The 57,857-nt window shown below is 43.7% G+C and overlaps 5 protein-coding genes and 1 long non-coding RNA gene across 10 annotated transcripts; 3 read left to right on the top strand and 3 right to left on the bottom strand.

The window, feature by feature from the left end:
- Positions 1-758: 758 nt before the first annotated feature.
- nmu (neuromedin U) lies at positions 759-3,063 on the top strand. The gene is made up of 5 exons (XM_052074368.1): positions 759-1,305; positions 2,066-2,121; positions 2,562-2,615; positions 2,715-2,744; positions 2,959-3,063. Exons 1-5 carry the CDS (start codon positions 1,149-1,151, stop codon positions 3,061-3,063), a joined length of 402 nt encoding a protein of 133 aa, XP_051930328.1. The 5' UTR covers positions 759-1,148.
- A 1,771-nt stretch (positions 3,064-4,834) lies between these two features.
- On the bottom strand, positions 4,835-22,484 carry clocka (clock circadian regulator a). 4 transcript variants are annotated; one of them, XM_052074364.1, is made up of 22 exons: positions 22,332-22,484; positions 19,885-19,947; positions 14,713-14,844; positions 14,549-14,634; positions 13,691-13,747; positions 13,460-13,608; positions 12,940-13,031; positions 12,418-12,507; positions 12,222-12,342; positions 11,994-12,107; positions 11,042-11,163; positions 10,830-10,912; positions 10,628-10,734; positions 10,394-10,541; positions 10,060-10,135; positions 9,819-9,960; positions 9,636-9,736; positions 8,996-9,103; positions 8,302-8,619; positions 7,036-7,187; positions 6,694-6,877; positions 4,835-5,921 (listed from the first exon to the last, which is right to left on the bottom strand). In XM_052074364.1, the coding sequence occupies exons 4-22, from the start codon at positions 14,590-14,592 to the stop codon at positions 5,796-5,798; spliced, it is 2,334 nt and encodes a 777-aa protein (XP_051930324.1). In that variant the 5' UTR covers positions 14,593-14,634; positions 14,713-14,844; positions 19,885-19,947; positions 22,332-22,484; the 3' UTR covers positions 4,835-5,795. The 4 variants fall into 4 exon arrangements, with proteins under 4 accessions (XP_051930324.1, XP_051930325.1, XP_051930322.1 ...); XM_052074365.1 differs by lacking the exon at positions 22,332-22,484 and adding an exon at positions 22,022-22,191 and having other exon boundaries at positions 8,996-9,100; XM_052074362.1 differs by lacking the exon at positions 22,332-22,484 and adding an exon at positions 22,022-22,191.
- LOC127606257 (uncharacterized) lies at positions 22,379-25,807 on the top strand. The gene is made up of 2 exons (XR_007963759.1): positions 22,379-22,524; positions 25,591-25,807. It is a non-coding gene; the product is annotated as an uncharacterized LOC127606257 (long non-coding RNA).
- On the bottom strand, positions 23,414-28,471 carry tmem165 (transmembrane protein 165). Its single transcript, XM_052074367.1, has 6 exons — positions 28,141-28,471; positions 27,233-27,458; positions 26,731-26,906; positions 25,580-25,768; positions 24,202-24,307; positions 23,414-24,064 (listed from the first exon to the last, which is right to left on the bottom strand). Exons 1-6 carry the CDS (start codon positions 28,285-28,287, stop codon positions 23,988-23,990), a joined length of 921 nt encoding a protein of 306 aa, XP_051930327.1. The 5' UTR covers positions 28,288-28,471; the 3' UTR covers positions 23,414-23,987.
- A 199-nt stretch (positions 28,472-28,670) lies between these two features.
- On the bottom strand, positions 28,671-31,334 carry srd5a3 (steroid 5 alpha-reductase 3). Its single transcript, XM_052074366.1, has 5 exons — positions 30,762-31,334; positions 30,531-30,682; positions 30,120-30,305; positions 29,909-30,034; positions 28,671-29,167 (listed from the first exon to the last, which is right to left on the bottom strand). Exons 1-5 carry the CDS (start codon positions 31,052-31,054, stop codon positions 28,908-28,910), a joined length of 1,017 nt encoding a protein of 338 aa, XP_051930326.1. The 5' UTR covers positions 31,055-31,334; the 3' UTR covers positions 28,671-28,907.
- A 1,038-nt stretch (positions 31,335-32,372) lies between these two features.
- kdr (kinase insert domain receptor (a type III receptor tyrosine kinase)) lies at positions 32,373-50,243 on the top strand. Of its 2 annotated transcripts, none has more exons than XM_052074360.1 (30): positions 32,373-32,585; positions 33,866-33,959; positions 34,047-34,249; positions 34,323-34,444; positions 34,646-34,814; positions 34,932-35,071; positions 35,984-36,167; positions 36,233-36,353; positions 37,440-37,606; positions 37,693-37,849; positions 38,746-38,866; positions 39,384-39,495; positions 39,715-40,062; positions 40,690-40,836; positions 40,917-41,048; positions 42,975-43,081; positions 44,040-44,175; positions 45,337-45,441; positions 45,527-45,640; positions 46,414-46,502; positions 46,570-46,714; positions 46,792-46,883; positions 46,964-47,086; positions 47,977-48,088; positions 48,441-48,540; positions 48,619-48,724; positions 48,830-48,954; positions 49,045-49,105; positions 49,372-49,445; positions 49,628-50,243. In XM_052074360.1, exons 1-30 carry the CDS (start codon positions 32,531-32,533, stop codon positions 49,851-49,853), a joined length of 3,987 nt encoding a protein of 1,328 aa, XP_051930320.1. In that variant the 5' UTR covers positions 32,373-32,530; the 3' UTR covers positions 49,854-50,243. The 2 variants fall into 2 exon arrangements, with proteins under 2 accessions (XP_051930320.1, XP_051930321.1); XM_052074361.1 differs by having other exon boundaries at positions 34,649-34,814.
- The last annotated feature ends 7,614 nt before the right edge of the window (positions 50,244-57,857 follow it).

Genomic DNA, 57,857 nt, shown 5'->3' on the forward strand with positions numbered 1-57,857 from the left:
GGTTAGCGTGTCGACCTCACAGAGCAGAGGTTGTGGGTTCAATCCCCGGTCTGGGCCTCCTTGTGCCGAGTTTGTTGCATGTTCTCTTCGTGGGTTTCCTCCGGGTACTCCGGCTTCCTCCCACATTCCAAAAACATGCACGGCAGGCTGATTGAACACTCTGAATTGTGAGCCTTGTGATTGGCTGGCAACCAGTTCAGGGTGTCCCCCCACCTGCTGCCCGAAGACAGCTGTGATAGGCTCCATGCACCCGGATTCATGACAACTCTGTTCTGGACGTAGCAAAGCAGCCCCAGAATATAACCGACCCTCCTTTATATAGCACAGTAGGTATACAGTGTACTTTATATTTATTGGGACCTGTTTATATTCCGCGGCCCGGTAGACCAGTGGTTAGCACGTCGGCTTCACAGTGCAGAGGTACCGGGTTCGATTCCAGCTCCGGCCTCCCTGTGTGGAGTTTGCATGTTCTCCCAGGGCCTGCATGGGTTTTCTCCGGGTGCTCCGGTTTCCTCCCACATTCCAAAAATATGCATGGCAGGCTGATTGAACACTCTAAATTGTCCCTAGGTGTGAGTGTGAGCATGGATGGTTGTTCGTCTCTGTGTGCCCTGCGATTGGCTGGCAACTGGTTCAGGGTGTCCCCCGCCTACTGCCCGGAGACAGTTGGGATAGGCTCCAGCACCCCCCGTGACCCTAGTGAGGATCAAGCGGTTAGGAAGATGAATGAATGAATGAATGTTTATATTCCGGAGGGTGTCTAGAACCTGCGCAGCAACAATAACTATCAAGCACTTCTCAGCTGCAGGTCACAGATCCTCCAACAGGACGAAAACCAAAACCACATAATTAGAAACATTCAGTCATGGCTCAGACCCAAATATCGGAGTATTCTGAAGAACTCTGATCTAAATCGTATTGAACATGTGCGGAAGGAGTTAAGTACTTAATGGTGTGTTCTGTGTTGATATGAGGGAGGGGGTGCCCAATCCCAGCCTCTTCCATGCACAGGCCTCCTCCAATGACGCAGTCCAATGGAGAGTAAGTGAGTGACAGCCGCCTTCATATACTCCCGACTCCCCGCTCCAAAGTCACTCACAAGTCACACACGTTTATCTGTGGAGTCCACGCAGCAAAAGGGGAAAAACATGTCCACCGACCAGAAGAAGCAGGCGGGCTCCAGCAGCAGAAACAGCAGCCGCGGCGGCGGCAGCAGTTTGCCGAAGCTTAGTGGAGGAAGCGCGAGTGCGGTTGGCGTCAGCCTCGCCGTCCTCCTGGTTCTCGCCACGGTTCCTCTCATTCACAGTAAGATGGACTTTGAGACTCCGGCAAACTTTTTTTTTTTCCATTTTGACGGCAAATCAAAATTTGGTGCTTTGTTTGACTTTTTTGTTTGTTTGTTTGTTTCATGTATCTTTTGTGTGCTCTATAATTCCTTTTAAAAATAATTATTTCCTCATGTTATTGTTATTATCTTATGAGCATATTGCATTTCGCATTATTAAGTCATTCAATTTTTCCAAATTTTCCCAGATCTATGTCTACGTTTATTGAATAAGAAATAAATTACAATTAGCAAATACACCCGTCCGTCCGTCCATCCATCTATTTGAAAGCACCATCCATCCATCCAATAGATAAAAGCATCAATCCAGAAAATGGATAACATCATCTATACATCCATCCATTAAATAAATAACAACATCTATCCATCCATCCATCTCAAACACAAACTTCTCTTTCTCTGTGGCTAATTGGAGAAAGACTGGTTGATTGGCCGCCACAATGTGATACTGGATTCAGCGGAATTCTGGACTATGGAATATTTCCATCCGTAGCGGGTAAACCAAAATTACGTCAGCACGATAAGTGTGTGTGATCTTAAAAAAAAGCTTTTACAGAGCTAATGGGCAACAGAGGCAATCATGTGGATAGCAATCTACAAAAACACGGGAGAAGCTTCCGGCTTCTCGCCACGTATCGTCTATATGGGAGGCTGTTTCGAGTCAAGTTGCTTTTTGTTTTTTTGCTTACTGAAACATTTGTGTTGTGCTCGCACGAAAAGGTGCTCCGGTAGAACCTTGGCAAGCCACCGTTGACCAGAGGCAGCCTCTCAGCCAGGTAACACCACTTTTTTCTTCTGTATTTATCTATTTATCCATCCATCCAGTAGGTAGCACTTTCCATCAACCCATCCAACAGATGGCACGTACAACATCTTCCCAGTCGATAGACTCATCAATGCATCCAACCACAATCCATCCAACAGGAAGCGCTCGCTCTCATCCGCCCTCCATCCTTTCAACACAAAACAGGATCCTTCCAACCAGTCAACTACCACAGATTCAGAAAGTTGTCACTGATGCCACCAATATGTCACATCTCCAGGCCATTCTTCTATGACGCGGGCCTACCTAGTTTGATCAAGACCTGTCTGATCAAGCTAGGTTCACCCGGCGAACCTTGCGATGATAAGACAATCAGGACCCACTTGCTATGAAAATAGAGCTCAATATCTTCAACGATAAATCTAAAGCCAAGAAAACTATCGTCTTTTCCAGGCATCTGACATCTTGGGGAAAATTTGCTTCTTAATGCTGGTCCAGAAGTCCAAGGTAGACAAAAAGGACACATATACATGCATTATATGTGTAGGTGTCTCTCACTCTTTCTCTCTCTCTTTCTTTATTTGGTTGTTTGTTTTTCTTCCCCAGGAGCTGAAAGGACAAGAAAATAACAGAAAGGTGAGTGCATTTTGCAACTGTGTGTACCAAATACCAGTCAAAAACACACAATGGTATTTTGCTGAAAAAAAAAACCAAGGAAGAATTAATTAATTAATTGATTGATTAAGCAATTAATTGATTAATTAATTAATCATGGTGATTCCCAGTGTTATTTACCCAAATATAGAAAATGGATGTTTCTCACACGAGTTCTTGTTTTTGTGTCAACCAGGGCCCGGCATTGCAGCCATTCCTCCATTTGGTGTCCGTTCTGCACAACCGGCCACAGAGAGGACACTCAATGCAATTAAGTACCACCGCTAAAAGAAATAAATAAATAAAAAGAGTAACCACGACATATTCTCAGGTGTCTTAATGACATGTCTGTGACATGCGTTTGTCCAAATAGCAAATAGCTCTCTCGGCGTATTCCCAACACAATATGAAACATCAGCGCTAACAAAGAGCATCCAGGTGGCAGTGTTATAACCTTTTAAGAAATGGATTGCATATGTCGAGGGACAAAAAGGTTTGATAAGGTGAAGTTGGAAATAGCGGATAAACAAAGAATGACTGTATCACAATCTATTTTGCACATGCTACCTACTGGTGCTGTTTTGGTTAGCAACAGAATGATTTGGGGCTTCGGATGCACATTACCTTATTTTTTTAATTGTGTTGTTGCCACAGGCTGAACTGGAAGGACCTGCTGGAATCCAAAGCAGAGGCCACTACTTCCTCTATCGGGTAGGATAGATAAATCTATACGATAAAGAAAAAAAAAATATCTGAAAAAGATGATGTTTTTGTTTGTTTGTTTTTATTTTTTGCAGCCTCGAAATGGAAGAAGAGCGTTAGAATACGAGTAGCCAAAAGGATTGATCACTTGTGCCCTCAGCAGCCTCCTCACAGTCGCTGCACCGGACCACCGAGTCGGCAACACACACAATTTATTGAATGTACATCAAGAAAGTGATCGTATGAAAAAAAAGATGACTACTTTGTTCAGACTTTATTTTGTGGGATATGTAAAATGTATATATATACACGTCCTTTGCATTAAAAGTGCTATCAGATTTTCTTGTTTTTATTGTTAGTTATATTAGGGGAAGACATACTGTATTAAATCTGATTTCAAAACATTTTTTTTATCAATTAATGAATGCACCAAATGCAATTTTGATTTTAAAAAACCCCAAAAATATATAGATATGACAAAAATAGAAATAGTCATTGGTGTAGTCCTTATGAATGACTAATTTCAATACATATTTAAATGTGTAAGTTATAAAATTCCTCGTCCCTCATTCAGCTCGGGTCCTCTAACAGAGTCTAGGAAGCTTGAGGGTTCTGCGCAGTATCCTTGCTGCACATTTCTGGACTGAGATGTCCGATGTTGTTCCCGGGATCTGTTGCAACCACTCATCTAGTTTGGGGGTCAATGCCCCAAGTGCTCCGACCACTACAGGCACGACTGTCACCTTTACCTTCCAGGCTCTCTCCAGCTCCTCCCTGAGCCCTTGGAGTTTCTCGTGTTCCTTCTTTCTGATGTTTCCATCACTTGGAACCGCTAAATCCACAACAACGGCTTTCCTCTGCCCTTTATCTATGATCACGATATCTGGTTGGTTCGCCATTACCATCTTGTCAGTCTGGATCTGGAAGTCCCACAGGATCTTCGCTCTGTCATTCTCCACCACCTTCGGAGGTGTTTCCCATTTTGACCTTGGAGTTTCCAGTCCATACTCCGGACAGATGTTTCGGTAGACTATGCCAGCCACCTGGTTAGGACGTTCCGTGTATGCTTTCCCTGCCAGCATCTTACACCCTGCAGTTATGTGTTGGATGAAAGTCCACTTTCAACCGCTAGATGTCGCAATTACCCAACGCACAATCACAACACCACTTCCTGTACGTACAACTACTACTCGTGAGGAAAAACTATTCGTGAGGATTTTGGTGGTATTTATGGGGTTCAGGAGCCTGTGTGTGACAAATGCTTACTAGTTGGGTCCACTCATGTTATTAGTGTGGCACAGTAGTTTACTAAGAAGGGTTAATTGTGCATGAGTGGGCCAAAAGTGACAAAACAACACCAGTTTCCTTAGTTTGAGTGACATGGTAACTTTATTTGAAGCAAACATTTTTTTCTCTTAAACGCAGGACCATGAATGTGTTGAGATAACCAGAAGTAATAAATGCTGTATGTGGTTAAAAAAACAAAAACAAAGCAGGCAATGAACGAGCTTGTAACTGGTGGGTTATAAAAAAAAACAAAACAAACAAAAATATTTTTTGCAGCACATTTGAATAATTTTTGGCAAATTTCATGAAGGATTGTCATTAGAGGAAATGTCTTTTCCTCCATAGTCAACACTACAAAAAGAGCAGATTCATCCTCCCGTGTCATATAAAATAGCACTTCTTTCCCCTGTTAAATATTTACAAGATATATTTCACGACCTTCAATGCCGTAGCTAAAACTCCAATAGAGAGCACATTCTTTTCATAAAAATAGTTCATCCGGGGGCAAAATTGCATTATTCCCCAAACTGTGGGCCGGGGGCCCGAAAAAGGGCCATAGGTCAGTTTTAATCGGGTCGTGGCGTGCTTGTTGTAAAAAGTTAAAAGTATCAACAACTGGCGAAACATTGATGATATTGGCCATTGGGTGAGATCTCAGAATTAATCTAAGCAGCCATTTTGCTGATCACCTTCTTGCTAGAGAACAGCAAATTGCTTTGAGAAGGTCACATCAAGCTCAGCTGTTGAGGTCAAAGGGCATTTCACGTACATTTTGAAATTCCCCCCGAAGACCCAATATGCCCGACTTTTTCTGAGTAGTGTATGCGGGCGCTCTAGCAATGGACTCTTGAACTGATTGAGGTGAAACAGTTTGGGGAAACCCTGGCAGTAAGTGATGCTGCGACGACACTTCCACACGTGGGCGCCGTTGCAGCCTTCAGTGCAAACTTTCAGGGGGTTCAGTCCTGTTCGCCACCCTCACCCCCTGGTAGCTTTAAGCAGCTGCTGCGGCTGCGGGACCGTGTGACTGGTCTCAGTGTCCGTTTAGTGGGCGTGCGGCTGTTGTTTCTGCTGGTTGGCGGATGCGGAGGCGGCGAACGCTCCCGCCTGCTGTAATGGGAAGGTCCCCGCCGGCAAGATCAACTGACTTCCAGGAAGCATCCGTGGAACCTTTGGCATCAAGCCACACACTCGTGTTACTTTTTATCCACATATCCACATTTAATGGCATGGATGGAAGTTTTTTGATTAAGGCCAGGGGGGAAAAGTGACCACGTAAATACTGCAACCACAAATACTCATAATATTTAAATATTTCTCAGTCACTTTTTTGGTCACATTTTGTTTTTGCCATAAAAAATAATCAATTGTGAAAATGAATGATTTTTTAAAAAGATTTTTATTAGAGTAACTTTAATGTAAATGTTCAATACAGCCATTTTCATTTATTTGAAACATTGTAAATGTTCTTTCTCTGTACTTTATGAATTTGCATTTTTAATACATGAAATGAAAAATGTTAAGGGTATTATTTTAAAGTAATAATAATTGTACTTTATTTTAAACATTGTTTAATTGATTCAAATATATTTTGGAATTATACATTTTCTTGAAAATGTAAAAAAGAAAATCCTTAAATTAAGAACTTATCCTTTTCCTTAAAACTTTTTCCAATATAAAAAAAATGTCATTATTAGATTATTCAAAAATACTTCAATATACATTTTGAACAAATTATAATAAAAAAAAAATTCTTGATGAATTAAAAAAAAATTAAGTAACCACAAAATTTTAAAAGCTGGACTTTCAACGGTAGAATTAATTGTTAACTGCAACCATAACCAAACACTAAAAATATCAGAAATTAAAAAAATATATATACTATATATATATTAATAATAATAAAATGTTAAGTGCTGGATCCCGATTACTCGCCGTGTACCTGCTGCTCATGCTGCTGTTGCTGCGTCGGCTGCTGGGCGATGCTGATGGTCTGCGTGGGGACCGGCTGTGGGGCGAACGCCGTCACCACTTGGCCCATGAACATGGTGGACGGCACCATGACCGCCCCGCACGCCATCTGGCCCGTTACCAGCTTGGTGAGTAGCTGGCGGGTGGCTGGAAACCTTCCCCGGGAAAAGAGGAACATTCCATCATGCTGCTCGGTTGTCCAAGAGTGCACACATTCACCAAAGTTGGCCTACTAGCATGCAGAAATGTCAGCGTATTCCATTGAAGATTCCCCGTACCTGAAATGCTCTTTAAAAAGGAAGAAGATGCAAACCTAATTTGGGCGTTGCGGTCTTGCGTGAAAGTGGCGACAGTGGGAGCGTTGGCGGCCGTGTTCGGAGGCAGGCTGCTGGCAATTTGGAGAACGTTGGTGGCATTTTGTTGCGGGATCATCACTGTGTTGAACAGAGACGCTGCCAGTGAAGGCTGTAGAGGAAACCAATGTTGAGATTCGGGGGAGTGGGGTGGGGGGGGGGGGGTTGTGCTCGAGTCGCCGATACTAAATGCAAAGTGGCTAATGTACGAACTTTGTCTTGCGACTGTGAATCAGAATCACTTGTATTCATCATTAGTTCGCATCAGGTAGACAGTAGGCATGAGCCAATTACCGGTTAAGGGGGTTTTTAAAATCCAGGTTTCAATAACTGCTAATGCTGTGTCACCGCTAATGAGCTGTGGGGACTAAGAAGGGCAGAATATGATTGGCAGCGAATAGAGTTGAGTAAACGAGCCGTTTCTTTGAAGTCGTTTGGGGCTAGTTGCTTTTTTTTTTCTCTCCTCGTGAGCAGAAAGGGGAGGGGCAAGCAGTTGCACATGGAGGAGGAAGAAAGGAGCAAGACAAAAGAGACACTGCAAACACGGGTGCCTAATATTTGTCCTGTTAATGAATATGAAAAATATTTTTAAAATATATAAATAAATACTAGTTAGCCCCAAGGACAACATTAGCAGCCCAATGATCTGTTTTAAAGTAGCTTACCAGTGATGGGACACTGTGAAGAATTTTATTTTATTTAGCGTTACATTTATGTACACGTTTCTTAACATAACAAAGACTTCAGGTTTTCTTGAGCCAAATATTCTAGATTTTGTTGAAAAATAAGATTGTGTTTCATGGGGAAAAATATATTTTTATTCACACAAATGTTTCCATAAAGGATATTTTAGAGCTGTAAAATTTTAATATTGTCATATTTTCGATCATTTATCACACCGTCTGAATCTATTATCGGGCGGGGCCAAGTAGACAGGCGGGAATTTGACTTGGCAAACAACTACACTATTATAGTTTAGAATTCTTCATTATAGTTAGTTTTTTATTTCATGTTGACCTTTGTTGATGTTTTTTTTGTTTTGTTTTTAATTTCGTTCGTTTTGATCATTTTTAAAAAAGTGAGCTTGTGATTTTTTTAGTCATTTAATTTTTCTCAAAAAGGCTTCATTCCAGTTGAGTTTTTATTCATTTTAGTATCGGTTCTTTTTTTTTTTTTCTTTTTCGTTATATTTTCGTTTGGCTTCATCGTATTTATTTCATTCATACCTGTGCCAGTGCTGTGTTCTGTTGTTGCTGGACGGTGGTCTGCAGCGGGCCCGCGGAGACCACTTGGCCCTGCATGCCGAGAACGGGGGGCCCCTGGGCCATCTGGGGGGCCACCTGCACGGCGGTCATATTAACGGCCCCTTTCTGCACAAGCATCTGCAGGCTCTGCTCCTGCACCCTCTGCAGCTCCTGCTGGATCCTCCACAGCTCGTCCAGCTGCCGCTGAATGTTGTTCTCGATGGCGTGGGTGCGCTGCTCCAGCTGCTTCTTCATGTGCTGCACGCTATCCAGCTGGCCGGAGAACTGCACCGATGACGCCTGCCGGGTGCAGGCACCAACACGCAGGCAAACGTCTCAATCAGAGCTCAAGTGAGTGAGCATCCCATGACACCGCTTAAAATGTCTTTTATGTTACTGTCGATACAAACCCGACTTTTCCATTGATTTTCATCACCATTTAATGTATTTTATGGACTGTAAGTCACTCTGGAGGTTTTTCTTAGTTTAAAATGAATCCGTGGTGAATTGAATTAAGAGAACTTCAAAATAATTTTCAGTTGCACCTGAGTATATGTGGCGAAACAATGACAAAAAATAAAAATAATCAATTATAGTTCGAAAAATATGGTGGACACTGGAGTTTGATTTCAATTCACATTGCCATATGTGCAGATAAGAATGGTGTTAATCTTACCGGGACAGTGGTCTGCACTTGTTGTTGTTGTTGTTGTTGTTGTTGTTGTTGTTGCTGTTGTGGAACCATCAATGTCGTCTGTACTGTGTTTTGGGAGCTCACGGACTGCTGGAGACACATAAACAACATAATAATTGTTTTTAAACGTATGACAAGTTACAGGGGATATTTTGTTGGATGATCACATTAGTGATCCCACTTCTGACACCAATTTGTTGAGCAAAATAAAAGAATCTCCGAAGGGTGAACGGGCCAAAGAGAAACATTTTCCGAATCGTACAATCAGTAGAGTAGCTCAATTCATAAACCTCAACAGAGCAAAGATTTGGGATCCCACTTCTGACGGTGAAGTGTTGCGGTAACGCTATAGATCCATCTGCGATGTGATTACAAAAATAATACAATAAAAATCCTGGTGAGAATAGCGCAAGCTGCAGCGTTGCTCAAAACATAAATCTAAAAAGGAGGAAGTTCACGAGAGATCCCGCTTCTGACACCATGGAAAATCAAATAAATCTCTTATTACTAATTTTAACGAGCTAAATCACTCTGCCCAAGTAGTACCCTCAGAACCTCCCGAGGATAATCCAACGAGGGAGCACACTTCTGACACCAAATTCTTTCGCATTCAGGATCCAACCTGGCTGGTGATTGACGGTCTTCTTTGCGAAGCCTCGCCCGCGTTGGATGTGGCCTGGTGACCCGGCGTGCTCCGGCCTCCTTGGAGCTTCACTTGGGACGCTAAGGACACAATAAAACAGTTGAACCCGCTTGGATCCAACAGGGCTACTCACCGTGGTGTCAGAAGTGGGATCCTACTTACAGGAGGCCTCTGACAGCGGCGCGCGTGAGGATTTTAGGGAGCTGCGCGACGATGCCGAGGGCGTCCTTCTGTCTCCAAAGCGCTCTAGCACCTCCTTCATATTGGAGGCGTTGGGCTGCGACTCTAAGCCGGAGTCGCGCGACTGCGAAAAGTGCGAGGGAGGAAGAAAGCGGAGAACGCGGTGGTCAGCGACAGGCGACGTCGACCCATCCGGCATCACTGACATATTGCGCCCACTCACCTTGTCTGGCGTCATCTCCGGCGGCGACGCTTTCGGCCCCGCTTCTCGCAGCTGCTCCGATCTCACTTCACCGTAACTAACGGATTAAAAACATTACACAACAATTTGAAAGTTGAAATCAAATGCCCTGGTAGGTGCACCATTTCTAAATTGGACACGCCGCCTCCCTCCTCAAAAAAAACCCTTAAAATTGTTATTAGCATGGGTGATAGCACAAAAAATCCGACAAACTTCATCATTTAAGAACTTTGACACTTAAAATGTGACCACTTTGAGTTTTGGGTGATTTCCCATGTCGCGCATCAGATTTCACAAAAGCGTTTGTTTCCTTTACCTGACGACAGTGTGAGTGCAGACAATGAACTCCGGCCGAGAGTTCCACTGGTGGTACGTGATGTAATACTGAGTCTGGAGCCAAATCCACTGCTGCCCTTTGGTCAGGAATCGGTAGTAGCAGGACTTTCCTTTGCCGTATTGCATGACTGCAAAACATGCAAGGATTGCAAAAAAGGCGGAGGGTGCCGGTACATGTCATCAGAATACAGTTACTTAACGGAGGCATACTCACGGTGCTCGTGGCATTTGGCAAGCGTGTCCAGGTCGTCCACGTGGTAGTAGTCATAGCCGGATGTGCCCAAGACTTCAAACGGCAGGTAACCTATGATAGGAGGCGCTCTGGACACCCCCAAATTCAAGAGTGTCTTTATGTAGTGTTAAATTAACACCTCATAACATGATTCGATTCCGGATGAAGTGGTGAAGGTGTATACCTGTGGTCCAAGAAGAGAAATTTCCACTCTAAACTGTGTCTGGAGGTGAATTCTTCATTGGGCTCCTCGACAGTGCACATTTCCTGTGGATCAAATATTGCCACCATCAGATGTGTCATTTTTTTTCCCATTGAGACGCGAGAGATTGCCCGTCAAAGAACAGACTTCATTTTTGAGTGCCGACAGAGTGCACCGTTAGAACGAATGCGTACCTTGATGAATTTGGGTTTGGCGAGCCGCACGGTGGCTACGAGACACAGCTGCTCCTCAAAGGCCGAGTGGAGCGATCGCTGAATGACGACCCCCGTCAATCCATTGTGCGTGCAGTTTGGCACTAGGGGGTACAAATTCCAGTTAAGCCTCCAAAAACGCAAGTTAGTGGCAGCAAAAAAAACAAACAAACAAACAAAAAAAACAACAACAAAAAAAAACTTTGTTTTATTTTGCTCCGTCATTATGTGTTATTTTGATATTAAATGTGAATTTATGTTCCCAAATTACAGTTTTGTGTCTCTTTAATTCATATATAATATTACTTTACTAAATTCTGTTATATTTGTGTACCAATTGTGAAATATATTTTTGGCCTGATTGGCTCTTGAAAGTAATTGCGGAAATTGATTACATTTCTCATCGATAGTATGTATATCGTATTTTATGTTTTTCAGTTATGTAACGTGGTTGAACATCATTTTTTACATTTTTGTTCTCAACGCGCTCTCGTATTTAGGTTAGAATTAAATACGATTTTTCTTATTAAATTACAAATTACATTTGTGTATGTTGTCACTTAATCGATTAATCGGACAACACGGTCAATTCTGTAGCATCAGAAAAATGCCCAAAATGTTGAGCACAGTTTTTCAAAGTAAAAGAAGATATAGGCAAAAAAAAAAAAAGATAAAATGTCTGCTTTTTTGGAAGACTACGGAGATCAGGCTAGAATTCTGAGGATTTGGATCATTTTAAACAAAAATAAGTCTCCAACCAATAAGTAGATATCAAAATATTTTGTGATTAATTTGATAGTTGCTGATTAATCATTGCACTAGTAAATTGCATCTAAAAAGCCTTGCCACAGATTAAGAATGCTTTTATACATACATAACGAAGTGACTATTTTGAGATGTTTTTGTTTTTCAACGATGGAATTTCGTTGCTCACCGTTGTTTAGGGACTTGAAATTTCCAATGAACTTGACGTATTCGTACACAGGCGGCTCCTTGGGGTCCATTGTCCCTCGGAGCATGTGGCAGCAGAACTCCAGCTGGTTCTTGGCTGTAAATTGGGGACAATCAGGACGTGACTAAACGCTGGCACAGCACACAGTCACGATTGAGCTATAATCCCAGCCAAAAAAATCATAATAATAAACGAATAAAATCCAATTACTCTTCAGATATTCGGGCGTCAGCATCTCCCCTTCGGCAACGTGCGAGGACAGCAGCTTGTAGACGTCGGAGTGTTCCCCGCTGGGCAGGAAGTTCAACAGGTTCTGATCCACAAGATCGCACTGGAAAACACATTGCGTGGCTTTTAACGGTTCCGCTGTTCCATGGCGATGCGCGTTATGAACAGAGAAACTCACGGGGAGGTGCTCCAGCAGCGACGTGACGCTCTCCGAGGCGTAGATGATGTTCCCGTCGGTCGTGATGGCCAGGAAGAAGCCGTCTAATGCCTGAGAGCAAGCAGGCCATCAGATTAGGTGGTTGGCAAAAGACTTTACCGGAAGCCTTTGCCACAAATGTATGTTTTTACTCAAAAAGCTTTAAAAAATAAAATTAAAAAAAGGACACAGTCGCTTTTAATGTGTTTATTCTCTGAGTTTAACCCTTTTGTGCACTCTGTAAGCTGATAAGCTGAAAAGCTGTCCACTGTAGTAACCGCTGTCCCTGAAAGGCTTCATGTTTCAGTTTGACAGTAAACTCCAACTGGGAGTGGCAATAAACGTCTCATTTTTGAGAATTGCTATTTTTGTGGGCTACGAAGCCCACATCCACATTTCAGGCTAACGTTGTAGGATCAGCTCAAAATGAGATGAAACGATCCCGATTGCAAGCAAATCGTGGGTGGTTTACATTTCACATTTCATCATCTGGCAGCGCCTCACCTCCAACATCAGTTGCGTGAACTCCTCGTTGCTAAGAAACGGAGGCTTCCAGTCCTGCCTGATATCTGTCGACTCGGACTGCGCGGAGATTTCTGGCGGAAGGGGATGGAAAAAGATGGGGGCAGTTAGGAATGGGCGAGTAACAGGTTAGTGATTCAATCAAAGTTTCTTTCTAGGGGATCTTTTTTTTCCCCCCCAAAATATATAATAAAAAACATATATATACTGTATATATAATTTTATAATTGACAAAAGAAAAATCTGATTTTTTTGGGACTATTTCAAAAAGGTGATTAATAATTTTAATTGCAATCTTTGCTTTACTCTAGCGAGTTGGCATTGAGCTCGAAACATGTTGGAGACTTTCGCCCGTAGTTGCGTATGTACTTCCAAGCCACAAATATTTTGCCGCGATTGTCTTGCCTCACCCGTGAAACTCTATCGGGGAAAACACTCTGAGAAATCACCGTTACACTTGGACGAAAGCTGTCCAACTCAGTCGAGCCATTTCATTCTGTACCTTGTTGTTTCTGCAGGAAGTCGATGCTCTTCTGCAAAATGGTGGACTTGTCCAGCTTGCGGCTGTTGCCCGGCAACATGGTGCCCAGCTCCTTGATCAAGACGTTGAAGTGATCTCGCCGCTTCTTCTCCGACTTGTTGCGGGACACGCTGCGCATACGATTGCTGGCGTCAGTACCGACCGACTCTTACAACGACCACAAAGAGCGCCATCTTGGGTACGCCTTCTCACCGCTTTGCTTTGTCCTTGTCATCGTCGTCCACTAACCCAAAGATGCTTCGGTCATCCCTGCACGTTACGGGAAAGAAAGAATTGCAATGCTAAGCAGTTTCTCTTTCAATTCTATTGGTGGTAACAGTCGTAGGAAAGGTAAGATCTGGCACTGCATGTTAAAAAAAAAAAAACAACCCCCCCACCCCCAAAAAAAAACAACAACAGTCAAGGCCACGATTTGTGAAACTCCACAAAAGGTCAACATTTGGGTGTGAATCCTGAGGAGGCTGTCTGGCCCAGGACATTTGTTGACTCCTTATCTATTAGGAGTATTGCTCTCATGCGGGGAAAAGCGTTGAGCTGTACAATTTTTAAAAAGTAATAATATGATGCGTCACACATCATCATGATTTCATGCTTCAACTCAATTCAACGTGCGGCTCCTACTGATGTGCCCACCTTGGCATAGGAAATGCATAATCCAGTCACACAGATACATAGAGTATTTGTGTACCGTCTGTCTACATGTGCTGCTCCACCACTTGTATTCAATTCCATTGCTTATTAATTAAAGGGTTATATTCCCGTAACCGTTGATACGAATCGTGAGCTCCTCTATGGAGAATTCCATGATCTGTTAGCGTTAAACTTGCAGGGGCATTCCGAAGGCAATACGTTGCTCTGGTTGCTTTAAATACACAATATGTGCAAATGTCTTTGTTGGGACTGGGAGTGGCATTAAGCTGCCAAAATGCTGGCTATTGTGAATTAAGTTGCCGTTTTTTTTTCTCAGGAAAAGTAAATCAAATATCACACAACATCTAATGGTGCAGAAGCCACGATTTGAGGAAATGCACATTTTGAAATGTGACTCACTGATCGATGCTTGAGGTCATTTTGATCCTTTTCAGGGTTACCATGTCAGATGGGACCTTTCAGTCGTGAGGAAGACATCTGTGAATCTACCTTGACGAGAATTAGAAGAAAGTATATCATGAAACCGTACGCCATGGCAACTTGACAAAACGAACCTGTCCTACCATACGGGCAGCCGAGGAGGCGAGGTGGTGTCGTGGAGGACGCGGGCACCGGTGGCACCCGGGATCAATGCGTCGTGAGGTCTTGGCGTCGACTCGGCGTGGGAGCCTGACACATGGCAACGACATCGGAATCTATGGGATTAGAGGACATGTCGCAACTGGAAACAATGACAGCTTTCTCTCTGAGGTTCCTTTGTTGAGGACTAACTAGTCACCTAATTAGGTACAGTTGCATTATTGGAAAAAGAAAAAAAAATCCACAACAGGCACTCAGAAAAACTGCTTTAACCGTAACATGGTGGAGTTAAAGAGTTTCTTATGTGGGAGGGAGAGGGGTTGATGCACTTAAAATTTTTGTGTGAGAGATGGAAAAAGAATTGTGTTCATAAAAGTTATTCTTTGTTGCAAGGTGGTCCATATTTATTTTTATTTTTTCTTTCTGTATTTATTGTTCTTGAAAGCTAATAAGGCAGATGTGTACTTAGACCAATTTTAGAGACAAATTTGACTAGTTATAGTCCCGGCCGGGAGTTTGTGGGAACGGAATGTTTTTTTCTTCCTGGGAGGGAGGGAGGGAGGGGGCTGGGGGGGTAACAAAAAAATATAATTGAGAAGCACTGGATTAAGGTTACGGTTTGTGGATAGGGTCAGCGTGAGAAGTTGGGTTGAGGAAACGATTGAAGCGTGAAGGGGCGAGAGGAATGATTGGAGCGGGGTGACTGTATGTCAAAGTGTTTGCGTGAATGGTCATGACCTGACGTGACCGGCATGTTAGTGTCAAAGAGTTATGGCTCGAGTCAGGGCTTCGGCTGAGGGAAGAGTTGTTAAGAGTCGGCCGGAGTGACTTCAGGCTACGCGGTGCCATTGCGCCACTCCCAGCAAGAGACTCGCGTGACTTCAAGTTGAGTTCCCCTTCCCTCCCCGGAGGCTGTACTCCTTGTTGACAGTGAATGTTGTCAGCGATGGCGAATCAGCGGCGCATACGTAAAAAAAAAAAGGCACCGAGGAAGCAGAAGCTCCTGAGTGAGTGTTTTATAAGCATGAGAGCAGAGGTTGTGTAACTGCGATGTCATAGCTGCTTCACTGACCCGCCGGCCCAATGACCTACTTTTATCCTCCTCCGCCCTCCAAACTTAATCGCGGCGCCACGGGTAACACCGACCTACTCCTGCCAGCACTGGCCTGTCAAATTCATTCCACCTTCCAGAGGATGTCCCACTCAGCGCAGGCGCATCCAGACGCTCGCAGTCACGCGATGCGAAAAGGCTTTCCTAAAAGCGCAGCCAAACTCGTCGAGATGCGGGACAGTGTTTCTTGACTCGTTCCGCCAAAGCACATATTTGACAGTACACAAGAGCGTTCGTTTGTTCTGCCTGTCACTATATGTCAATGACAGACGGATGAACAACGATACATTATTTGTAGTATATACATAATTTGCGGACTGATGACAGTGAAGGCCTCGCTGGGACCGAGCCATGCCGCCAACCACAAAAATCCATAAATAACTGATTCCTACCCAAAATTGTAATTGCAAATGGATGCCACAAGATGTTTCTTTGGATCTTCTTTGGGTTTTTTGGGGCTGCTTGGTACTCGCAGACAGCACATTGGTGACCTCTGGTCTTACTGACACAGTGAAACTCCGCTACAACAAAACCTACATGGGCAAAAATACCCGGTTGTGAAAAAATGTTCATGCATGAAAGCCATTCCCACTTTTCTGCTCCCCCTACAACGAAATGTCCCCCTGTTCCGTTGTACGAAATCTTTTTCTCTGCTCTTGCCTCACGACGAGATTCACTGCAACGAAAACGCGCCTTCCGCTAAAGTCTAATCCAACCTCAGCATGCCACAGCGACCTCTACTGCATCGTTCCGAAACGGCAACAGCGACCGCCACACTGGTTTCCACATGCGGAGTAGTACAGGAAGTATTTGTTTCAGACCTTTGCATACCTTTGAGTTAAGAAAAGCTTTAAACCTTGAAGATAGGATAACGGTAATAAAAATGAAAGATGGAGGAAGCAAAATAAAAGACATTTTGCAGAAATTGATGTAAGTGAAAGTGAATGCTGATTGTAAAATTCACAGTTTTTCCCTTTTTTTCTTTCTACGCTGGCTATATGAAGTGTCAAATAAGCGCATGCTCATAGTTATGCACTATTGCAATAAAAATAAAAAGTACACATATACTTTTTTTGTGTGTTCCTGTCTACGCCTGAAATAAAATTTGCTACAGTGAAAAGTCCACTGTTGTGAATTTTTTTTTGTTTTTTGCTGCAAACATGATTTTGTTGAAGAGGAGTTTCATTCTAAGTTCAGTGTTGGAGAGTTGCGCTTCACGTGTTTATGAAACACAATCCGTAAAAAACAAGATTTGGGATATGTTGAAGTGGTAAAGCCACAGATTTGTTTACTCTGATGTCGTTGCCAACCCGCAGAGACGCAAGGGTTCACTGAGTGTTTATGTGTTGGATAACTTCCCACGCCACACCTCACGGCACGCTAGTTGGCAATCAACAATGTAGGCCACCGGAATCACGGAGCATGTGAGTCACCCGCTGGATCTCCAGTGATGCGCCTCGCCACGCTTGAAGCCGACACCGAACGGCAACGTGCCATAGCAACGGCGCGGTGTGTAAAAATAGATCCGAGTTCCTCCACAGCTAGCGCAAGTCTCCCCTGAAAGCGAAAGCCATTTGTTTCTCAGCCTGAGGCCCGTCATCGGCGGGATGGCCGTCAAGGCAGGGGCTCCTGTCTTTGAAAAAACAAAAATAAAAAATGATGCGCCCGTCTGTGGTTTTGCGCGACTTCTCGGGTGTCGTTGGCATTACCGCGATTAGGTTGGGTTAAGGTATTGTTCGAGTCAGGGTTAGGTTAAGGTTTTAAATGACGATCCAGTCTCACCCTTCAGATCCTATTTAGATACTTCAAAGGCAAAATTCAAGAGATCAACTTGAAACAATTTGCCTTTGGTGTCGTAATCGTTTGCCGACTGATTGTGTAGGTGCCTTGGCGATGGAGTGTTGTTTTCTTTTCATGCAGTGGGTTACATTACGTTTGTTTATGAGTAGACGATGCGCAACTGAGCGTTTAGATTAAAATAAGTCTACACAAGCAATCATAATATTGTACAGATAAATAAAAACAAAATCACTGATGCACTTTTACTGAAGACACGTGGTTAGGTAAACCCCCGGTGTCATAGCAACACCCGTTTCCATCATCTGCGTCATTGGCTGACACCCGAAATGGGAACATTGGTGATCACTCAAAAGGTCCCCGCTGTCAAAACGCAGGCCGCAGCTTAGTCGAGCACAAATAAATCACGAGTGCAGGCCGTCTGCTGCCAAAGGGTACGAAGGAGGTGGTCAGGTTGGGTATTCTGGGAACCTGTGCGTTATCCTGGCACATCGGAGCTATGGTATTTATTTCAAGGCTTAACTGAAGCGGGTTCACATCAAAGTTTGCAAGGCAAAATGAGCATCTCATCAAAACACATTGAATAGTAAAACTGAGAATCAACTGCCAAGACGGTCCCAAAACGCTTGGCTGACCTCGGCGCACGGGCATGGCTCACACCACCTACCGCAGCCAGTCACAAGTCAAGCTCTTTGCTACTTACGCCGCACACGTTAGCTAGCAACGAGCCTCGACTGGCTACTCAATGTGGTGCTGAGTCGCTCCTCAGTCAGTAATCACCACCTCCGTGCCATGAACAAGATATCATTCTCACATGGGTTGTTCTCGCGAAGGGATGACAAGGAAAGACGGAAAACCCATGCTAATTGCTAAGCTAACCTCAGATAAAAACTTAAGCGTGGAATTCGGTGCTTGGATGAATTTAAAATCTATAAATCAAGTATAAAATCTACTCCTTAAATCCATCCATCCATTTTCCGAACCGCTTAATCCTCACAAGGGTCGCAGGGGGTGCTGGAGCCTATCCCAGCCGTCTTCGGGCAGTAGGCGGGGGACACCCTGAATCAGTTGCCAGCCAATCGCAGGGCACACAGAGACGAACAATCATCCACGCTCACATTCACACCTAGGGACAATTTTAGAGCGTCCAATCAGCCTGCCATGCCTGTTTTTGGAATGTGGGAGTAAATCGGAGCACCCGGAGAAAACCCACGCAGGCCCGGGGAGAACATGCAAACTCCACACAGGGAGGCCGGAGCTGGAATCGAACCCGGTACCTCTGCACTGTGAAGCCAACGCGCTAACCACTGGACTACCGGGCCGCCTACTCCTTAAATCAAAATGTAAAAATGTTGGCCTTTACAAACAATGAAAAAGACCAACAGACCGCTACAATCGGAATGTTGCGACTTGCTCTTGCTAAATGAAAACGCCCCCCACAGCACCTGTCCAATCCAAAAGCCAACTCAAGTGAAGAGTGGTTTCCGGTCTTCTTAGAGTGCACCGAGCTAAAGGCCTCGCAATACAAAGGGCTTCTTTTTTCAACTTTTCTTCCAAGCAAGGAGGCAGGAATGCAGCAGTTGTAGTGGTGGTGGTGGTGAAGATGCTTGTTGGCAGGCGCCCCGAGACGCCTTGGCCTTGTGTCTTGGCTGGGTCAGGAACCCAGCCAGGGGCCTCACGCTAATGCCAAAGGGGGATGTTGGGGCTCAGAGTGACAGTACTTGTGGCGAATGTGAACCACGGGAAGACAACAATTCCATGCGGCGCTACCATTCCAAAGACGACGTCTGATCCCCCAGATGAGAGCGACATCTGGCATGCAAATGCTATGGGCGCTAAACCAGGTAAGCCAGAAACGAGTTGCCCCCAGCCTAATCAAAAATGAAATCGCAACAGACTTCACCTGGATTAGTTCAGAATCAATATTTGTCAAATAATGTGAGGAAAATAAGACCAAATATTTCATACTCACTGAAGATGATCATGATCATTCAAAGTCAGGGACGTTGTTTCATGTCTTTAAAGAAGCCAGAAATTCAAACTGAATAGTGTGTGTGTGTGTGTTACATATGTTGCCAATGTCATACATTTAGGTGACTAAATTTAGTCTCCATAGCAACAAGCAACAACACTGGGAAAAACACTGACTCAAGTGCAAACAATGGCTGTGTAACAACATTCGAAGGCGCTCACTCACGTGAAGACCAAAGTCTTTGCACTGATGTGATACTCATCAAATAAGGCTTACCTTTGACCTCCTCACGTTGCGGCACCATAGAGCGGCGGTGCGGATCTCACGTCAAGTCTTTATCTGATCAAAAGACGAGAAAGGATACTTTTAACACAGGCGACGGGCTCATGCTGGTCAATCAGAACATCTGTGTCACCGGCAGCACAGCTGCAATATGAGAACAAGCGCACACACGCACACACACAGATCCTGGCAGCTCGTTCATTAGTGGGCCTCCCTTCAACGGGCATTTCCAAGAAAGGTAAACGTGAGCATCTGTTCGTGGAAGAGGATGAATGGACCCTGGTTGTTAATTGACATGCTTCGAAGAACTGCAGCTACGCTAAAGATCATTCCGGAAATACCTGCACCAGTAAGGCAAATACTGAGTTGTGTTTCACACCTAAAAAAAAAATCTAAAGTGAAAAACTCCAGCATATACAGACCATTTAAAAATAAAAACACTTCATTGGTTAAGCCTTAAAATACCACTTCCCACATGCTGTCAACACACATTTTGGAAGGTATTTTTAATGTTTTTGAACATGGATAAATACTTTTATAAAACCTTTTTTTAATGTAAGTGGTGGCCTTTAATGGAATTTCAGCAAAATTATGAATATTTTAAGACTTAAAATACCCTGACCATGTTTCAATCATTCAACATTTTTTCACCGGCATACATTTTGTTTTGAGAATGAACCAGGTCGCAATTTAGCAGGGTGCGTGCCTACGTGCACGTAGCGTGAACTGCTGGGCGAGGGCGTCACAGTGTCCAGATGTGTCTATCCTGCCTGCGTGAGTGTTGGGAAGGAACTACTTGTGTCGAGATAGGCCGGAGCTGATACCGACTCATGTGACGCTTGTGAGCCAAGTATTGTGTCTATACTTGAAGCACTTGCGCGTCTATTATGCGACACTTGTGTCAGGAGAAAAGGTTGCAAAATTACTGGAGAGTTACATGTCCCCTCCCCGCCCCTATTTGGGACTGATCCGTCAAAAACAATAGAATTTTCTATTTATGATAATAGAAGCACCAACCCGACCGAAACAAAAAGGAGAGTCTTTCACCATGACAAAAAAAGTTTGATCTGGCCCCCAGGCCTTCATTTTGACACCTTAGTTAGGATTCCAGAGACGATCACCAATCGGTGAGTTTTAAAAATTTGACAATGGATCAGCGATCAAATCATGGACCAATCCATCCAATCTATTTTTTAAAAAATGTTTGTTTAAGCCCATATCCCACTGGGCCCGTTTGCGACCTTGAATGAACCCTGATGAAAAATCAACATCCGCCACCCTTACACTTGCAGCTTTTAGCCAAAGACGATTTGAGATAAGAGTTACGAGCACATACAACTCATATCTCAAGGCACAGCTGAATTCAATATTTGTATACGGTAGTTCACTTCCCTTGAAACGTGGATGACACTGAGAAGTGTGCATTCAAAAATGACCAACTTAGAACTCTGAAACGCTGACACGGCAAATCCAGCTAATGAAAAGGTTAATGGAATCCGAACAATTGCAATTACAAAGACATCTGGCTGATCTAGTTATGACACAATTGCTGCCAGTGATCACTGAAGTAATATGTGGCTGCGTGTGTTGATCTATTATCTGTCGACATGCATGGTTCCACCGCTTGGGTTTAAATATCGCTTGCTTCGGGAATTTGTTAGCCCGTCTATGGAGTTTTGCATTACTTGTTTGCCTTAAAATGGCATTTTACGTTCTGACAAAAACATATCAAAAGTTAGGAAAAAAAATTGTACAGCTTTCCCGCAGAATTCTGATCCATATCCAACCAAACCATATAACATTGTAAAATAAAATCAAACTTTCGCCTCAGTAATGTGGAAAATTAGTGATTCATCAAACCTTAAGTTCCACAGTTGGGTGACAAAAAAAATGTCAAACATCAATCAAATGAAGCAGCGGGTTACTTAACGGTGCGACCCTAACAGTGGAGCCCCTTGGCACGCCACCTTGACCCGCACGTAGCCGCGTCAGAGGTGGCGCCGGCCGGCAACGTTGACCAGAGAATCACCGCTAGGCTAAAGGCGCCTAGCCCGCATGCTAACCAACTAACACTGGTTATTTCGCAGCAGTTCCATGAAAAACAACACCGCTCGAGGTTGTCACCGCTTACCGTTACATTGGACGGGTACTTTTCAGAGTACCTCTCCTGCGACGTTAAAAAAAAAGTCGTAGTTTTCTCGTCCCGGTAAAACGGGGGAATTTAAAAATGAGCGACGCGTCAATTTCCAGAGAAGCGAGCGTCAACCTACTTTCAGCCGAGGCTAGCCGGCTTGCTTGTTAGCGTAGCTACCGCCGCGTTAGATAAGAATTTGGGTCAGCGGGCCTTTGGCATGAGACCAAGCCCGGCAAGGCGACGCGGTTCCGGCTTGCGGGCTGTGATGCAGACACTGAAGAAAAGCGACCAGCGTTGTTACACTTACCCCCCATGGAAAGGCAGTCTGTCAGTCCCCACCTAACCGGCTTGGTGGAGCTCCTGGCTGGCTGGCTGCCGGGTACGACGCAGCCGGCTGGATGGAATTGGACACGCGCTGCGGGGAGAAGGCGCAAACATGCCGGGAGAAACGGATCGCGTTGGCGGGCTCGTTTGTTGGACCACCTGGACCAGGTGCCATGGTGGGTCAATGGGTGTGCGACCAACTTGTCACGTAGAACACATCAAAAGGTGAAAAGTAGGGTACAAATTAGGTGATTTATATTATTAAAATATGGAATTGTTTTTACACGTCTAAAATGCTACATCGATATTAATTTCATAAATTAAAAATACAGTACAATTGCTATATATACAGTTGCGTTATTTATATTAAAAATTTACTGATAACGTGGCAATTTATTGTTCACATATTGTACCTGTAGGAAGGAAAGTAGTTATTGCTGAAATGCTTCACTGTGATGCCACCTGTTGTCCACATACAGTGGTTGAAAATGTCAGTGTTAATCATGAACAGAAAATATTTTTCCCCATTCACTTTATTACAAATTGTGACTTTCCCAATAATTCAATTTTCTATGCAAAATTTTAAAAAATTCAAATGAATGGTCGGGCATTTTTCAACCTCTGTCCAAATACATCCTATAAACATCCCCAAAAATATGTAAATGGTAAAAGCGTCACATCAATTCCATTCTAACTTCAGATTTTCAAATTAGAACTTTTTGCCACATTTTAACATCTTCACCCTTTCGCCACTAATTGAAACATTCAAACTTCCCCAAATTCACCAAGGCCGACTTTTCATCCATGAATCTAAAATTAAAAATTCTAAATTACATTTTACAAAACCAATAAAAATATAACTTAAACAACTAATATTCAACTTTTGAGAAATTGAAATTAGGAAGAAATATTACCTAATGAGATAAAAAAAAAAATCGAACAACGCACGAGTCTCACATTCCCTATTGGAAATCATTCAGTTTGCATTTTACAATATCATCACCATTCATAACATAACAATTTCTACATAATTTTGAGTTGGGATGACTTTGTCAGGGCATCTCATGCAGCACAGGAAAACATTTTTTTATTGAGCAATTAAACTTTAAAAGGCATTTGATCAAATGATTCAGTTACTGCAGCATTTTGCACATTTCACAGCTGACTCGTCATACATTTACAAAAATATTTCCTGGCCACCGCTTCATCAATGCCTCCCGAAAAGAACATGAAACTAAATAAATAGAATGTGGACGAAAAAACGTTGTGGAGTGACAGCGACCATAAAGGATTTGTGCCCCATTACAGCAGGAAAAAAAAGGCAAATCAATAAGGAAATTTATTACAAGTATTCCTGAATTAAAAGATCGCCACAGAAACAACTGACGTGCTGCATGTTGAGTAACACATTAAAAAATAATAAATCAACACCAAAAAAAGCTGCGAGGAATCAAATGTTTGTCTTCAAGTTCAGTAAAGTCCGTTTTCTTCGGACAACTCCCGGAATAACTCTGACCTAGACGGGCGCAGCAGAGGAGACTCCGGGATTTCTGACACGCAGTCAACACAGTACAATCTCTCTACAGCGACTACCAGATAAGAGTAATGTACACTCAAAAAGAGTCCTTTAGTGGCGCTCTCACAGTCCAGCGTCGGGCTTGATGAAGAGGGCGGAAAAGGCAAACGCCAGAAAGACGATCCCACCGATGATTGTGACTGAAAAATGAGACTAACAGCAGTGAGATTCGAACCCTGAACCTCACAAGCGTGAGGACAACATGCTTAACCACGGGGTCACCCTGCTGCCATTGTATTTGAATTCAATTCATTTCCCCCCCCTAACGTGGACTCACCTGTTCTGACGGAGATTTTCTGGGCAATCATCCGCCCGCCGATCACAGCCAGGCCCGTACACAAGCAGTGTCCCAGCGTGCCACCCACAGCCACGCCAAATGGATCCTGTGTTGGATTTGAAAAGGAGACAGAGACATGACGCAGTGCTTTTTTTTCCTCGTGTCAACACATCTGTGACACAATTTCATCACGATAAGAGTTCAAAGCAAACATGGTGCATCAGCATTTTGGTGTTATGCTGCAAGCAAATTTAAAACGGAACTGAAGCTACTTCCAACTTGAGGTGCTTTTAAATCCCGGTTAAAAATTATTTACCCACCATACTTATGATTTAAGAGCATTTCTTGATTTTTTTTTCCAAAATCATGTTCTTGCATTGTAGATTCTTTTAGTAACCTGAACTACTTTTTCTGTATCAGCTTTGGTTTTAAATGTCTGTCTATATATATATATATTTATTTATTATGTATGATATGTATTTACCTTTTAATGTTGTACTTTGCCTTTAAATTGTTATTGTTTTGTAGTTGTATATTTAAATGGAGAAGCGAACCAATCTCTTTTTTTTTTGTCAATACAGCTTCTTGTTTACTTTGCAATTTAGCTTCGAGCTGACGTGTGCAAATTTTGAGCACGTCTCTGATCCACTGGTGGAAGGACAATTTGATTCTATCCTCTTTCATCTCGAACTGCTTCAAACAACAAAGCGTATGAGGGGAAAGTGGTTAAGATTGCACGACTGTCTGTGTTTTTATGTTATGTGTATTATATCATATCAATGATTTTATTCGGCTAGTTTCGATTGCTGAGAGTAAGTGATCCAAACCAGGAATGAAGAAAACATTCAAAGAAGGCAGTGAGGATGAATTGGCGAACCACAAGCTTGTGCAGAACTTACGGAGGACGAAGAGACGCTGTTGGCATTTCGAGAAGATGTATTCCGTTGAAATGTGAGTTTATGGTCAATTGGGAAGCCGTGATATTTTGATGAAGACACTTTTTCAATGGTTTCATTATTAACTGTGAGTGAGGGTGTAGTGAAGTGTTAAAAGACAAAAACAGATCAAAGAGATCTGCTTAATTCTTATTCCGACAACCTAATATTCATCGGAATAAGTGAGCACGCATAGAATATATTATCGCAAGGCACATTTTAGTCTTGGCACCCCCAAAGGCCCAACTATTTTATTTTTATTTATTTATTGTTGTATTTTTTTCCTTATTTTATTTGCTGTTGTTTTTAACATTGTATTTGTGATTTTAACTGCTTGCTGTAAGGTCTCCTTGAGTTTTTAGAAAGGCGCCCGCAAATAAAATGTATTATTATTATTTGTAGAAGAGCCATGACAAAAAGTTGTGCTGCGTTACAAGCCGAACCTCGCGGGCAGCCAGGATGATGGTGGTGAGCTGGGAGCGGTCGCCCCACTCGGCGAGGAAGGTGAGGGTGAGCGCCTGGACGAAGATGGGCGAGATGATGCTGTGCCACCTGGACGATGACGGTGGCAAAGTCGAGCCGGACCCCGCCTCAACATCCGGCACGCCATTGGCCATTTTGGACCGTTGCAGCTGAGCAAGAAACAATAAAGAGAGAGTTGTTATCCCGCTGATTTGCAGAACAACTTATTTGCATTTTTGGGGCAAATCGATCCTCCATTATTTGCTGAACAACTCACAATTCTTTGTTTTTGTGATTGGGATGAAGCTCTTTGGTATCTTTGTGCCATGGAACTTTGTTGAAACAGGTTGAGGAGTGTCATTTTGGGGGGAAAATTAGCAGCAGTGTCCTGTCTTATATCTGTGTGAGTTGAGGTCGTGCATTTAGATAAAAGCTTTGCTTTTTCACCATCTTGCGGCCAAGGAACTATGTTCAAGTGAGTTGAAGAGCTTTATTTTGACAGAGGTAATGCTTTGTTGCCACTGAACTATACTAAAGAGACTTCGTTAAGATAAAATTATTTCCTTGTCGCCATCTTGATGCTGAAAAACTGTTGAGGTGAGTTGAGCACTGCTTTTGGAAAAAGGAAGTCCTTTGACAAAAGCAGTGTTTGGCCTCCGTCTAGCCGCCTCCTGGTGAACAGGACCTATGTCAAAGTTTGTTGAGGAACTTCCTGGAGAAAGCTCTGCACCCAAGTTCAATTTAAACTGTTTGTGTAGTTTTTGCCAAATCTTGCTCACTAATGACAAACACGACCATGCCAGATGATGAAATTCCAATCTAGTTCAATAGTTGGCGGTAATGTGCGCTACAAAATGAATGCCAACAGTCACAAAGATTCACTTAGTTCCAACACAGCTATATCTGCTGGACTACCTGCCCACTTGGCCAAAATCAAACACACGATAATGTGGGGAGGAAGACGGCACCACACCGAGCTCTGACATGCATCTTTTTGGGGGTCTGGATTATCACCTCAGACTGTTAAAATGTAAAAAAAAAAAAAAAAAAAAAACAAAAAAAAACTACATGACACTGAATTATAAAACGCTAAATAAATTGAAAGTAAGACCCCAGCCTTTGGTCTCCTCACCTCTTCGTCCTTCTTTTTAATCTCTGCCTGCACCTCCTCCAGCTCCTCCTGGCCCTCATCCGGACTCATTTTGAGGCCCTCGCGCAGCATGCGCACACCAAAAATAGCAAAGAGGCCGGTGGACACATAGTAGGTGTAGATTCTGGGGATGATGGTGGTGGCGTAGCCGAACAGCACTGTGGCGGGTGAAGGACAAGAGGAAGAAGTTAGTTTGCCGTATAGAGTTTACTCTGCCACAACAGCCTTCTCATCAATAAACAAAGTCACCAAAACCATTGTTTTCGATATAAGACCGTTGCACATGGAGTTGAATAATGTAACTACTCAATACGATCTTTTATGTAACATAGTTTGTGTACATGCTATAATGTCTGATGTTGATGCTCGCCGGTTATGGTTCACTGTGTATAATTATCACAACCCCCCCGAGGCAAACTACGAAGTGGCCCTCACTGAAAATGAGCGTGACACCCCCGACTAGAAGTTCTGCAACATAACTCACCAGACAAGCATGTCATAAGCCCCAGAGCCAGCATGGCGCCAGCCAGCACGGTGAGGCGGTTGTACCGCATGGCCATAATGGCGGCAATGAAGAAGGTCTTGTCACCCAGCTCGGACACGATGATGACGGAAATGGAGGCAACGAAAGCATGGATGAATCCGAGGTCCCCTTTGCTGGGCTCATCCTCTTTCACCACCGGCACCAATGGAGGGACACTGGTTTTTCTCTGTAAAGAATTATCAGTGTGAAAAATAACCTCACAAATAAATGGCTGAGTTGATTCCAAAGAAATACACTGGGGATGTGCGAGAGTTGCGGAGCATGGAATATTTTATACTTCCTTGAGGGTGTAGCAAAAATGATTGAGAAGCCCTGTCTTCAGTACAAAAACAGCAAATGGAGAAGCGTTATAGAATATAACGAACTCAAGTACTTTACAACTTTTTCAAAGGAGCATTTCCAAATACAATTGTACTCGCTAATTACTGTACCACTTAACTATTTAAAGAGGGCTTTGACTGCAACAAAGGGCGTTTCAGAAAGAGCACAAAAACTGCAAATGGTGATTCTTTTTGTCGAATTTGCGAAGGTTTACTGCAGTGAATTGCATTACTTTCGACGGGTGTAAATCATGTTTCTGTTGGAAAAAATTTGCATGGAACTCGCTCGTATGTCAACATCAAATGCAATTCGTTTTTAAACTCAAATGTGTACTCCTCCAGTGGTATATTTATATAGTGCGACTTATTGTCGAATGAAAACGACTCCACATGTTATGGCTAGCTCACCGAGCCCCCTGACACGTCTCATTTAGCATGTAGCAGCTAGGCTGGGACGCTAACGCTAGAAACGTCGCAAAAACGTGTTTCTTCAGCATAGTTGAATAATTGTTTGTGTTAATAAGTTACCTCGATGGAAACTTGGTCCTTGACGGGGTTAGCTTCCTCGGGAAGAGCTTCGACTCCGACCAACACAACGAAGAAGAGCGAGACGGCGAGCAGGAGAAAGAAGCTCCCAGCTGCCCGTCCATCCCCACCGCAGACCCCGAGAGGCATTCTTGACCGTATTTTTGGTTAATGGCTCCTTTGCCGCCCGCTCGCGTCTCTTCAACCCTGTGGGGAATAACTATAGTCCAAGGGTCGCAGCCAACTTCATCTTTAAGCCGTCATTTTAGTCGATGCCACAACCCGACGGACTCCGGAGGAAGTTGTTCTCTTCTTACTGTCGCATGGTAGACAGGCGGCCGTTGTGATTGGTCAGTCTAAATGTGACGCGTAAAGAGGCGGTTCTAACTAGGGTGACCGCTCACTGATTGGATGACACAAGCGCCAACCAAAAAACAAGGAAATGAAAAGCCTTGCACTGTCCGCTTGTTTGGAAGTTTAAAAATAAATCGGCGAGGGACACTTCATTAGGTATCCCAAAAACAAGCGCTGGATTGAAAAAAAAATCTGCAAATGCTGTATTTTCAAAATTAGCTCATGATAAGGATACCAGACCATCTGTCAACCAGCTATGAAAAGGAAAAGGTCATGATTGAATGGCATTGCACATTATGTCAAACATATATCAAAAGGACTTTTCGTGATGCAAAATATAGCACATCACGTCTTACCCAATAGATAAATAGGTAGACCAATCAAATAAAATACAGTATACACACCGGTTACCACGATCACATCACAAAAGGTATAAATGCTTTTCTACGTGCCGGGTAGTATGGGTATTTGTCGATATAGTGTTCGTGGCAGAGCAGGGCAGCCAGCGCCTGGTTGAAGAACACGTATAGGACGACCAGCCACCAGGTGAGTGAAAGACCGCCGGCCACCAAACTCAGCGAGACGTAGATGAGTAGCTCGGCTAAGTAGTGGGGGCACGACACCAGCTCAAAGCAGCCGCCCTTTGGCATCCGATGAGTCAATGTCTCGACCCTTCCTATACCAATAAGACACAAGAAACCAACGTTCACGAGGCAATTCGTTTTAGGAAAGCACACTCAAGTGATAACACACATGGAGAAACAGCACTTGCACTTCACACAAACGGTAATAAGTCATTACCTTTTGGTATTTACACACAATAATTGTTCACGAGTAAAGGCAAATTATAGTGGCAAAGTAAATTGAAACTTTGAGTTGCGACCTCTGAGAGAAGCATAAACATAATCTTCATTTTTGATCTTGCACAAGGACCGTTGAAGGACCGCCAACAAAACTGGACGCCTCCAAAGCAGACAAAAAGACAACCAATTAAATGAAACTTAACAAGGTTCCACCAGATGGCGCCAAAGTAATATTTTAATTGCTTTGGGCTGAGCACACAAACACCAAGTTGAGCAATTTGAACATTAATTTCTTGTCCCTGTGGTGTATTCAATTAAATATAGGTTGAACATAATTTTCAAATCAAAGACAAATATTATTGAAGCTTTCTGAGTTGTGACCATCTCCATGTATGATCTGTAAGTATTTTTCTGCCCCCATGTGGCCAAGGCGTGCGCACCAGAAGGGGCAAAACAATATCTACTGAAGCAAATGTGGCAAAAAGTATTTAGCGCTTTGCATACTATTTATTTATGTCATTACTGTGTGTTTTCATAAATTACAATAATATATAGGTTATTTTTTTGGGTCTGATGAAAAAAACACACTTCACAAAAACCTGAGACAAGCTCACCTGACTTTCCAATCCGGAGGCCAGCCAGAAGCACCATGGATTGATGCTGCAGCAAAGAGGACGGAATAAAAAGTGCAATTCCAGCAACATGACACCACTCCAGTTGTGACAACAGAGGTCCACTTGCTAAAAATCACCAAAGCAGAGATCACAACCGATGTGAACATCAAGCAGAACATCAATGGGTGGAATTTTAGGGGATCAATTTGACCTTTTGTTTGGCGGTCCGAGCAGAGCGCGGTGAACCCCAGCAGGAGGTAGTAGGCCAGGCCGAAGACGTACTGCAGCAGGTGGATGACACCGTCGGAAAAGACACTGACGCAGAGACACTCTGCAAGCCTCCGGAGAGAGTGTGACCACAGCAGCAGCTGCAGCAGCACCGTGCTCACATGTAGATCTATGTGAGCAAGCAACAACATACAGGATGATCCAAAGCATGCTTCACGCGCTATCTGTACATCTACAGGAACTGCTCATGATCTAAAAAGATATCAAATTATATCCTATGCATCTATAGAAAATGCTCACGGTGATCCAAAGCATACCGCATCATATCGTATCCATAAAGCTGCACACTGGAAGTTGCATGCAAAATCGGAAGGAGAGTATTTCTTGAGTCTACCTTGTAGCTCTGCATGTGATGACCCAGAGAAAACATCAATTAAGCCTGACAGCCATTTAGGATATAAATGTTGCAGTAGAGCCACGTTCAGGCTCAAAGCCAACAGAAGACCATTCCAAACGAGCGAAGTGGCGTAGAAGTGCCAAAACCACCTAAACGACCAAATAAGAATACTTAAAATGGCTTGATATGAATATCCGTAATTTTAAAATGTATGAAAAAATGGTTTACCTTTTTGGAACTTCAAATGCGCGCAGGGAGTCGTTGCGTTTGAAATTCTGTTTAGTTTTTCCGTAACGAATCAGATCCTGGAAGAGGACGTTAAGACAACACGTTTGATATTTCGAGGGCAAGCGCTTTGCTATCTTGTGTGCCCACAGCGCCGCGAAGAAAGAAAGAGACAAAACCAACCACACGAAGTCTATCAGACGCAAGCCGTAAACGTTCCAAGTCATTTTTGGAACCGCCGTGTTATTGTTTTGTGTAACACCGAAAATGGCCCGTGTAAGAACAGAGATATACATTTAATACCGGGGTAAGAATATTGTACCCGCTCAGCGTTTACGAGTGCAAATAATCGTAAATATTTCATCCAGTTAACGAGTAGTATTTATGTATTTCAAACGCTGAAATTTATATATAGACGTGATTTGTTCGTTTGTTACATTATAAAGCGCCAAACTGTACAGTTTGCCACAATTTATGGTACATAAACTGATCCAAACGCCAATTTGAAACACAAATTTCAAAAGTAAATACTGTACATTTAAATAAGCGCGCACGCACACACTCACACACACACACACGCGCGCGCGCGCGCGCGCACGCGCTCACACGCACACGCGCACACGCGCACAGGCGCACACACACTCACAGTATATTTGCTTTGATCCAAAGGCCAGCATTATTATCAACCACGCTGGCCTTCATATGTCAGTCATCGATTTCCTTTTTGCTGAGCGGTCTCTCTTTTTCTCTCTACTTTTGTGCGTCAACATGGAAGATGCGAGCCCTTTGAGATTCTAGATTCCAGGATGCCTCTTGGAGGAACGCAACATCCTGCCGGAGGAAGTGTGGACTGTTTCCTGCTTCCCCTCCCTCCCAGGCGGAGCCAGTGTCCTACACTTTTGACGATGCCAAGCTGCAACCCCACATGTGAAGCTGTGGCAATAGTTGGCAATCATGCTGGCGTATTTGTTCCTCATAAACCCCCAGGGGTGATGCACATTGTTGTGTTGTTGTATTCTCCAAATACTTATCGGTGTTTTATACCTAGTATCGCTACTCTGTGGAATCTCTGTGTGAAACACAAAAGAGGAAATATTTCATGACCTATTGTGCTGGGTTTATGGTTCAAAGGAAAAGGGTCATGTTTGTTAATAGTCCAGTTTGTCTTGTTATTCAGTTAACCTTCAGTTATCCGTAACGCATCACATGGTGAATAAAAGGTCCAGGCTAAGAAGAAGTGCAGCAATCACACACAGTCTCTCTTACTAACTTTTTAATTACAATTTTGGGATGAATGAACTGAGTTTTATTCTTAGTTGCAAATTGAAAAGAAGTGCACAGTTTGAGTTTGAAGAGGTGAATAAAACTGCTAGAGCAGAGTGGGAGGGTGGTGGTATGCATGGTGAGCGGAGAGCGAAGATCGGGGTTAGCGCTTTATAGATTGTTTTACGTTTTGTGGGATGTTTGTGAGAAATGCAACGCGGGATACCTGTTGTGGCTCAGCGACTTCCTCGGTTGGTCCAGCAAGTGGAGGTGTCCACTCAGCCTGGGATGCTCCTCCCCTGCAGGCTGGCCAGATCCAGTGTGCCTTCGTCCGTGCCCACCGTCCCCCCCTCTCTCAGTCGCACATCCACCTCCATCGGGACCTGCTGCTGAGCACTGGCCGCTGGTTCTTCAGCACACCCGGTTCGATGGATCGGAGTTGACAGGATCATTTTATTTGCCTCTCTTAACTTGTTCCCTAATTATTCCTGGAGTCCATTTGTGGAATAATGACTTGGGCACTTTTTACTGTTATATTTAGCCTGGAACTTTGCTATGTTGCTGGTAAGGCCATTTCATTATTATTAAGGCTTATTTTAACAGGATTTAGTGTCTATTCAATTTGTTTTATTTGTAAAACCCTTACAGCAAAATTTCTATTGTGTTTCCCTGTGACTTGTTTTTTTTTCCACACACAATGTCTGCTGACGTCGGGTGGGTGGGGGTGAGCACGTATCCTCCGAAACAGGAACCCCACCTAGGCCGCGCTTGGGCCCGGGCCTATTGAGCCTGACCTTTCTTGGCTTCCTGTTTTGACACAGATCCGCCATTTTGTTGCTGTGCTGTGAAGTTAGTTGCCGCAAGCGCACATAAACATGGCCTTAAAACTTTTAAAAGTTATATTAATTGATGAAACGAATGTTGTAATGTGATAATATTGAACACACTAAAAAAAAACAAATAAATAGGAGGTCAGATTAGACCCATCTGCTCAACAATGTGTTTGGTTCCAACCTGGCGGGAGCCATTTGGGGAAGGCCCTATTGTTTTACAGCATGATCTATAAAAGCATGCTTGGATGTGTTTGGTGTGGAAGAAGCCCATCAACTGCCTCAACGAAGACCCGAGTCCACCTGCTTCCAAGTGGGGCTCATTTGGGGGGGGGGGGGGGGGGGGAGGAAACGTCCTAGCATGTGTTGCCAGTGGGCAAGTGATGTCAATTCAACATTAATATGACATATAAATCCAATTTTCAACATCAAATTGATGTCACAAGACCGCTGGATGTGTCAAAATATCAGACCTTGAATGCCGGCTCCAAACCGAAATTTATTTTCAAATTTCTGGTGTGGGTGCTCGCTAGTTTTTTTTTTTGGTGCGTTCTCTGTTGACGACATAGCTACCCAATTCAATGTCAATTGGTGAAACAGGTGTCGGGGCATTAAAAAAAAATCTTCCAGGGGGCGCTACCAATCCCGAAATATCTGAGTCAAACTAAAAATGGCAGCCTGGTTGCCTGCTTGTCATGGTAGCTGCGTCCACCCAATTTTGTGTCAATTGGTGAAACTGGTGTCAGGGACGGTTTTATTTTTGAACACTTCATACATTTGCTGTGTTCTGAGGGAACAATCACTACTGTTATTTTCGTGTGTACATATGTCTGGGTGTACATATCTCATGACTCTGATGAGCTCTCTCATGACCATGTATCTTGATGCATGGGCTACTCAACGATTTGACGCCCTCACATCTTTAAAATCGTTTTCCGATGCAAGAGGTTTTTTTTTTTTGTTGTACCCCGACTATTCACTGAACTCACTATTCCTTACTTTACCCCTCGAAAGCTATCGAGCTGCGCTTCACGTCGGACCCGCCGCTGCTGAACATCCACGGCGTCCACAGGATGAACAAATCTGACAATCTGGAGCTCACATGCAGGTACGTCTGCCTTTTGATGACCCCACCACACCCTCCATTGTCACCCCATGAAAAGCCGCCCCATGAAACCATGTTGGTCTTCCACAGAGGTCGCCAGTACCTGCGTTGGACCACCCCACCCACCAGTGCTCGTTTTTCCATCAGCGACTGTAGCGGGTCGGGACTGTTTTGCACAGAGCTCCGGATCACCAACGCCACTGTCAATGAAACGGGACAGTACCGGTGCTCCTACCGCGATCTCAAAGTTGAAGGCGGCAAGACGACGGCGGCGGTTCATGTTTTTGTTCATGGTGAGGTCGTGGGTTCAAGACGGGACCCGGGTACTTGAATGCAACAATTGAGAGAACCTGTTTGTGGTTTCAGATGACAAGGTGCCGTTTGTTCCGTCCGAGAAGGAATATGAGGTGGTGTTCATCCGGGAAGGTGAGCGGGTGGTCATACCGTGTCGCGGATCTTTGGAGGACCTCAACGTGACACTTCATACTGTAAGGAGATTGTTTCTTTTGACTTGAAATCGACAGCTTTGCACTTGAATGTCCAAATAAAAGCATGCTCATCTCAGATTTGCTTTTTTTTATGAATGTACTTTTTTTTTTCACAAATACTTCCACAAAAAAAAGTCAGATGTTAATTTGAAATACATGACAATTAGGATTGTTTAACCTGGACACCTCCCTGTCTGTCAGAAGTATCCAAACAAAGAGTTCCATCCCGACGGGAAAGACTCCCTGTGGGACGCCAGGACTGGTTTCACCATCCCCAGTCATCTGATCAGCTATGCCGGCGTGGTGTCCTGCCAGACTCGCATTGGCGACGAGATCTTCAAGTCCCCCCTCTATGTGGTGGCCGTCGTGGGTGAGAAAAAAAAAAAAAACATCGGACAAATCTCGGGAGAACAATAGAAGCGTGGAGCACGCTGACTGTTCGTGTGCACCCTTCCCTCCCTGAACGCCCGCCCACCCGCTTCCGCAGGATACAAGATCTACGACCTCACCCTGACCCCCGCGCAAGTCAGGCTGTCCGTCGGGGAGCGTCTGGTGCTCAGCTGTACCGCGTACACTGAACTCAACGTGGGCATCGAGTTCAACTGGACACACGCAGGCCAGCCTTTGGTCAGGACCCGACTCACACGCTTTCTGTACCGCTCTGTAAACCATTACACGACCAATGGCCCATACTAACCTCAAAATTCATTCAGTAAAATTGGATGGTAGCAAACCTCTAGAACAAAAGTGTCTAGAAAGAGTGTCTAAATCAGGGGTGCCCAACCTTTTTTGACTGAAGATCCACTTTTCGATCAACCAACCTCCTGCGATCGATCCGTTACCGCACACGTGCGCATCTGGACTATCGTAAATTACGCGTACCGTTTTAAAATGCTTTCTCGGCCCTCCAGATTGCCCTTCTTTGCGAGTGCCATCGATGAATTGTACACAAAATTAACTATGAAGGATAATAATAATATTAATAATGAAAAGGGCTTTATCGCAACAGTTCTGATCGTAAACTACAATTCCAGACTGCTGAGCGCTAGCAATTTCCGGTGATGCAGGTGACCCGCCACCGTAGTTGAACCCTGACCTTTTTTATTTAGTAAATTTTTTTACATACTTTTTGTAAAAGTGAGACTGATGGAATAATTAGGCTGCGGTGTGCATAAAAACAAAAACAAACAAAATAAAATATATGAACAACTTGCACAGAGACACAAATGTTTTTTTGTTTTTTTTTCCTCCACACCCCTCGCGATCGACTTGGGACCAGTCCGCGATCGACCGGTCGATCGCGATCGACGTAATATAGAGTCTAAAAATCATCCACGTGAGAAGCGCCGTTTCAGAGTCAACCATAAAACCAGAAATGGATTATGTTGCGACAAAATGGTTTGCAGGTGGGAAGCTAATGCTAGCTTAGTTTGGGCTATCGTCCGAATGTCTATTGAAACACCATAACTGGATTCTCACTAGCGTAACTACGGTACCTCGTTTTTTAAAAAATTTAATCCATAACTTATCTTTCCTCAGACGGTGGGCAACGGTTCGAAGGCGGCTCACATGACGCCACACAAGAAGAAGCTGTGGGACTCTCTGGAGCTGTCCAACAAACTGGTGGTGGACAACGTGACGGTGGAGCACACAGGCGAATACACTTGCACGGCCTCCAGCGGAGCCATGGAGAAAAGGGCCTCGGCCTTTCTCAAGGTCTACGGTATGTCTGTTCAGAAGAAAATCGAATCCTAAAGATTCACGCGCTGAATTTGGGACCGTTTCCAGAGAAGCCGTTCATTGACATAAAGGAGCCGTGGACCAAAGTGTGGGAGGTGAACGTGGGAAGTTTGTCGTCCACCTCCATACCCGTCAGGTACACGGCATACCCAGAGCCAAGCTTTAAATGGTAAGTCAATTCTCTAATCAATCAAATCATATTTGACTGTTTTTGGATAAATACCCATGATGCGTTTATGAGGACAGTACATTGGAACACTCCAATCGGTGGTCTGATTTGGAGTTCAGCCTGGAAAAATAGGCCTCAAAGTCACACAAAACTGAGTGTAATCAGTACATCTGACTTGGTTTATGATGTTTGATACCCCCAAAAGTGGTACATGTTGGATTTTGTGGAACAATGTGCCTCAAAACACAAACACAACTTGGTGTTGAACCGAAAATGTCAGGACCATTATGCCTTGGAGTTCAACGAAAATGTTCTGAAACAATATGCACCAAAAGTTGAACACAAATTGGAGGTCAACCAAAATGCTTCGGCTCCGTGTGACTTCAAGTCGAACAAAACTCGGAGTTCAACCAAAATGAACTGATGCATGTAAAAATCAACCCAATGTAAAATATTCCTGAACAAAATGCCATAGAAGGAAGAACAATGTACCCTTGTCACTAAACTTATGAGTTCTTCCAAAAAACAATACATAAACAAAAATCTGCTTTTGAGTAAACAACTCTTGTGTTTCAATATGAAAAGAAGTTGATTGGTTAATTAAAAAAAATTAAATATATATATATATATATATATATATATATATATATATATATATATATATATATATATATAATTAAATTATTATTATTATTATGCTGGGCTTCACAGTGCAGAGGTTTCGGGTTCGATTCCAGCTCCGGCCTCCCTGTGTGGAGTTTGCATGTTCTCCCTGGGCCTGCGTGGGTTTTCTCCGGGTGCTCCGGTTTCCTCCCACATTCCAAAAACATGCGTGGCAGGCTGATTGAACACTCTAAATTGTCCCTAGGTATGGGTGCGAATGGTTGTTTGTTTCTGTGTGCCCTGCGATTGGCTGGCAACCGATTCAGGGTGTCCCCCGCCTACTACCCGAAGACAGCTGGGATAGGCTCCAGCACCCCCGCGACCCTAGTGAGGATCAAGCGGCTCGGAAGATGAATGAATGAATGAATATTATTATGATTATTTTTACGAGCTCTTTAAGGTTAAGGATCTTTGTCAATGCAGGTTAAAAAACGGCCTCCCACTGACAGAAGACCACCGCATCAAGCAGAGAAGTGACGCCCTCATCTTTCGCGGCGTCACCGAAACCGACGCGGGGAACTACACCATCGTCCTCAGCAACAAAATCACCAAAGACGAGCAAAGGAGATCGTTCCAGCTTCTGGTCAATGGCACGTCATCATCAGAATCGCCGCTCTGCCATTTCGACTGTTCGACCTGCGATGTATCTATAATCGTACTTTTCCTCCCTTCTCAGTTCCTCCCCATATCATTGAGAAGGAGGTGGCGGTGGACACGGACGTTTTTTTGTATGGCAGCAGACCCACGCTGCGATGCACCGCCCGGGGCTTCCCCACGCCCACACACATCCAGTGGCAGTGGATGTCCACAGACGACTGTCCGGAGGCTTTCGTGTGAGTTTGGGAAAGGAAGTTTGGAGAAAAACACGCGGAGACAATGACCAGATGCGTCGTGAAGGCCGCACGGGGTCCATTTTGAATTGGCCAAGGTATATCAGATACAAAGCGGTTTCGCAAGAGCAAGGACCTGGTTCCTTATCTGCCGTGCGCACATCCCGCTGCTTCCTCGCCTGCGTCCCGCGCGAGGTTTCCTGTTGTGTTCCCGGCTATCTTTTTCGCTCGTCCCTGAGGACCCGTTTCAGTTTCCAAATGCAATTGCGCAAATCAAGGTAATCGAGGAAATCACATGAAATCGAAGGGAAGCAGCGCGTCTGTTGTCTTATTTTTGGGGCAAGCAAACATTTTGTAAGATGTTTGAAAGATGGTTGGGCGGCCCGGTAGTCCAGTGGTTAGCACGTTGGCTTCACGGTGCAGAGGTACCGGGTTCGATTCCAGCTCCGGCCTCCCTGTGTGGAGTTTGCATGTTCTCCGCGGGCCTGCGTGGGTTTTCTCCGGGTGCTCCGGTTTCCTCCCACATTCCAAAAACATGCATGGCAGGCTGATTGGACGCTCTAAATTGTCCCTAGGTGTGAGTGTGAGTGCGAATGGTTGTTTGTCTCTGTGTGCCCTGCGATTGGCTGGCAACCGATTCAGGGTGTCCCCCGCCTACTGCCCGGAGACAGGTGGAATAGGCTCCAGCACCCCCCGCGACCCTCGTGGGGATGAAGCGGTATGGAAGATGAATGAATGAATGAAAGATGGTTGGCACGTGGGCCAAAGAAAGAAAACCATTGTCAACTTTCGAGAATTTTGCTTCACCACCAGTTTTACATTTTTAAGTTTTTGCAAGTTTTTTTTGTTGTTGTTGTCATATTTTGTCTTTTTTGTTTGGCCAATATTTCATCATGCAGGCCAGGGCTGCCAAAATCAGAGGCGCAAATAGTCTACTGCAAACCTTGGCGTGACCTTGACAACGGCACCGCACACAACCCTGTGCAGCGGATCTTCACTGATGTGGATCACAGCCAGAAGGTACACCTCAATCGTCCCTTTTACACACATCCAATTTTAGGGCTAGAAGAACCAGAAGCAAAAAACATGAATTTTTCTATTTATGTGGGACATCGGCCAAAAAATTTGCCATTACCGGTACTTTTTGTGTGGATGTGGTACAGTAGGTGCAGGTCCATCTTCACGTCAGCCTCACTTGACACATGGGCTAGCACCATCAAATGTTGTTTTTTTTTTGGTTGGTTAGTTAATAGGATAATATTTTTGTTTCGAATAATTAAACCAGAACCAAATACCACAAAACCTAAACCTTCTGGTCTCATTCTGGTGAAGTCCTTGAAATATGTGCAAAAACTGAAATGTAATATTTGACACGTGATTTGGCACGTCAAAAGGAGAATAAATTTAGGGTTAGGAATAACCAACCAAAACCGAATACCTTGAAATTTCTGGGTTACATTTTAAAGATGAAAATGGGCCTGGGAAAAAACAAAAAAAACAAAAAAAAACAACCCACCAAAATGTTTTTGGCTGACAGAAAATGGTGAGCTCCTTGAAGTTCCAGAAAGCAGAGGTCCACGCCCTGTACCGATGTACGGCCGCCAACAAAGTGGGAAAGGATTCCCGCGTTATTTTTTTCCACGTGACACGTGAGTACGACCCTGATGGCATCACTTCTGACTATCCTGTCTTGTTTTTTTTTTTTCTTCTCATTACAAAACGGAGTCTGTACTTGAAGTCTGTACTATTTTTTATTTTTCATCTTGACACAGGTACAGGAGCTGAATCAGTACCTGTACTTTTAATTTATTTATTTGTACGCCTGCTTAAGTACGGACTGTGAGTACTTCTGCCACCTCTGTCGACAGGCGGCCTGGAGCTGAGCATGTTGCCATCCAACGAACCCCTAGAGGAGGAGCATGTGGCTCTGCGTTGCAAGGCCGACGCGCTGATCTACGGCAACCTGGCCTGGTTCCACGTGTCCAACGAGTCCGGGTGGGAGCGGACGTCGGCCGTGCAGCCCTGCCGCTCTTTGGCGCTGCCGCCAACGCCGCTGCTGCGCCGCGATGCGTTCAACGCCGAACGCGGCGCCAACGTGAGTTTGGAGCTCTTGCTGCTCAACGCTTCCCGCCAGGACGAGGGCCTCTATGCCTGCCAGGTGGAGAACCTCAAGACCAGGGAGAGGACTTGTCTGCTGCGTCACCTGTCGCTCAGAGGTCAAACGACATGTTTTTTGTGTTTTTACGATTATAATTGTTATTATTTAAAAAAAAATTATACTATCAATCAAATTCGACAATAACAGACAAAAAATTCACAAATACTAAAAGTACGTCAAATACAAGACTGATAAACAAAAACAGCCAATCCCTCCACCCTCAAAAGACCAAAAACAATGACCAAAAAGAGCAAAAACTGAAAAAAATTTAAAAATTGTGCAAAATCTGGCAGACTAGTATCAGACAAAACTTAGACAACAGTCTTCAAAGTGTTCCAGACATTTGGAAAAAATACAACCAAAAAAATGACAAAACTGGACATGAAAACTGAACTGACAAGAAATGTTCTCCTCCCTTGTTTGCTGCGCTCAGGCAAAGCCGCGTTGAATATAAAACTATTCCGTTGGCACCCACTTGTGGCATCTTGGTGCCAAGCAACTATACAACAATGTTGACAACTATGAAGTGAGGATCGGGGCTTTATTTTATCAAGCCATAGCCTTATCTAAAGCAAAAAAGGGCTTTGTCGCCATCCTGTGGTATCTGTTGGCAATTACAAAACTTTTTGGGAGCTTATTTATGATTCACGGACTTTCAGTTCACTGTAATGTAAATGTGTTGCAGGTCTCGAGGCTCCGAGAATCCTCAACAACCTCACCGACCAAAAAGTCAACGTGAGCGCCACCGTCACGCTGCTGTGTGCCGCCACCGGCACGCCCGACCCAAAGGTGGTGTGGACCAAAAACAACAACACAGTGGTGGAAGGCTCCGGTAAGACCCGCCTTCACTTTGGACCGGTGAATTATTTCCCGGGACGCCTTTTTCAACTTACCCCCGTGACGCCTTTTCAGGCGTGATCTTGAGCCGGCGTGGTCATGTGCTGACCATCAAGCGTGTCAAGAAGGACGACGCCGGCTTGTACAGCTGCTCTGCTTGCAACAGCCGCGGATGCGACACCTCACAGATCATCTTGACTACGGAAGGTCAGCATGGCGTTCAACCGTTAGCTCTTGGCCGCACTAAGATATGTTGAATTTTTTTGCCATGCTTGCTCACGACCTTCAGAAAGTAATGCATTTTTTTAAACTTCAGTTATATTTGCAATGGCTTTGTTTCTTTAACTGATCAGATTTACAAATTTGACCTCACAGGGCCAGAGTGCTGGCCCTCGATGAGGTCAGCATTTATCCGTCTTCTGATTGGTTGGTTAGAGCACATCGTGGCTGTCATGATTTGCACACTTGAATACATTTAATCATCAGCAAATGAGTTAGTTTAACGTTTTGTTTGAATGTTTTGTGTTTTGTGATATTTTTAGATATTGGTTTGTAAACTTTAAAAAAAAAGGGGCGGGGAGACAACGTGATATAAATCAGACAGGATTTGAATGTAGGGCAAAAGAGACAAAAAAGTGATTGTAAAAAAATTGCCCCCAAAATTTTCCCCCCAAAAATGACAAAAACTAGAAATACAAAGAAAGATATGGTAAAATCTGACAAAAATCTAGCAAAATTGGAGGGATATACAGTATCTGTCAAAAGTGCTCTCTCTGTCTCTCTCTCTCTCTCTTTCTCTTCTGGCCCCCAAAACCCCAAAAACGAACACAAACTTGCAAAAACAGACAAATATGACAAAAAAACAAAGTACAAAAATAGCAAAAACAAAGACAAATTGGGGGAAAATCTGATAAAAAATATTTTTTGAACAGCAAAAAAAAGAGACAAAAAATGACAAATTTGGACAATCATCCCCAAAATTTGGTAGACCAAAAGATGAACAGAAAACAAAAATTACAACAAAAAATGGACAAAAAGCAGTCACTCCCCCCCAAAAAAGAAAAAAACGTGACAAAAACTGATCAAGAAAATCTGCCCAAAAACTTCCAAATAAATAACAGTATGGTGTATGTTTTTGTACCATGTCATGCTGCTACAATGGTGTGTTATTTAGGTTCATGTATTGCTTAGCGACGGAATTTTATTGCGAGCATTCCAAAATTGGTTGCACTGTTTCCTGTTTGTTGATTTTTGAGTGAAGCCTCTTGGCTAAACCGTCTTATTTATATTTACCCTCAAGGCAAATCTTTTTTTTTAATTATTTAATGTCAAAGATGTGAAAGGAGAACAACTTCCTCATGACAGGAAGCTAGTTCCGTTTGTGCGCTTCACCTCCCGGGAGTTTCTGAATCTAAAACAATGGGAGGACTATAGAGGACAAAGAGACGGGTGGTGTGTGTGCGTGCGGGCAGGGGGTTTGGGGTTGGGGGGGGCTCAGCTGTTCTATCCAAGCGGACCACCGAGAGACGCACAAACAAACCGGTCTACGTGACCCGGGTCTTGCCAACAGAATGTGGACTCTCTTCGAACGGGAGCGGCGCCGCTACTAACAAGCCAGACACCACAAATTAGCGCGTGCGAGAAAGAAAGAGAGACTTCTTTGTGCAATTGACTCAGTAGCCGAAAATTTATTAATGTGACCCTATGAAATATTTCCGACACCGATGCACGCACAAGCCAAATATGATGACAAAGTGAATGCCATGCCTTCATTTCTCGTTTTATCTCATTGAGTCATTGAAGCCCCTTTCAAGTCACACGTGGCGTTGTCAATAAAAACTGCTTTCGGTATTTACATTTTTTTCTAAATATACAGTATGCTTTCAGCAAAATTTTGCCCGATATTTGTTGTTTGTCATTTGTACAAGGTGCCGGATTTAGTTTGTTTTCTAGGGTCTGTCATATTCCATCATTATATTTCACAATCAAGATCTCAAATATAGGAAAAAAAACTGCATTCATATGTTCAGACCGCCAGACATGTTTGTTAAGTTCAACAGGTTTGCTCTGACTCATCAGATGAATTATTGATCACTGACATTCCCCATTGCTGTTTGACTATGCTGGTTTCAGGTGCGGAGGAAAAGACCAACGTTGAGCTGATTGTTCCCATCGGCTCGGTGGTCATCGCCATGTTTTTCTGGCTACTGATCGTCTTTGTCATCCGCGGGAGAAAAAGAGTAAGAATTTCCTCCTACGAGGAGCCGCCCGAGGCCTAATTCAGGGTTACTTCTCACACACACTATTGTATTTTGTTTTGCTCATATGTATGATTGAAAGTCTGTCCGACTGTTATAATTCCATCATTTCACACGACTAAAATGCTCTCACACAAAAGCCATATTTTTTTCCCTGCGCATATTTAGTACTGAAACACACACTACTGAAACCTTCTCTCACACTACTGAAATGCTCTTACAAAGATGATTGAAATTGATGTCCCTCATTTGCTCAACTGATAATGAAACACACATCTTTCAGATTTTTTTCTCACTTACATACATGACAGAAATGCTCTCACACAAAACTGAAAAGCTGTCATGCCACTACTAAAAAGCTGTCACATACACAACTGATTTTTATTTATTCACTTTTTTTTTTTGCTTCCGCACACTACTGAAACGCTGTCACACACACTACTGAAATCATCTCATACGTACTACTGGAATCATCTCACACATCGAAAATACAGATACGTACGTCATTTAATGAAACGCAGTTGATGTTTTAGTAGTGCCTGTAAGAGCCTTTCAGTTGTGCGTAAGAATGCATTTTAGCAAGGGTGTGCGAGAGGCAAGACTGAATTAGGTCCTGGTGTCCTGCCGGCCCCTCGTATTCTCGGCCCACACAAGTCGAGGACATGGTTGAATACAACACACACACACACACACACACACACACACACACACACACACACACACACACACACACACACACACACACACACACACACACACACACACACTCCACAAGTATGACTGATTAGAAGCGACCACTGTCTTTTGTGTCCAAGAACAACGGGGTCACTTTCTGCTCCCATAAGTCACGTACGCTCATTGGGCCCCTTTTTACTGGAGGGAGCTTCACCGTAAACACGCCACGCTGTCGCACTGTAATGCAAATGACGCTTCGTTACAGCCCAACGGTGGCGATCTTAAGACGGGCTACCTCTCCATGATCCTGGACTCGGAGGACGTGCCCATGGACGAGCAGTGTGAGAGGCTCACTTACGACGCAAACAAGTGGGAATTCCCTCGGGACAGGCTGAAGCTCGGTATATGAATACTTATTGTTATTGTATTTTTTTTAAAATATTGATTTGTTTTGTATTCTGCTGATGAAATGATGGTTTATTTTCCCCCTTTAGTCGACCAAAGAAATGAATCAGGACATTTCTCATAGTCGACCAAACAAATGAGTCAGACACGTCCTGATAGTTAAGCACAGAATTTGGCTGTTAGTCATGGTCGAACAAAGATAGGGGTCAACGCATTCCCCATAGTTGAACTAAAAATAAATAAATCAGCCAGGATGTCATATTTTAAGTCAGGAATCATTTTATATGCCCCAAGGTTGACCAAAGAAATGAGTCTGACCTTTGCCACGATTGATCAAAGAACGACTACGGAATTTATCAGAACATTCCCCAAAGGAGACCCGAGAAATGAGTCAATGCATTCCTCATCGTTGACAAAAAAATGATTCGGCATGTCAAATTTTCTTAGACCATTAAAGTCCATCCATCCATCCATTTTCTGAACCGCTTAGTCCTCACTAGGGTCGCGGGGGGTGCTGGAGCCTATCCCAGCCGTCTTCGGGCAGTAGGCGGGAGACACCCTGGATCAGTTGCCAGCCAATCGCAGGGCACACAGAGACGAACAACCATCCACGCTCACATTCACACCTAGGGACAATTTAGAGCGTCCAATCAGCCTACCATGCATGTTTTTTGGAATGTGGGAGGAAACCGGAGCACCCGGAGAAAACCCACGCAGACCCGGGGAGAACATGCAAACTCCACACAGGGAGGCCGGAGCTGGAATCGAACCCGGTACCTCTGCACTGTGAAGCCGACGTGCTAACCACTGGGCTACCGGGCCGCCGACCATTAAAGTCATGCATTATTAATCCCTAAATGCACCAATAACGATAACCTGTCACCTGGTAACATGATGTGCTGTCCACTTTAGTGACCGCTGTCCCTGAAAGGATTCTGGTGCACTTTGGGTTCCCAAATTCCCACCTTGCTTTTCAAATCACGTCCTGGTTCCCCAGCTAGAGTTTTAAAAGCCTAGCGAGTGTTTTCCCCTCGGCTTTTAAAACACCGTCAATGTTCCCAGCGATGGCATATAAAGTAATTGACAGCAGATTTCCCAGTATTCTTGCGTACGTCATCAGTCAAGCTAACAGGCGACATATTGTTGTGCGTTCAAAGGCGATCCACTGGGACGTGGCGCCTTCGGCCAGGTTGTGGAAGCCGCCGCTTTCGGCATCGAGAAAATCACCACCTGCACCACCGTGGCCGTCAAGATGCTGAAAGGTGAGTCGTACCCCATGCGTATGGGATGTTTTGTACAAAGTCTAATAGGCGACAAGTCAAATGTTGGTCCAATGTGGTGCGGCAGAGGGTGCCACGTCCAGCGAGTATCGAGCTCTGATGTCAGAATTGAAGATTCTCATCCATATCGGACATCACCTCAATGTGGTCAACCTTTTGGGAGCCTGCACGAAGCCTGGCGGTGAGCGGTCGCGCAGCAGAAGTATTTATAGAAGCTAATTATTAAAATTCTCAATTCTTGACTCCAGTTGTCGCTAAAGTACCCCCCTCCCATGCAGTCTGATTTTTTATCAATTTCCACAATTCCTTCTAAGACTTGTGCTAGATTTTGTCCAATTGTGACCAAATATGAACGACATGAATGTATTTACCTCTGGAAAGATGGGTGACACAAAATTGCAATTTAATTTCATTCTCATTATTGGGCATGGACCAGGAATAGCAGCGAAGCTCAATGACTGCTGTAAAACACGAGATGAGTGATCTGCACAAGTGTATAACTTGTGGAAATGAAGGTCCACGTCGAAATAGATCACAGGTGTCAAAGTCAAGGCCCGGGGGCCAGATCTGGCCCGCCACGTCATTTTATGTGGCCCGCATAAGCAAATCAAGCTTGTCAAGTTCGATGATGAACCAAAAAGTCTGAACCAAAATTTCAAATTGTCATATATAATCTACAATAACAGTCATTATTCTTGACTTCTGATTTTAAAACTAGTTATTCATCAATGTGTTGTGCGCTGTAAATGTAACATGTGCAGGTGGTTAAACATTTATATGGTTTCCCAAAATTCGTAACGGCCCTCCAAGGGAAACCGTAGCTACAATGTGGCCCGTGACAAAAATGAGTTTGACACCTCTGAAATAGATTGATAGGTGGCCCCCTACAGGTGGAAATGGGTAGGCGCAATAACTCCACCCCTGGCACCCTGTTTTCCTTCATTGCCCCTTTAGGCCCTCTGATGGTCATCGTTGAGTACTGCAAACATGGAAACCTCTCCAGCTACCTGAAGAGCAAACGTGGGGAATACAGTCCGTACAAGGTAGATGGATCCAATATGGCACGGGATAGCAACTGGATATTCATTCTTGTTCTTTTGTGGTTCTCAGAGAAAGAGTACAGACAGCAAAAGGTGGACATCCGTGGAAGACCAAGTGACCGAATGTGATCTCGGCCTTGGGAAGATCGCCCAGTTGGAGATCTGCACGGGTACGGCCGACAGAGCGTCAGACAGCGACATAGATCCTCAGGACGGTACGATAATCCAGTTTGAGCTTCACTTGCACCCTGGGTTTGGTTGTTTCGAATACCCACCATTATACCCATTTCAGAGAGCACAGACGATGACCACTTGACCATGGAGGACCTGATCTGCTACAGTTTTCAGGTGGCCAAAGGCATGGAGTTCCTGTCCTCTCGCAAGGTGAAATAACGACCTCGGAATGCGGATGTCCACACAGACTCTGTCAAACATGGACACTAATTGTGTTCATGCGCTTTCAGTGCATCCACAGAGATCTGGCGGCGAGGAACATCCTGCTCTCTGAAAACAACGTGGTAAAGATCTGCGACTTTGGTCTGGCCAGGGACGTCTACAAGGACCCCGACTACGTCCGCAAGGGAGACGTGAGTTCCCTCGGTGGTCACCCAGACCACATCAAAAACATCTACCGGCTGTGTCAGAAAAGTTCCAAACCCAACGTAGAAGTTTTCCCCTTCAGTGTCGGCCAGACGATTAGCATAGAAGGCGAGGAACGGACGACTAACTTCAGTTCTTGGGTTGCGGTTTTTCAAATTTGGATTTGGAATGTATTTTTTGTGAAACCAGTCTTAGACCTTTTCTGACATAACCTCATAAGTAACAACATCCATAAAATAAAACGACCCGTCGAATTGTGTGGCTTGGCTAGTCCTTATGCTTGTTATCTGGAACCCGCCTCCATTTCTTCTATGATGCGACCTTGGAAAAATTCCCAAGGTCAAATGTTTCCTAGGTGAAGATCAAGTGCTGTTTTTGGATATCATTAGTCCTGCTAAACAAATCTTATCCTTGTTAACTGGGTCATTTCACGAGATATACAGTATGTGAAGCTATTTCCTTCAATCCTTTTCACGATGATTCTTGCAAAGAACGTGACGGAATGTAAGAACAGCAGACAGCGTTGACATCTTAAACATGAGGGTAAAGATGGAAAAAAATGAGGTGTTAAGAAAATTATGCCATTCTCAAGAGTATGCTGTGAAATTGTACGCCACTGGCAGCTAGCTACCTAGCTAGCTAGCTGGCAACTGTTGACAGATTCCTTGGTATAGACACACAAAGCGACCAAATCTATAAATTGACACCGACTCTACTTTTGTAAACAAGCACCTCTCTGTTTGAAGTCAGCGGCGGGCGGCGCGTTTCAAAATTTCCTGACAAATAATCTTGAATTAGCTGCTACAACTGGTTAATCTTACTCACAACACTGACATACATATCGCAATTGACATCTCTGTGGTTTTTTTCCCCATAGGCAAGGCTCCCTTTGAAGTGGATGGCGCCGGAGACCATCTTCGATCGGGTGTACACCACGCAAAGTGATGTCTGGTCCTTTGGGGTCCTTCTCTGGGAGATCTTTTCACTGGGTAAAACCAACGAAGCCGCATGCCATTTAAGAGGATTACTGTGCATCCGGGAAGGGGATCTCTTCACATTTTGTTTTGCGGTATACCACTGGTCCCATGACTTACAAATTTAACGTGCTCCGTGACTGAGCTTGAAACTAACTGTGAACTCTTTTAAATTGTGAAAACCACAAGGCGCTCTGGGCGCCGCGCTACTCAATTAGTTAGCATGTCCTCCTTACAATACAGAGGTCCAGAGTTCGATTCTAGGCTCCGGCCTTCCTGTGTGGAGTTCGCATGCTCTCCCGTGCCTGCGTGGGTTTTCTCGGGGTACTCCAATTTCCCCCCCAAATGACTTTTCTCTCATCTCCAGGGGCTTCTCCCTATCCTGGCGTGTGCATCGATGAGACTTTCTGTCGACGGCTTAAAGAAGGCACAAGGATGAGACCACCAGAGTACGCCACTTCTGAAATGTGAGTGACAAGGAGATTATTATTAACAGCTCACATCTATTGCCAGTTTGAACCCTCCAAAAACCGCTTCATTGGCAGATACCAGACCATGTTGGACTGCTGGCTGGACCGCCCCACGGACAGGCCCACCTTCACAGAACTGGTGGAGCATCTGGGTAACCTGCTGCAGGCCAGCGCTCGTCAGGTATCAACATTGACCCTTTTGCTAAAATAATAGCCTCATATGCCCCCTGGCAGACATTTTAGTTTAATATTTAGCCTAACTTAAGGCGCTCTCTCTCTCCTCCAGGACGGCAAAGACTACATCCCCCTGACGGCAGAAGGCGACGTGGCAGGAGTGCCGGGTTCCGCCGCGTCTCAGAGCAGAGACATCCTGGAAGCTCAGCCGCACTATGACAACGCTCTGTTTCTTGGGTCTGCGTCATGTATAATCCAAATTTTCCTTTCTGTCGCGGTGGTACGTGTGCTCGTCCACTGATGTTTGGGTGTGTCTTTGGGGTCCAGGCAGGGCGAAATGTGCATGAAGACGTTTGACGACGTCCCCGTGGAGCAAAGCAGCGTCTTGGTGAGTGATTCTTGTCATCTATTGGATTGTATTTAATACTTTAAGTATTGAAACAATAAACGTGAAAAATGCTGACCAAAAAAAATCCTATATCCTGGACAAAAACACAACGGAAAGTTTTTAAATTGCTAAAATCAAATCCGAACTTGAATGGAATAACTTTTCATCATATTCCGGGAAGAAAAACGATTCATCAACTGATTGACAACTAACCAGTTATGAAATTATCAAAATTTATGAGACCTTTTTCTCCATCATTTATACAGGTGGGTCACATGGACTGTTCACCCGAGCAAGCAAAAAGTTCGAGTCCACAGCTCCTAACGACACCCAACTTGAGGTAAGTAACCAAGCTACGTCAAGCTCTATCAAGCTAAAACTCTGCTTTGAAATTGATGGAAAACGTCTTAAAGTTACAGGAATTACGTCAAAATATTAGTCTTAGGAGCGTGCGATAAATAGGGGTTCACTGTTTTGAGGTCCGTGCTTGATTGACAACTTGTCATGTCATCCCCTAATCAGCCAGCTCCTGCGCTGCAAAAGCAAAGAGTCGCTGGCGTCCGAGTCATCCAACCAGACGAGCGGCTACCAGTCGGGCTACCATTCGGACGACGCCGACGCGCCCGTCTATGCCAACGAGGAGACCATCGTCAAGCACAGCATGCTCCTGAAAAAGCAGAAACCTCCTCCAACGCCTCCCGTGCCCAAGTTTAACATGGAGATCCGTTACAGCACGCCCCCCGTCTGACCTTGGAACCCTTCCATCTTGTACAGTTTTTTTGGGGGGAACAATGTGTAGAGCTGCAGCACAGTTGTTGCTGCCGTCATAAATCAATTGGAACAAAAAAAAAATGAAGGTTGACTGACGAGAGGGTGTAAACAATCCCCGGCTATCGTGTTTACTCAGCGAGCTAACGGGAGGACTCTCTTCCTGTACGGCAGGAAAGGCCGTCGGAAATTTTGAGATTATGGCGTCACTGTGCAGAAATCTTTTCTTTGACAATGGAGGCAGTTCTCTTTTCTTCTTTGTGTACAGTTGCTTATTTGTTACCCGTATTACAGTATAAATGCTATCCATAAAATTCATGTAACTCAATCATTGGTATTTTTCCACTAATAAAGTATTTTAATGCAGATTCTTTCAACTTCAGGGACATTTTACCATGCCGTACTTCTGAGTTTTTTTGACAGACAAACCCTGGAACTTCAAATCAAAATGGCCGACTTCCTGTTCATTTTAGTGTTATTTTTTTTTAAATCAGTTTTAGGATTAGTTTTAGTTTTTTCCCCCTTTTTTTAAATGTGTCACCCAGTATTGATTAAAATAGTCAAGTAAACTACAATTCTCAAACAACTTACCTACCTCTTTCTTTATCTACGGATGTACAAGACTGATATAAATACGTTAAAAATGTACCCTGAAAGCTCATATATGATATTAACGAAAAAATTGCATTTTTGTTGTAATTGTAGGTAGTTTTGATTTTAGAAACAACAGATGTAGTTTCAGATAGTTTACATATTTATTAAGTAAACTATACGTTATAAGTTATTTCACGAGAAAAACATTCCAATGTTACAAATATAAAACTCTAAACTTAGAAATAAAATGTAGCAAAGTAACAAAAATAAAGCTGTCACATCAGGAGAAAACTGTAAAATAAAGTTGTATTATTCCAAGAAAAAATATGCATTGTCATGAAAACAAAGTTGTAATAGAACAAGAAGTGCGCACCCTTTTTATTCTGGCCAACTCGGCTACTCATTCACACACTGACTGCCATGGCAAAATGATTTGACAGTTGAAAAATCTCCCCGGGCATCCACGGCAATCACAGTCTTTCAAGTTTCCCCATCCTGTTACCCTGCGTTGTTTCTCGAACATTCCGGCTTGTCCACAGAGACCTGAAATGGGGCTACCACGGCCGCTGGGGACATCATGTAAATTTACAGTAGTCTTTTCAACAAACTTGTCTTGTAAGAATGAGCGCTGACATCACCTCTCAGCATCTGAGTGGGTGACAAGCGACGGAAGCGTGTGGGAGTGGATTACTAATGTGTTTTGTCTGCCTTCTCAGCCAACAAACCGCTAATTATAGTTGTCTATGAGGTGCTTTCAAGGTCATAATTCAGGATGACCTCTCAGAGTTTTAGAATAGTAATACTACAAAATATATATATATCTTACTTTAATGTTGTACCTTTTTGTGTGTTTGTGTTGGCCTCTATAATGATACTCAAAAGTGTGCTATTAACAAATGTATAACTTTATCAAGTAAACATAACACAAAGTCTCACGACGTTAATCCTGATGTCAATGTGAATGATTCAAAACTCAACGCCAGAGTCCAAAAGAAAAACCCACTGTGAAAAGCAAGACCACCCTCTTGTGTAGAAAGGACGTCATCACATGGAGGACATCCCTCAGGAAAGTTATAATTGCTAGATAATTTATACGTAGATAATGTCATAAATAAACACACAAGAGATATACAGCTCGCCAGCTAGCCAGAGCTAGCTAACTAGCTAGTTAGCAGGGGCTAGCTAGCTCTAAATAGCTAGCTAGAAAGATACTGTAGAATGGTCTTTAAAATCTGTGTGGAAATATCTAAAATAGATTTTTTTTAAATGAACAAACAATCCAATTTGGGAGTATATATGGTGAAAAATAACGTGAGGAAATGTGTAACCATTAAATATAATCAAGTCACTGCAGCTTTGTCATCTTTGTTTCAGTGTGAACGTCCGTCACTTGTGCCATACAGCATTCTTATACAGTATTAAGAAATTACCCTGTACAACCATGACACTTCACAGGACCATAACTAGGACTGTGGGGTGCAGGGAGTCTCTCAGTCCAGCAGGTAGCGCTGTGGTTAAAAAAACAAACAAGTGGGACTTGTTCAAACGTGTGGAAATAAAGTTGTCCAGAGCGGAGCAAGAAAACTGAGCTCCTCTCGAGTTAAGTTGTCTCCTTGGTAAGTACGAGCATGGGGTGCTGTAGCAATGGGGACTATCCGCATTAATGAATGGGCTAAAATCCATTTTAAAAGAGATTGAGGGCAGTGAGTGAGGCAAATGGAGGAGACAATATCGATATTTACGAAGGAAACACTTTTTATCCAAGAGGAGACTGAAAATTTTGCCATGTCTCCTCAAAATTAACCACGGGAACATAAATTTTCAGGGAGCTCGCTGTCAAATACTTTTAAGTACACCGCCCCGTCATCAAGTTCCAAGCTTTTGAGTGTGTTGCATGATCATGCAGTGCACCATTCCTCTGCTCTTTCCACGAACCTGTCTGATCACATCACTGACATTTCTGCATGGACACATTTACACACGAACAGACATTTGCCAGACGCTTTGTTAAGCTGTCAGACAGCAAATGCAGCGGTGGCGGTGTGCCATTCAAGAGATAACAAATCTGGATATTGGAAACGAGGATGTCTCCTAATCCTGGTGGGGGGAAAATGAGCTGTCTATCAATGCTGTCTGATCGGAGAGGGCTGTCTCTTTTGTGTTTATGAAATGCCACGTGACAGGCACATGTGCGCACACAAACGCAAAACGTATTCATATCCACACACGGAAAGATTGCAAAAATAATCACAACAGCATCTGAATTGAAAGGGTGGTGCCACAGACGCACACAGTTCAAAGAGATGAAATGAACGTGGGTTGTCTACGGTTGTGTCATAATAAGACAGAAAAACAGGAGCATGCAAACACTCCCTGTGTGGAGTTTGCACCTTCTCCCTGTGCCTGCGTGGGTTTTCTCCGGGTACTCCGGTTTCCTCCCACATTCCAAACACATGCGTGGCAGGTTGATGGGACACTCCAAATTGTCCCGAAGTGTGAGTGTGGTTGTTCGTCTCTCTGTGCCTTGCGATTGGCTGGCAACCGGTTCAGGGTGTCCCCCGCCTACTGCCCGAAGACGGCTGGCATAGGCTCCAGCAAACCCCCCTCCCCCCGCGCGCCTTAGGAGGATAAAGTGGATCGTAAAATGGATGGATGAATGGATACTTGCTAACTATATATGTATATTTTTTACAGTAATGTTAAAGTAAGGGCGGCCCGGTAGTCCAGTGGTTAGCACGTCGGCTTCACAGTGCAGAGGTACCGGGTTCGATTCCAGCTCCGGCCTCCCTGTGTGGAGTTTTCATGTTCTCCCCGGGCCTGCGTGGGTTTTCTCCGGGTGCTCCGGTTTCCTCCCACATTCAAAAAACATGTGTGGCAGGCTGATTGAACACTCTAAAATGTCCCTAGGTGTGAGCGTGGATGGTTGTTCGTCTCTGTGTGCCCTGTGATTGGCTGGCAACCGCTTCAGGGTGTCCCTTGCCTACTGCCCGAAGACAGCTGGGATAGGCTCCAGCACCCCCCGCGACCCTAGTGAGGCTCAAGCGGCTCGGAAGATGAATGAATGAATGAATGTTAAAGTATGACTTAGTCAGGTCTGTAAATGTAAAAAAAAGCACCAAAAAATCTGTGGAAAAAAATCAGTGAAAAAGCAAAGCCATGAAAGATGAACTGTGTCATAGCGAGTCATATACAGTATATCCATATATTTAACACACATCGAACATTATTTTTACTCCATTTTATTTCATGAATGTTTTTTTTTTCACTGCAACCTATGAGTGTGTGTCATGACATCCTGACAGCTGTGTGACCCCGCGTGAAAATTGTGAATGGACGTTACCAGCAGCACTTCCTGCTTTGTCCCACACATAATAATAGCTAATTGTGCCAAATAAACACACGCCAATGCAGCTGCGCGTGTTTACACTGTGCTAAAACAATGTTGGCTCACATGATTCATTTCCCCCCACTGCTACTCACAAAATGTGAGCTGGTGAAAAGCAGCATGGGAAAGTCTGCCCAAATTCAATTCAAAGCAATTCAGCTGTTTCCCTGCCCCAAACACATTGACATTCCCGCACCCGCACAAGGGTTAGACTGTATCCGTGTGTTGAACCTGCCGTGACAGCCACTAAAAGTGCTCTGGTATGAAGATTCTTTGGATGCTATCTACTGTATAGCTGACTGCGGTGCAATTCCCGCTCCGACATGTTACGTGATAGACAGATTGTATAACATCCATGGCTGTGGTTGGGAATTACTTTTGTTGGGGCGGGGAAATGCGAGCCTTAGAAGCCAATCTTGCATAGCAATGTGAAATTTGGTAAGAAATTGTATAATGAGTAGACCCACAAAAAAAAGTCACACAGCACTTCAAGATTTCATTTTAGGGCCATTTCCAAGTGTCTGTCCTTCAGTGGCAACCTTCCATCCATCCATTTTACGATCCGCTTTATCCTCACAAGGGTTGCGGGGCGTGCTTGAGCCTATCCCAATTGTCCTCGGGCAGTAGGCGGGGGACACCCTGAACCGACACCCAAAGACGAACGACCATCCACGCTTACACTTGCACTGAGGGACAATTTTGAGTGTTCACTGAGCCTGGAAACCAGAGTACGCAGGGAAAACCCACGCAGGCCCGGGGAGAACATGCGAACGCCACATAGGAAAGCCTGAGATTTTTTTTTCTTCAGGTTTGAACTACTTATATTAGACGGATGCCGAATTGTAAACAAAATAATAAATGAATAAGGGTTTTGGGTTTTTTTTTGTTGCATTCGGCAGAACATGGTGGGAAAAGTTTGATGACTCACCCCCCCCCCCCAAAAAAAACACCAGCAAATTGTGACACCTCAGTTTTAATTCCACGTTGCCACATGAAATTTGGTCGAAATGTCAATCATGAGCAACAACAGCAAAAAACTCTCAGTGTTCCAAACACACAGGGAGTCGTGCTGTTTTTGCTTTGATGAGCCCATTTTAAGGGCCATTTCCAAGTGTTCTTCAAAGACCAACTCTTCCTGGAGATTTCGTCTGATTGCTACCAGATTCGAAGCTTCCATGCACAGCAGGATGACGCTAAACACGACAATTTTTTTTTAAATTTTTTTATGCGTTTGTGGTGCATAGGCGGCAAGGTTTTTGGACTTTCCTGCAAAAAAACGCTTTGGGGGCTGAATTCTTAAAGCATGGGATGCACTACTGAACAAACATTGCCGCGATCCTCCGCCGACATGAGATAACCAAATTTAGCATCGCCCGCGTGGCTTGTATGTGGATGAAATTTGGTAAATATCAGACAAAAGCTGGCTTTGTTTCAAAGCGGGGGTGTCAAACTCATTTTTGTCCCGCGCCACATTTAATGACTGCTTTCCTTGGACGGCCGTCATGATTGTGGAAACATGTAAAGAGGTCAAGAATAATGGTTCATTCAACAATTTTTTAATTGTCATGAGATGTTTGGCAACAAGAAAATGTTTCTAATATCTCGCTTATTCATCACATATGAGAAGTTGACATTTTGGAACAGATTTTAGCAATCATCTGAGAAGTTGACATGTTTGATTTGCTTTTGCGGCAATAAAAAATGATGTGGCGGGCCAGATCTGGCCCCCGGGCTTTGAGTTTGACACCTGTGTTGAACTGGGTACTCCAAACGAAAATGACCCACTTCCTTTTTTTCCATTCTTGAGATTTTTTTTTGTGGGTCGACTCATGATAACCATGCCTACCAAAATTGCATATAAAACGAGCTTTCCGTGCTCACTTTTTATAAACGCAACGTAAATGTTCACCAGTAGATATGGATTCATCAAATTTTGTATATGATTGCTCATCATTGACCTTTTTGTGACTCAGTTCTTGAGCTTTTTTTTTTGTGGGTCTACTCAAGATCGAGCACCTACCAAATTTCATGTCGCTAAAATTTCAAAATGCCCTTGCATTTAATTCTGCAGTTCTATCTCATGTTGCGGCTTGTGTGTTTACACTCAAACCAAACATCCATGAGAATAAAGAGTAAAACGAGTGCTGAATACATGGGCGGTACAGCCTGACAGGTCTAGACAGGCGAGAGCAGACACCCATCACAACTGTCTGTCATCGGGACGCCCACAGTCTTCTCGCTACCTCCCAACAACTGAATGACGTGCCAGCGGTGTTGCGCCTTTCTTGCCACAAACAACAAGACTGATGACTGGCGGAGCTGCTCTGTTACAGTGACTCAAAGATGATGATGTTAGCCTGTCTGGGTTGGAGACAGGTGTGTGATGGATGGAGGCGAGCGGCGATACGCCTCACTTACCTGAAGTTCCGCCAAAACTCAGAGCCGCGTTGGAGATGACATCAGACATCCCAAAAACTGGATTCCTAGCAACATGAGTAGTACAACTAGCACATTGACTTTTACTCTTAAACCAACGATCAAACAAAATGAATTCTACATTGTATTTTTTTTTTTAAAACAGCCACGTTAGCTTCGTGCTAACAATAAAAAATGCCACAGAAGGAGTCATGACGTTTGAACAACAACAACAAAAAAGACGAAACAAATGTAGACATAATGTGAACAATATTCAATGTGACGGGCATCTGTTCTTGATCCTCTGCAAAGAACAACGGATATTACTGCGGCTTACTGAGAATTTTAGATGTATATCCGTATGTCCTGTATTATACTGCTACAGAAAACACAAACAAACATTTTTATTATTTGTTTATTTTACCTCACTAAATCCAACAAATGCGATTCAAAAATGTTACATCAATAGTAGAGTGAACATTTTATTTATTGTTTAAGGTAATCCAATTCCACAGACAAAAATGAATGATTACTTCATCGTGAAAACAGTTTTTCCATCAACGAATGACCTGCCCCATCTGGTCATTCTATCAAATGTGACCTTTAACCCGCAAACGTTTTTTCCACCAGTGACTCACGCTGCAAGTGTAGCTCATGTCGTGGCAGACAGAGGTAAATGCTGAATAATTAAATCCTTTTTGTTGTTGTTGTCGTGCTGGTCAAGTGCAGCTGAACAGGAAGGCAGAGAACTTCTCAAGTTATCGTTCCTCGGAACAGGATGTCATTTGCTCGCAGCCTGTGTGGTGTGTGTGTGTGTGGGGGGGGGGCTGGTCAAATGACGGCAGCAACAAGTACAAAGGACAAGTGGAAAACGAAATGGCTGCAATCAAATTGGGGCAAATCAGGGCGTGTTCCACCGGAGCACTCATTATTAGCGTGTGGCATCAGAAAATGACATTAAAGTGTGACATCACTGAATGACAACATCGCCTAAGTATTGTAGAGTGACATTGCAATTGCAGTTTTTTGTGCACGTAGAGGGGAACATATTATGGTGAATTTTTGGATCCTTGAATTTGGGGGAAAGGGAAATTCCTTGAACCCTTGAAACTTAAAAAAAATATATATATATATATATATATATATATATATATATATATAATTTATAATATAATATAATAAAATATATATAATATTTATATAATATATATATATTATCTGAAAAGGGCAAAGAGAAAAAGGATTGAATGACATCAGATAATATTGAAAATGAAATTCTCTTTTATTTTATTTTGGCGACTTTAAGTTTAGTTTTCTTTGGAGTTGACCCACAAAAAATTCTCAAGAACCCAAGCCCTTAAAAAAAAACACTGAAGCCAGAAAACAAAAACACTCAAGCCAGAAGTTTTGGTTTGAAGTGATTGTTTTAGGGTTGTTTGTCTTGATAGTTGCGCCCCAAAATTGTTTAGAAAAATTAGCCCCTGAAGCCAGTTTTACTGAGCAGCATGAAATTTGATGGATATATCTATCATGAATAGACCCACAAAAAAAGTCTCAAGAGCCCAAAGCTGGAATCGAAGTTTACACTGT

This window comes from Hippocampus zosterae, chromosome 8 (genome assembly GCF_025434085.1).
Source record: "Hippocampus zosterae strain Florida chromosome 8, ASM2543408v3, whole genome shotgun sequence".
In the NCBI taxonomy this organism is placed as follows: domain Eukaryota; kingdom Metazoa; phylum Chordata; class Actinopteri; order Syngnathiformes; family Syngnathidae; genus Hippocampus; species Hippocampus zosterae.

Excerpts from the sequence above, each read along its gene's own strand:
- tmem165 (XM_052074367.1), bottom strand. The coding sequence starts at position 28,287 with ATGCCTCTCGGGGTCTGCGGTGGGGATGGACGGGCAGCTGGGAGCTTC. Across the intron at positions 27,459-28,140 it reads AGGACCAAGTTTCCATCGAG|AGAAAAACCAGTGTCCCTCC; the intron begins GTAACTTATTAA and ends AATTCTTTACAG. Across the intron at positions 24,065-24,201 it reads GAAAATCTCCGTCAGAACAG|TCACAATCATCGGTGGGATC; the intron begins GTGAGTCCACGT and ends CTCATTTTTCAG.
- kdr (XM_052074360.1), top strand. The coding sequence starts at position 32,531 with ATGACTTGGGCACTTTTTACTGTTATATTTAGCCTGGAACTTTGCTAT. Across the intron at positions 35,072-35,983 it reads CACACGCAGGCCAGCCTTTG|ACGGTGGGCAACGGTTCGAA; the intron begins GTCAGGACCCGA and ends ATCTTTCCTCAG. Across the intron at positions 48,725-48,829 it reads TGCAGGCCAGCGCTCGTCAG|GACGGCAAAGACTACATCCC; the intron begins GTATCAACATTG and ends TCTCTCCTCCAG.
- clocka (XM_052074364.1), bottom strand. The coding sequence starts at position 14,592 with ATGGTAACCCTGAAAAGGATCAAAATGACCTCAAGCATCGATCA. Across the intron at positions 13,032-13,459 it reads CTTCCTGCAGAAACAACAAG|AAATCTCCGCGCAGTCCGAG; the intron begins GTACAGAATGAA and ends CCCTTCCGCCAG. Across the intron at positions 10,542-10,627 it reads TGCCAAATGCCACGAGCACC|TCATGCAATACGGCAAAGGA; the intron begins GTGAGTATGCCT and ends CATGTTTTGCAG.
- srd5a3 (XM_052074366.1), bottom strand. The coding sequence starts at position 31,054 with ATGTATATCTCTGTTCTTACACGGGCCATTTTCGGTGTTACACAAAAC. Across the intron at positions 30,683-30,761 it reads GCATTTGAAGTTCCAAAAAG|GTGGTTTTGGCACTTCTACG; the intron begins GTAAACCATTTT and ends TTGGTCGTTTAG. Across the intron at positions 30,306-30,530 it reads ATCACATGCAGAGCTACAAG|ATCTACATGTGAGCACGGTG; the intron begins GTAGACTCAAGA and ends TTGCTCACATAG.
- nmu (XM_052074368.1), top strand. The coding sequence starts at position 1,149 with ATGTCCACCGACCAGAAGAAGCAGGCGGGCTCCAGCAGCAGAAACAGC. Across the intron at positions 2,122-2,561 it reads AGAGGCAGCCTCTCAGCCAG|GCATCTGACATCTTGGGGAA; the intron begins GTAACACCACTT and ends CGTCTTTTCCAG. Across the intron at positions 2,616-2,714 it reads TGCTGGTCCAGAAGTCCAAG|GAGCTGAAAGGACAAGAAAA; the intron begins GTAGACAAAAAG and ends TTTCTTCCCCAG.